This window comes from Taudactylus pleione, unplaced genomic scaffold (assembly GCF_031769625.1).
Source record: "Taudactylus pleione unplaced genomic scaffold, aTauple2 ptg001990l, whole genome shotgun sequence".
Classification (NCBI taxonomy): domain Eukaryota; kingdom Metazoa; phylum Chordata; class Amphibia; order Anura; family Myobatrachidae; genus Taudactylus; species Taudactylus pleione.
This window is the reverse complement of record NW_028286386.1, coordinates 2,506,052-2,578,140: the sequence shown is the minus strand read 5'-3', so window position 1 is coordinate 2,578,140 and position 72,089 is coordinate 2,506,052. Positions and strand designations below refer to the sequence as shown.

General features: G+C 43.7%; 1 protein-coding gene across 1 annotated transcript; it reads left to right on the top strand.

The window, feature by feature from the left end:
- Nucleotides 1–19,554: 19,554 nt before the first annotated feature.
- On the top strand, nt 19,555–61,285 carry ZNF346 (zinc finger protein 346). The gene is made up of 7 exons (XM_088465412.1): nt 19,555–19,739; nt 28,403–28,506; nt 28,624–28,722; nt 29,130–29,274; nt 29,936–30,205; nt 41,544–41,637; nt 60,144–61,285. The coding sequence occupies exons 1-7, from the start codon at nt 19,682–19,684 to the stop codon at nt 60,502–60,504; spliced, it is 1,131 nt and encodes a 376-aa protein (XP_088321538.1). The 5' UTR covers nt 19,555–19,681; the 3' UTR covers nt 60,505–61,285.
- The last annotated feature ends 10,804 nt before the right edge of the window (nt 61,286–72,089 follow it).

Below are 72,089 nucleotides of genomic sequence, written 5' to 3'. Positions count from 1 at the left end.
CTAAACCCACGCACACCTGCTAGGAATCCTGTCAACTGACTGTCCATCTTATCTCTAGCAAGTGTAACATTTCTCCTAAAAAGTTTAAACATTTCTACTTCTCAGGAAGACAAAATACACTGATTTTTCACTTTAGAAACATTCTTGTTTTGTGTGACTAGCTTGATCTTTTGTAATGTCATTAATTTGTATAGGCAGATCGACTCTCAAAATAAAACTGCTTGTTTTAGCATTTACAATGATATTCACTGAACCTCTTGTAAATTAGGAATATAAAAGGTTAACTAAGACAAAAACAATTATGTCATACATTTAAATATTTGAATATTTCATTAACATCACACTTAGATGTCATTGAATATACACATTGATTTATGTATTTTTCCACATTAACTACTTCTTAAGCTCACTAATTCTCATTTATAGTTTCTTTTTACATTTAAAATCATAAACAATTTAGCACTCTCCACATTTCAAATCATCACATGCTTGATAGTCTATATCAGGGCATAGCTATTTATTTTTAGCAATAGTATTTACTGAACAATTTGGACTTACTGACCTTAGAGATGTTTCTTCAAAATAATCCTTAAAGTACATACAATTAATTTCTTATTCCCTTTCTTGTGACTCTTTCTTTAACAAGATCTGTTTTACCACTTTTATCCAATTCAGAAGTTTGCCTTCAAGTTTGCTACTCTTTATGCAGGGGCCATATGACTTATGTATCTGTTGTAAATTTTAATCAGATCAAGTGTGCCATTTCCATTCCTTTTGTCACCCCAGGACCTAACACTGTACGTATAATATCCATGGGGGTCTGACAGCTGGACAGATTTTTGCTGTCCGCATTACCCATATCGGTGGGTTCTACAAAACCCTGTATAGTGGGCTTACTAAACCCTGTTCTGTTCAGTGGGCTTAGTAAACCCTATTTTATTCAGTGGGCTTACTAAACTCTGTTTTGTTCGGTGGGCTTACTAAACCCTATTTTGTTAGGCAGCTCCTACTTAGAGGAAGAAGCCAGACACATATCTTTTGTATCCCTTCTGTTACTAAAGTGGGTCTCCTTAGTAATCCTGGGCACACTATGACCGTACCTTTGGGATATAGATTGATTGGCAAAGTTGTTATAAACAAATCCCCAAATTATCCTACTATAGTCTGGAGATAATCTCCATCAATATGGCAACCTACCAACAAACAAAAGGTATTTCTATGTCTATTCACTCTGGAAGTATAAAGATCACAAGATGTATCAAGGGACAATACTTAAAATTTTTTCTTAATCAGGGAAACAAATTATCAGACTGTTAAACACAATAACACATTTGCATTTCTCATATTTAAATCTATAAGGATTATAATCTGTATACATTTTTAAAGATTCATTAGACATGTCATTTCATAAAACAAAAACAAGAGTCTGAGACACATAGATATCCGTACCTGAATCCCCAGGCAAACACAGGAGTTCCCCAAAACAGCGCAGTCTAATTTGAGCAGAATACCACTCATTTTGGGATTAAAGTTAGAATCCACTGTCCCGGTCACTCCCGACATGTCTGCCCACGAATCAGCGCAGGACATCTTGGTATGGAAACCTCCAAGTGATAGATTGCAATTAATCTTCTGTAGGTAATCACCAGCCAATGGTCATTATTGTGTGTCAGACCCTTGCAATGCTGAGTACTCAGGAGAAAGAATCAACACAACCAGTCATCTAGTGTCTCTAGATTTCTCTGACTATATTTGTGTCATACAATAATATAAAGCAGTGTTCTTTCATTAGCAACATATGAGTATTTTCCCACTACATCCCAACACAGCAGTCATTGTTAGTATTCATTACATTATTATTTATACACGACGGAGTGAACTGTTAAGGAGGTAAGGGAGGTGAGCACACATAGAAGTTTAGAATACACATTCTATTCATAAGCTATCTTGTCAGACACATCTGCTAACTTCAAGGTTCTCTGCTAGCAAAAATCATTCTCTATAATCTGCAATTCAAAGCTTATGAATAACTTTCAGGCACAGATAATCCATCTTGTGACAAGATGGAGTCTAATTTGGATAGCTTAATAACAGATTTATCAGGCTTAAACTTGTCAGACCTGAAGACTGGTTTGAATAAAGGTGTTATTGATGTGGAGAGACTTGGGTAACTAAAGTTTGAAGGCTATTTGATTTACCTGTGAAATTATGTGAAACGGGCCAATAAACCTTGGGCCTAACTTCTAAGTGGGCTGGCGAAGCTTAATATTGTTTGTGGAGAGCCAAACCAGATCACCCTTCTTAAAATGACACAATCTCCAATGTTTGTCCACAGCCTTCTTGGAGCGAAGAGAGATCTTCCGAAGGCTTTGATGAACCTTGGTCCAGATGTGACGGAGCCAAGAAACAGAGGGTGACAAAAAAAACGCAATCAAAAGAATTAGCTCTGGGATGTTGGCCAGTGACATGGAAAAATGGTGAAACTGAAGATGCAGAATGACACGAGTTGTTAAACGCGACTTCAGCTAATGGTAGATGGGACACCCATTCGTTATGACACTTGGACACGTAGCAACATAAGTATTGTTCCAGACACTGGTTGACTCGCTCAGTTTGCCCATTCGACTGCGGATGGTATCCAGGAGACAGGCTGATCTCAATGCCCAAGGAAGCACAGGAAGTTCTCCAGAACTGAGCCACAAACTGTGTTCTATGATCCGAGACAATATCTCTGGGTAAACCATGCAGACAGAAGATATGTTGAAGGAAAAGATCAGCAAGTTCTTTAGCAGAGGGTAACTTGGGCAAAGGTACAAATTGCGCCATTTTACTAAAACGATCCACCACCGTCCAGACCACGGAACAGCGATCAGAAACTGGAAGATCAACGATAAAATCCATGGCAATGTGAGACCAAGGAATCTTCGGTATGGACAGAGGAAGCAGAAGACCTGAAGGAGCTGTTTGAGGTGTCTTGTTACAGGCACATACTTCACATGCCAGGATGAACTCCCGCACACCAAACCGAACGGGAAAGCAATTCCAAGGTTTTTCCGATTCCCGGGTGACCAAAAGCTAGACGCGAGTGAACATCCAATAAAATAGATCTTCTGAACCTCTCTGGAACAAAAAGAAGACCAGCAGGTCTTTCCAGAGGTGCCTCTGACTAACAGTCACGATAGAGTTTGGTCAAATTTCGGGTGATTGCACAGTGGAAGAAAGTGTCCGGAAGAATAGGTTTGTCAAAATTGGGAACTGATTGCACTGGTTCAAAGCTTCTGGAGAGGGCTTTCGCTTTGATGCTTTTTGAAAATGGACGGAAGGAAATTATGAAGTTAAACCGGGTAAAAAACAGTGCCCAACGTGCTTGCCGGGAGTTCAACCTCTTAGCATACTGGATGTAGGAAAGATTTTTATGGTCAGTAAGAACTGTGATGCTGTGTTTGGCCCCCTCCAGCCAGTGCCTCCAGTCTTCGAAAGCCCATTTAATTGCGAGCAACTCCCGATTTCCTACGTCATAGTTACATACTGCAGAGGTAAACTTGCAAGAAAAGTAGGCACAGGGGTGCAATTTGTCATCAGTAGGATCTTTCTGTGAAAGAATGGCTCCGGCTCCCACTTCTGATGTGTCTACTTTCAGAACAAAAGGATGATCAGGGTCTGGGTGACGGAGTACTGGTGCCTGAGTAAAGGTGAGCTTGAGTGTTTCAAAGGACAGAACAGCTTCAGCTGTCCAATTTAAGGTATCCGATCCTTTCTTGGTCAGTTCCACAATAGGTGCCACAATGCTGGAAAACGACTTTATGAATCGGCGATAATAATTGGAAAAGCTGAGGAATCATTGGTTCGCATTGAGAGAAGTTGGCTGGACCCACTTCAGTCTGGCCTCAACTTTACCAGGATCCATTGCAAACCCTTGGGACGAAATGACGTATCCTAAAAAAAGAGATCTGGGTGACATCAAAATCCAATTTTTCCAGCTTGGCATACAGATGGTTTTCTCGCAATTTTTGAAGGACCTAACATACGTGCTGATGATGTTGATCAATCAATTGGGAAAAAATAAGAATGTTGTCCAGGTACACAACGACAAACTTCCCTAGAAAATCTCGAAGGACGTCATTGATCAGGTTCTGGAAGACTGCCGGGGCATTGGATAGTCCAAAGGGCATGACCAAGTACTCATAATGCCTCAAGTGAGTACTGAAGGCAGTCTTTCACTCATCCCCACTCCTGATACAAATCAAGCTGTAAGCTCCTCGAAGGTCAATTTTGGAAAACATGTTAGCCTGACACAGCTGGTCAAAAAGTACAGAAATGAGAGGTAGCGGATATAAACTTTTGATGGTGATGTTATTCAGGCTTCTGTAGTCAATACAGGGACAAAGGGTCCCATCCTTCTTTTCCACAAAGAAGCTTGCACTGGGAACCAGGTTGATTGCACAATCATAGGACCGATGAGGAGGAAGAACATCTGCCAATTGTTTAGAAAAAACGTCAGCATAATCGTGATATTGGAGAGGAATGGTGGAAGATGGTTCAGCAACCGCAGGAAGAATAGATCGGACTGGCATGGCCAGGCAATGGGCATGGCAAGCCGGACTCCATTTAATTATCTCTCCGGAGGACAAGTTGATGATGGGATTATGATTCCATAGCCATGGGAGACCCAGAATGACTGGGGCCAAAGGACACTGGAGAAGATAAAATGAAAGCACTTCCGAGTGAACTCCAACCGTCATGTGGAGAGGAGGTGTTTTGAATTTGATATGACCACACGAAAACAAACTCCCATCCAGTCCGCTGACCTGGATCTCTTGTTCTAAAGGAATGGCGGGAACACCCAAGGTTTGAAAGAAATGAAAATCCATAAAATTACCAGCTGCCCCACTATCCAGAAATGCTGAAGTGGCACAAGTAGAATTGAGGAGTTGGACAGACACTGGAACCAATACCGAATTTTTGGAGGAAATGGGAACTAGGCCTATATGTAATTCCCCCTGGACACTTAGGTCTTGCCTTTTACTGGTCTGAGCGGACAGTTGTTTAAAGTATGTCCCTAGTCTCCGCAGTACATACAAAGGCCTAGGGAACGTCTTCTGCATCTCTCATCGGGTGACAGTCGTGATGCCCCAATTTACATTAGCTCCGCTGGATCTGATGCCGGATCCCATGAAAGAGAGCGGGGTGACCTTGTGGGAAGACTTTGTTCGCATCTACGTTCCCGGAGACGTCGGTCAATCCTAATAGCCTTCTGCATGAGGTTGTCCAATGTGTCATCAGGAGGATGTTGGACGCGGATATCCTTAACGGCATCAGAAAGGCCCAAACGGTATTGACTGCGCAACGCCATATTATTCCATCCAGAGTCAGTAGCCCATGTGTGGAATTCAGAAGAATAGTTCTCCACTGCTTTCTGACCCTGTTTAAGGGAATGTAATTTGGACTCAGCCAAGGCAGGCTTATCGGGGACATCATACAGTAGACCCATGGCAGTAAAAAAGGCATTGACTGACTAATGCTGCGTGAGTAGAGGGCAACCCGAAGGCCCAAGTTAATGGATCCCCCTGAAGTAAGGAAATGACCAGTCCTACTCGTTGTGATTCTATCCCAGAGGAAACAGGACAGAGCCTGAAATATAACTTGCATCTTTTGCAGAAGTTGAGGAATTTCCAGCGATCTCCGGTAAACCGATCCAGCAAATTCATTTTGGGTTCTCTAGGAGGAACGAATACTGTGGAAGGTTGACTTTCTTCAACCCATAGAGAAAGATCCTGGACCTCCTGAGTTAGAGTTTGAGCGGCGGGCGCCTGGGCAATGCTCTGTTCTTGTTCCATGATTGTGCTCTGAAACTGTGTTATCTTTTTTAGGCCAACTATAATGTTATGATATATAATGCCTACTCCATGTGAAAAGTCTAGAACCAGGCTAGCGAGATCTTCTGCCAATAATAACCGCCCGTTGTTCCCTTAGAACTGGGATATGTTCACCGGTACTTAGGCGGCTGCCTGGACTTATAGCTCGAGGTAGTAGCAATGCACATGGAGGAGCAAAAGGATACAATGGTGAGAGCAAAAGTTGCAATGGAGACTAAATCGTGGATAGTAGATATGAGAATAGAACCAGAACAGGAAGTGGTACACTATCGATGCGGCAAGAAGCTGGTTCAAGATGCTGTTGGTAGTAAATGTGGTGTGGTTATAAGAATAGAAAAGGCGGCTTAAAGCCCATGCTGAAGAGTCAAATAATTGATTTGGCTTTGAGAGCCATTGTTGTGGCTTGGAGCCCGTGCTGAGAAGAGGAAGATATTTGAGTTGGCTTTGATAGCCGATAGTGTGGCTTGGAGCCAATGCTGAAGAGTTAGACAATTGATTTGGCTTTGAGAGCCGATGGTTTGAGTATAAGTTAGTGTACAAGTTTGTGTACAAATTAGCGTCCAAAGTCCTGATGGAGAATACCTAGTTTTGAGTGCAAGTTTGTGTACAGGTTTGTGTACAAATTAGCGTCCAAAGTCCTGACAGAAAATGAATAGGTTTGAGTACAAGTTTGTGTCCAAGTTGTGTACAAATTAGCGTCCACTGACCTGCCGAGAATGCTGATTCGGCTTGGAGGGCCATCACTGCCAGTACAGCTAGGAAGCCACAGGTGGAATAACGAAGCTGGAGCACAACACGGGAGTTGATGGTGCGGCTAGGGAGCCGTAGGAGAGGCCGCAAGAGCCAGAGACAGCTAGGAGACAAAACCGAGGAGACGGAGATCCTTCCAGCAGAGTCGACACGATACTGCTCATGCCACTGAGCCTAGAGAACCCACAGGAACACTATAGTCAGCGAGGCGACAAAAGTCCAGTGTGTGCAAATAGGAGGATGGACCAATCAAGTTTGCACGGAGGATGATACATAACTTCCTGAGGCTTGCCGATCGCCTAGCAACAGAAGAAACTGGAGTAACCCCGTCCTGACTGGATAATCTGCTTGAAGGAGACAAGTTGTGACAGCAGCTAATGGTGCCCTCTGTGTCCACAGAGAAAACACATCGGATACACCGGCGACTGGAGCTTGCAGCACAGACTCTGAGCATTACACAACTTTGAGGCACTTGTAGCAAGTGAAGGCATGAGACACCCTCCTCCCAGCTGTGATGACTCTCCCCTAGACATGGGAATGGGCATATCTACCCCTTGGCCAGGATGGCACTCGCCAGGGGCACCAGCCGAGGTGCAGTCTTGGGAAAGTACTTGGTGTTGGAGTGCTTTACTTACCCTGGCCCATTTCAATGTTATTACAAAAATGTAATATTTTTCTAATAAATATAGTAGTTTTGTTACAAAAATTAAGCGTTATAGGTATCCTTCCTGCACGATTATATATATATATATATATAAAATCTTGAGATATAGCCGGGGTAGGGGGTCCCTCTCCTGGGGTAGATGGACACCTCCTTACACACAGCAGCCAGGAAACAGCACACCAGTCCAGGGTTTTCGTGCAAGCTGATCAGAACCAGTTTTATTGTGCAATATAAGCGACAAAATAAACAAGTTAGTCTGGGCACTAACTAGACAGGTTATGCCCTCTCTACAAGTGGCAGGGTCTACTGCCTTACCACAAACACAGAACCTTCAAATATCACAGTGTCTCTGAACAAACCTCAGTGTCTGTTCTTCCCAGGGTATGTGAGACACTGAACCAAAACTTTAACACAGCTATATGAACCACTTGCCGGTGTAACTACTAATCAGCCTGCTCTCAGACAGAAAGGCCCAACACCTGAAATGGCCTGTGGATGGAGCCCCCCCTTCTCTTCTCACATCCACACCACTAGGACCCATTATCCGGCTTTTACCAAAAGCCGACACTTCTGGTCTTGTTTGGCATAACACACTTTTCCTGGGGTTTTTAAAACACATATGATAGGAATCTGGGACACACATATATGCCATCCCAGACTTCTCCAGTGCTTTTATCACAATATATAGATTATTTGAGCACTTGCACTCTACCATTGTGAAACAACTTGTGGGGTGCTCCCGCAATGATCCACCGCAATATCCATTTGTGGCGACCAATCACATATATTTTGCTTACACGGGCACTCTCCATATATAAACGTCCACTTAGCTTTAAATACACATTTAGTGTTCACTTGCAGGATCTGTTGATAAGAAGTGGCATGTCTCCAACGGTCCATGAGGACGACGGACGGTATAAGTGAACACTAAATGCTTGTTGAATTTAAAGTTAAGCTTATATGCAGTGGATTTACCGAAGTTGCATGTCTTGAACGGTCCATGAGGAGACCGAGGTCGACGGACGGTATAAGTGAACACTAAATGCTCGTTGAATGTTAAGCTTATATGCAGTTGATTTACAATAGATATCCCAACAACATGAAGTGGTTGATAAGAAAGTGTCTTTTGTTTGGGAAGCAGTGCAAGTGCTTGGAAATGAATCATCATTAAGAGGCTATTATTTTTGTGACTATGAGGTCATTCTGATGAATGCTATAGAGAAAAGCATCCAATAGTCTGGTCACAATGTTTTCTGATGAACAAAATCTATATGTGTGTAATCTGATGAAAAGCTGCTTAACAACGATGGCCATGTGTTCACTTGTAAATTATATGCCAAAAATGATATGAAACAGTCAGATGCTTTAATCTAAAGCCTGATGCTTATTCACTGGGTGAGATTTCAAAACTACAAATAAATGTGTATTGAAAGCTAAGTGGAGGTATATATTGGAGAGTTCCTGTGTAAGAAAAAAATAAATTATATATATATATATATATATATATATATATATATTCACCAGTTGGACTGCACACTGGACCAGTCTGTGTATCGTAGTGGGGTGCTCCAATTAAAGTCATATAGCCCAGAACATAGAGAAATCCAAAGAAAAGGGCACTCACCGGACTTCATGCAAAAATAGTTTTCTTTTTATTTCAACTCGCGATCATATGTATCGACGTTTTGGTCCACCAGTCTTTGGTGGTAGCTGTGCTGTTTTATCTGGTTGGGTCTTGACAAAGGTCCTGTTGGACCGAAACGTCGACACATATGATTGTGAGTTGAAATAAAAAGAAAACTATTTTGCATGAAGTCCAGTGAGTACCCTTTTCTTTGGATTTCTCTCTCTCTCTCTCTCTCTCTCTCTCTCTCTCTGTGTATTGGTTCATTGTCATTGCTTATATTTCTGTTTCTTGAGTGACATTTATATTTTCAGCACTCTTTTATAAATAAACAATTGTAATGACACGGCACCTATGACACAGGCAGGGCCAGATTAATAATGGGGCTGATGGAGCTACAGCTCCAGGCCCACCATCAGAATAGGCCCACTGCCTTCTGATGTGTGTGCGCTGCTGCAGAAAGGAATATTTATTTCCTTCTGCAGCATGAGGGCCGACCATGCCCGCCCTTCGGCCGCGCATAATGCAAACCACCCCTCCCTCTCCTCTCCCCTCGCGCCGCTGCAACACCGGACCGCCGGTGAATAACCTAAGCATAACGGAGCGCTATGGAGGGCTGTGCTTCTAATGCCCTCCCAGCGCTAGTAACAGCCAATTGGCAGCGGCGGAGCGTCCTCATGCAGCCCATCCCAGGCTGTGCATTGACCACCGGCACCACCTCCGTCACATGCTCTCACTCTGCTCCTCCGTTTAGGGCGGCTGGTGACTCTGATAGCAGCAGCACTGGGTGTGATCTTTTGAGTCCCCCCAAAAGGTGAGCTGCCTGCTTTTCATGTCTTCTGGCCAGGCTGCTGCTGGTGTATATGTATTAATGTGTATGCATATCAATCATATACATAATATAATATTATTAAATATTAAAATATATATGTGTATATATAAATAAATATATATATATATAAAATGTGTTACCATGTATACAAACTGTGTGCATATATATATATATATATATATATATATATACACACACAGTCAGGTCCATAAATATTGGGACATTGACAGAATTTTCATATTTTGTCCTCTATTCACCACCACAATGGCTTTGAAATGAAACAAACAAGATGTGATTTAACTGCAGACTTTCAGATTTAATTTGAGGGTAATTACATCCAAATCAGGTGAACGGTGTAGGAATTACAACGGTTTCTATATGTGCCTCCCACTTTTTAAGGGGCCAAAAGTAATGGGACAAACTAAACAATCCTAAATCTAACTTTAATTCTTTGTTGCAAATCCTTTGCAAGCAATTACAGCCTGAAGTCTGGAACGCATAGACATCACCAGACGCTGGGTTTCATCCCTGGTGATGCTCTGCCAGGCCTCTACTGCAAATGTCTTCACTTCCTGCTTGTTCTTGGGGCATTTTCCCTTCAGTTTTGTCTTCATCAAGTGAAATGCATGCTCAATCGGATTCAGGTCAGGGGATTGACTTGGCCATTGCATAACATTCCACTTTTTAGCCTTAAAAAACTCTGGTTGCTTTTCCAGTATGCTTCAGGTCACTGTCCATCTGCACTGTGAAGCGCCGTCCAATGAGTTCTGAAGCATTTGACTGAATATGAGCATATAATATTGCCCGAAACACTTCAGAATTCATTCTGCTGCTTTTGTCAGCAGTCACATCATCAATGAATACAAGGGAACCAGTACCATTGGCAGCCATACATGCCCATGCCATGACACTACCACCACAATGCTTCACTGATGAGGTGGTATGTTTTGGATCATGAGCAGTTCTTTTCCTTCTCTTCTCTTCCCATCACTCTGGTACAAGTTGATCTTTGTCTCATCTGTCAATAGGATGTTGTTCCAGAACTGTAATTGCTTTTTTAGATGTTGTTTGGCAAACTCTAATCTGGTCTTCCTGTTTTTGTGGCTCACCAATGGTTTGCATCTTGTGGTGAACCCTCTATATTCACTCTTGTGAAGTCTTCTCTTGATTGTTGACTTTGACGCATATACACCTACCTCCTGGAGAGTGTTCTTGATTTGGCAAACTGTTGTGAAGGGGTTTTTCTTCACCAGGGAAATAATTCTTTTGTCATCCACCACAGTTGTTTTCCGTGGTCTTCCGGGTCTTTTGGTGTTGCTGAGCTCTCCGGTGCGTTCTTTCTTTTTAAGAATGTTCCAAACAGTTGATTTGGCCACACCTAATGTTTTTGTTATCTCTCTGATGGGTTTGTTTTGATTTTTCAGCCTAATGATGTCTTGCTTCACTGATAGTGACAGCTCTTTGGATCTCATATTGAGAGTTGACAGCAACTGATTCCAAATGCAAATGTCACACCTAGAATCAACTCCAGACCTTTTACCTGCTTAATTGATAATGAAATAACGAGGGAATAGCCCACACCTGTCCATGAAATAGCTTTTGAGTTGATAGTCCCATTACTTTTGGCCCCTTAAAAAGTGGGAGGCACATATTGAAACTGTTGTAATTCCTACACCGTTCACCCGATTTGGATGTAATTACCCTCAAATTAAATCTGAAAGTCTGCAGTTAAAGCACATCTTGTTTGTTTAATTTCAAAACCATTGTGGTGGTAAATAGAGGCCAAAATCTGAAAATTCTGTCAATGTTCCAATATTTATGGACCTGACTGTATATGTGTATATATATATATATATATATATATATATATATATACACACACACTGTATATATGATAAACACTGTATATGTATTTATACTGTGTGTGTATGTGTTTATATATATATAGTGTATATATACTGCGTGTGGTTTAATATATAATGTGAGACCATGTATACAAACTGCGCATATACACACACACACACATATATATATATATATATATATATATATACACACACACACACACACTGTGTATGTAATATATAAACATAAACACTTTATATGTATTTATACTGTGTGTGTATATATATATATATATATATCTCCTTTTGTAATGAAGCGGCACTCTAAGGCTTTTTGATGATGAAAAAAATTTACTGCATCAGCTTATCAACGTTTCGGGGTCATCCCCCTTCGTCAGGACATATATATACATACAATGTGTGTGGACTACTCCCATTCCTGGGCCACAAGGAGGGCAGGGTGGCCGGTGCCTTTGCATAGGACGGGATGCCCAGGGGCATAACCAGCCATACTCACCTGCAGGGGCTGGCTGGCAACTTTTAGCCTGGGGGGCAAATGCATGCAGGCAGCCCTGGCAGAGGAGTAGCGTGTAGTCAGGGTGCCCAAAGAAAGTGCATGCTACGGCGCCGCCCCCCTCAAGTGTTTCAGGGAGGAAGCGGGTCCATATGGGATTAATGTAAGGTAAAAATAAAGATTAGGGGCAGCCCCCTGTCGTAGTGCCCATATGCAGTGCCCCCGTGTGCCACAGGTGAGAACACCCTTATGCAGGCCTCCAGTAGTGCCCCCAGTAGTGATCCCCCCTATGCAGTGCCCCTTGTGCCCCCAGTAGTGGTCCCCCCTGTTCAGTGCCCCCAGTAGTAAGCCCCTTATATAGTGCCCCCAATAGTGGTACCCCCTATGCAGTGCCCCCAGTAGCAGTCCACCCCCCCATGCAGTGCCCCCAATAGTGGTAACCCTTATGCAATGTCCCTTAAATAGTGGTCCCAGTTGTAGTCTCCCCCCTATGCAGTACCCCCAGTATTGCCCTTTATATAGAGCCCCCAGCAGTGGTCCCTCGCAGTGCCCCCAGTGGTAGTACCCTCCCCCTATGTAGTGCCCCTAGTAGTAGTCCCCTCCCCCCTATGCAGTGCCCCTAGTAGTAGTCCCCTCCCCTTGTAGTGCCCCCAGTAGTAGTAGTCCCCAATTGTAGTTCCCCCAGTAGTAGTAGTCCCCCCCTTGTAGTGCCCCCAGTAGTAATCCACCCCCCTGGTAGTGCCCCAAGTAGTAATCCCCCCTGGTAGTGCCACCATAGAAATCCCCCCCTGGTAGTGCCCCCATAGCAATCCCCCCCCTGGTAGTGCCCCCAGTAGTAGTAGTCCCCCTTTGTAGTTCCCCCAGTAGTAGTAGTCCCCCCAGTAGTAGTAGTGCCCCCAGTAGTAGTCCACCCCCCTGGTAGTGCCCCCAGTAGTAATCCCCCCCCTGGTAGTGCCCCCATAGTAATCCCCCCCCCCAGTAGAGAGAGACTTTATAAAAAAAAAACCAAAAAAACACATACCTGAAACTCCCGATCCTGGTCCCGACGCTTCCACCGGCTCCTCTGACCACTTTGCATTATGGGAGAGACGTCGTCATGACGACGGCTCTCCCATTACCCACTGCAGGAGCCGGAAGATGGCTCCCGCAGTGGGAGCAGCAGCAGCCGACGAGAGTCTGACAGACTCTCAGCGGCTGCTGATTACAGCAAACACACAGCTGCCGGCTCCGGCGGCTGTGTGTTTGTGCTGTGTAGTGACACAGACTGCACCGGCCCGCGGCCCGCATGATGCTGCGGCCCGGGGGGCACATGGCACCCTGCCCCCCGGCCCAGCCCGCCACTGCTCACCTGCCCCCGCAGCCCATGCCCTTCTCTGTATTCCAGTCTACCCCACTGTATTGTGACCGTGGGATATGTACTGCTGCTCAGAGTGCCCTTAGGAAACCCCAAGCAGCACCCTAGTTACCTGAAGTGGCATGGGGCGCAGGGTTATAGGTTATGATGGACTGGCACTCTGTTAAGGGGCTATTCATTTCTATAAAGTGACATCATAGACTGTGTTCTTATCCTATATGTTTACTATGCAGGACAGTGCTGTTGTTGTCTTCTTGAAGTATGTCCCATACACATGCTGCTGCTATGCAGATAGTAATTAATCTACCTCATCCTTACATCCTTATTTTCATCTCCATTAAAAAAAGACGGACCCCAATAATTAAGTATTCAACTTGCTGCAAGTTGCAGCGGTGAATACTTAACTACTGGAGCTGTCCTTACACACTGCATAATCCGGTGACTGACCACCCGATACAGTATGTCGTTCACCGGCACCATTGACCTTGCAGGCATCGGCAGCTGGGTCGCTTCACCGTCCCTGCACAGTGGCAAACGCAGGATTTCTAGAGGGGATTTCCAAATGCTTGATTTTAGAGTGAGTGTGGCCAGTCCATGAAGAGGGCATAATTAGTACTTATCCAGCTTTAATATGTGTCATACAAAGTATATTGTGTGTGATAATTCCAGCATATACAGGACCAGCGATCACAGTAAGCCATTACATGCGGCAGTAGGGCCATCCTGCCTGAGCAGAATATTTTTATTTTAGAAGTAGGCACCATTCTAGAGCATTAGAGCAAGTCCGGCAGTCAGCAGGATAACCTAGCACTGCCCTGGACATATATGTACATATTGGGCTCTATAGCAGCACATTCCTAATGCTGGCCATACACACTACAATTATCGGGCCGATCCGCCTGATATCGGCGGATCGCCCCGATAATTGTAGCGTGTGGGGGGGGCGACCAAAGGTTAAATATTGCTCGGTCAGGCATGCCGGATTGTCCAGCATGCCCGTCCGATGCAATATTTACCGGTAAACTGTCGGCCACATCGGGCAGTGTATGCCCAGCCCCGGCTGACAGACAGACATTTCCTGTGTTTCTACCTACGGAAGGAACAGGGAAATGTCTCCTCCCCCGGGGGCGGAGCGCAGATGTCGGGCTGATACACTGTAAGAGAAATCTCACAGTGTATACCAGCGACATCTGCTCGCAGGCTGCCAGATAAAATGTCTGTCGGTCTGACAGACATTTTATCTGGCCGTGTATGCCCAGCATTACAGTGAATGTTTTCCAGATCTCGTAGTTGGTGCACAGGTGTATTTATTACTGGCTGATACATGTTAAAAGCCACAGGTGGTGCTAATTATTTCATTTGTGATACTGAAAAGAACATGCAGCACTAGTAAAATTCTATTCTATTACTATTTCTATTGTGGTCATGGTCTGGGGTGGGGAGTTTCCAGGCAGATGGAAACCCCCCCTGCATTTGCCTATGCTGCATGCATGGACAACGGGGGTGCACAAAGTGGGTACACATTAAACAATGTGCCCGATATGTCAGCCCGATCCATGGGATTGGGCAGGCATATCGTCTAGTGTGTAGTACCCACCTTTACACTACCCCGGTCAACCCAGCTGACTGCAGCTGTGACCTGAGGTCTTACAGTGCAGAGGCGGACTTGCTTCCCATAGGAAAGATCGGGCCTCCAGGAATCAACGCCATCGGAAGAGGTTGTTGCTTCCCACAAGTAAACTGAAGTTTGCTGAATACTAGGCGTCCTAATAATAATGGGCTTGTTACAGAAAACATGTGGAAACTAGCATTTCCACATGTGTAAAAGGTCTCTAAGGGATAATGAATAGGCCCCTAAACACCTTTTCCATTTTAAAGTTAAAGTCTGCCTTAAATGTGTATGCAGCGTCAATAATATAATACCAGTGTGGAACCTTTAGCAAAAGGCGCAAGACATTATACACTAAGTGAAAACTGCTTTAGAACTAATCAGAGTGCTCTCTCAGATAAATAACACAAGCAGTCATTTCATTTATACAAAATGCTGCTTATTGTAACATACCTCCATATTACATTGTGTTTAGACCCTAAGACAACTCAGTGGGATGAAAGCCATTCATATAAAAATCACCTTCACTGTACCTCCACTATGAACACATGCACATCTGCAAAGAAGTAGTTTAACCCTTACTGCCCTGCTCCAGTATTGCGATTGTGGCTTTTTTTTTTTAAAGGCTACAGCTAAGAAGGCAGATTATTTATTAATTTACTACAGTGGCTAGGGATGTGGGATGAACATTTATAGAAATATGGCAAAGGTAGACAATATGGGGCCTGATTCAGAGACAGTCGCAAATGGCGTTGCAGCTGCGATCCCGTACGCAACGGATGTGCAAACATTTGCAAATGTAGCAGCCTCCAGGACTTTACTGAGACGCCCACAGTCGGCATCTCAGATCCACCGCTTGGGCATGAAGATGCAACAATCGGACACACATTGACCGATCATTGAACGTCTGAGTAATCCTATGGTCGCGCAGAATGGCTGTAGGAAGAAGGACACCAGAGCCATTTTTAACTGTGTATGGGATCACAGTCACAAGATGTGACACGCCATTGCCATCCTGTCTGTCATTACTTTGCAAAAAAAAGCCTCACTGCGATCACAGGACCATTGTAGCACATGCGCAGTATGACATATATGCATGCGCAGTAGAAAAAGATCAGCCATTTGCAAAAACATTGGCATTGCGACCGTCTCTGAATCAGTCGCAACTCTTTTACAAAAAATACATTATTTTTGTTATAGCCCCACTGTAAAATGGGTGGAAGGTAGGAGCTAGCTATGCCCTCCATGAAGTTAGCCAGACCTCATGGCACAGGCCACACATCCTGTGCAAACCACACCGCTAGTTATGCACCATCAATAGTCACACTGCACAGCGCTGGTCACACTCCCGGTAGCAGCACACAATAGGCCCTAAATAAATGTCAGCTCCAGGCCCATTTGGACCTTGATCTGGCACTGGACACAAGGTGTTTTTTTTTGGAGCGGCCGCCTGGCCGCTCGCATAACTGTGGGTGACCACCCACAGCTATTGCGAGCGGCCAGGATGATGGTCGCGATGGTCAAGACCATCTCGACCATCGGGCTTGCGACGAGACCCTTGTGGTAGGGTCTCGTGGCCGCAAGCCCCAGAGAGCTTCTGGCTCTAATAGAGCCGGAAGGTCTCCCACTGACATCACTGGTGATGTCAGTGGAGCCGCCCACGAATGGCAGGCGTTCGCATGGGAACGCCTCCGTTTGTGAAGCCATGCCTACAAAACGGGGCGAGCTGTCGATCAACATCGACAGCCGCCCCTTTTGTAGTGAGCCACGGAGCGAGTGCTTTTTGCGCTGGCACTGGGCCACCATCGACCCGCTTGCGAGTGAATCAGGCCCTCAGTCCTGAAAAGTGATGCCACAACATTAGGACCAATATAACAAATACAGGGCAAAGGCAAAAACTGGATACAAAAGGTGCTTATTATCAATAGAGACTTCTGTGAATAAAGGACACTACTATGCGGCGTAATGTGAGTAAGGGGCAGTATTGTATAGTTAATTTGAATTGGGGGAACTACTGTGTGGCCACACTCCTTCCTCATAAGACCATGTTCCTTTTTTGTCATGCGTGCCTTCCCTATTTCAAATATGGGGGGGTACCAGTCCCTTACTTTGCCAGGGACCCCTAGATACACCCCTGCATGGGAACCCAGAATCTATAAATATTCATGTTATTGGGATTAGGGTAGAAGTCACATAATTGCAACTCAGGAAGACCTGGACGTAAGCGCTTGTACATATGGCAGGAGGTGTATTTATTGCGTGTGCTGGAGTAAACAATTAAGGAATGTTGATGATGACACAATCGGTATGCAATCGGGAAGCCGACTGCCTAAATACCGGCAGCCGGCTTCCCGACTGTCATATCCCGGCGAGGGTGAAATGCCGGGCGTCTAGATGTAGACGCTCGGCATTTCCCCGCCGCCGGAAGACCGGCGCCCGGCATCCCGATCGTAGTGATGCCGGGTGCCACGAGCGGACAGCCACAGGGGGGGAGGGTTAGGTTTAGGGCTCCCGGGGGGGGCTTAGGGTTAGGCACCCCCCCGGGAGGGTTAGGCTAGGGGGAGGGAGGGTTAGGCACCCCCCCGGGGGACTTAGGTTTAGGCAGCGGGGAAAGGGGTGGTTAGGGTTAGGCACTTAGAGGGGGGATTAGGGTTAGGCACTTGGGGGGGAGGTTAGGGTTAGGCACCCCTAAGGAGGGTTAGGGTGGTTAGGTTAGTATATACTCACCTATCCACGATCAGGATTTCCAGCGTTGTCGGGCTTCCGCTGCTCGGAACTCTGCTGATGTCGGGCTGCCATGCGGCCGGCGGTATTTCATACCAATTCCACAGAATCTGCTCCTGATTTGCTGATTATGGACTGATCTCTCTAGACCAGCGTTTTTCAACCACTTGCAGTTTTCAGGTATGCCATACGGGGTCAGCTCAATGAGAGCCGCGGACACCTTTACAAGTACTGTGCGGCCCCAGGCAGCGCTGGGCTCGTCTCTTCTGGAAGGCTCAGACAAGCCTGGGCCATGACCTACTGTGACGTGGCGGCATGACATCATAGGTCACGCACACCACGTCGGCAGCGTGGGATGCGGGGGCCCTCAGTGTATGGCAGTGCCAGCAAGATGTTCCGCTCAGAGGACGGTGCACCGGTGACTAAAATGCAAGGCCACACCCCCTTTTTTGCCGGTGCGTGGCTTCGCAGCACGCTCTATAAGCCTAGCCGCACGGAAAGGTATATTTTCCCTTCAGTTTCTGTACCTGGAATTGAAGTGGAGTCAGGGCGGAAGTGTGGCATTTTTGCATACCCACCCAATTCTGTCGGGAGCCTCCCAAAAATTGGGAGCAGCTCCCGGCCCCCCGGAAAGGCAGGCAAGCCTCCCGGTGTCCCGCCAGCGTGCCTGCCTGCCCCGCGATCACAATAGAAACCCACGCAGCAGGGGGGGGCGGTGACGTGATTCGCGCTGAATTGTGTCATCGTGTCCCCACCCCGTTTCACAATGCCACTAATTTTGGCATTGTGAAGAGGGGAATGGGCTGCGATGACGTGGTCACGCCCCATGCTACGTCCAGAATGTAGCAGCATCATCGCGACACGCCCCCCGGCCGTAAAGTCTGACAGCTCCCTCCCCGGAAAGAGGGAGCTGAAAGTAGGCAACCCTGAACTGCGTTGATGTCCCCTCGCGGGCTCGATACGCTTGCTACAAGATTATATTCCCCCTCTGTGCCTACGTGGATGGCAGGGAATGACGTTGGGGTTGGCTGTATTTCCCCTTCTTGCTAGGGACCTGGAAGTGACGTGAGGGCAGAAGTGCAGTTCATGCCCATGAAGGCCAGCTAAACAAGTAAGTTTTCCCCACTTAAAAAGAAAACTCGTCCCCTCGCGGGCTAGCTGCGCTCGCCACGCTTCGGGTTATATTCCCCCTCTATGTCCACTTGGATGGTAGGGAATGATGCTGGACACTGGCTGATGACGTCAGGGTCCTTTCCGTAAAGGGGATTTAGACACTACCATGACGTTTGGATAGTAGCTGATGACTTAAGGATAAAAAAATGAAGATGGATCTATCCCAGTGGTTCTCAGACTCGGTCCTCAGGACCCCACACAGTTCACATATTCCAGGTCACCCAGCAGGAGCACAGGTGTATTCATTACTCACTGACACATTTTAAAAGATCCAAAGGTGGAGCTAATTATTTCACTTGTGATTCTGTGAGGAGACCTGGAAAACATGCACTGTTTGGGGTCCTGAGGACCGAGTTTGAGAACCTGTGATCCATCCACATCCCTACCCGCACCGGAGGGAGGGAAGCCACTGATTGTGTAGGTATATATATGTTTATATTAACAAAGGTCTCTAGGAAGGCTCAAAACGTCGCATCAATATGATTAATTTAAAGTATAAGCTTGCTTTGCTCAACTAAACTCTATGGATGTTGCTTTCACATAAAGCTTTGTTTGTTTTATCCTCCGGCTGCCGCCGGCTTGTGGTGTGTTCCCGCGAGAGGCGTGAGGTGCGTTTGTGATCTCGCGAGACTTGGCCGGCCACACACAGTGCGTGTTCCATTTCGTGTTGCGCTAGTGGTGCTGCAACAGCTCGGTCGTTCGGTTGCTAGCTACAAAATGTCGGACGGCTTCGGAAACGGTGATGCCAATGATCTACCTATGGGGGAGGCTGCAGGTAAGGCTGGTTAGATATAGGGAAAGGCGTAGCGGATGTTAGGGGGCGGCCGGCATATACAGTGTGGAAGGACACGGGTATGCGACCTGTACGTGGGCCCGCGGCGGCTCGGTGAGAGCTGTGATCAATGAGGAGACTGTAACGCCCCCGACTTCGATCCTTGGTGTTCGGCTGATTCTCAGCCCCTGGTCACTAAAGAGAAAGCGCAGGGCGGTCGGCGTGCTGTAGCTGTGGAAACGTGCGTGTCCGCTAATCTATCACAACTGGCTCCTGTTCTAGCACAGATGGGAGAGCAGATTGTGAGGCTGCTGCACAGTGCGCTCAGAGAGTCAGGGGGTGCAGAATACATCGGGGGGCTTCTAGCTTTCATCTCATTCCAAGTAATGATACTTCATGATACCCCGTCCTATTGGGCAGGCCACACGCAGCAATTGCACTGATATCATTGTATGATTGGGGTGGCCTTTTATGTGGACGGGTCTGTACATTCTGATTGCAGATGGACATCCGTATTGCCAACTCTGATACTGACTAGAAACAAAATTGGGGGCATAATGACCTATACATATAGCACATTATGTAGAGTTTTAACTAGCAAAATGCAAAACAAGCAAAGGCGCACATCTGCGCGTTCAATCATAGCGCAGTAATGCTCAAAATACAGGCATCATATATAGATGAAGGAGATGCGAGGGACCCCTGTGAGACATTGTACAGTATTCTACGTGGACACCTGTATACTGCAAAATATCAACCTTCCAATTTCAGGCCAATTGAGCCAAAAAAACTTGTTTCCTGTCCTCCAAAAATATCTGGACAAAAAAAAAAAGCATATGGGCTATTTCACACAGGATGCAGTCAGGATCCCAACATGAAGATAGGCGTTTAGGGGCCTCTGGGGTAGGTAAGGGGAATTTAGCATGCAGGCAGGGGCAATAGTGCCTAAACCTAATGGGGGGAGGGGGGGGGTTAGGCACCACTAAGGGGTAGGGAGAGGAGAGGGTTACGGTATTTACCTGCTGCAGTCGGGATTTCAATACGTCGGGCTTGCCGCTGTCGGTATTTAATACGGCATTTCATACCCATTCCATTTCAAACACGCCAATTTCCACCGGCCGGCAAAAAAAAAAAATGTTCAAAGCCGGACGTTTTTTTGTCGGCAATGTTGTGGTTAGTTATCTTAATGTAGTAAGCATGCACGGCAGCAGATGGAGTTGTGGCGGGTACAAGCTCAGGAAAGCCGGTGTGTGTGAAAGGAAACATTGTAAGTTGTGCAGTGACGGCAGCTGTCCTTGTCAGTGGATATTCCCAACTGTAACACGGCGACCGTGCAGTCTGAAAGAACCCATCCGTTTACATAATTAAATTACTACACGGCCAAAAAACAGTCAGGTTTTTTGCTGGCCGGTGAAACCAGTGTGTGTGTGTGAAATAGCCTTATATGTACCAGGTAGTGGAGGAGTATACATGCTATCCCAAACCATGCTACGCTTTGGTGTCACTAATTGGCCGCTGTGTTTCTACTTTTGTGATATATTTTTTTCTGGTGTTCCTAGCCTTCTAAAATTACTTTTTTCAGTTTAGAATTTGATTTTTGTGTTTGCTCTCCTGTTATGTACTGACCACAGCATTTTAAGTTCAAAATTTGACCAGGAAAAAAAAAAAACCCCAGCAGAGACCAGGAAATCTGACAGTTTACAAGTGGAAACACTGTGGCTGTAAGCAGGGTGTTCTGCTGATATCATCACTATGCAAAGTGTGTTCCCTCCATCTATTGATGGACCTGTAGTAACTGCAGGCCCCCATTTTCCCATTGCTTGTGTATTAAGACATCAGGAGTTGTCAAGATTAGGTTAATTTCAACAATAGTAGAGTTTCTAGCAGTATACAATAAGAGAGACAGAATGGGAAATTTGCACGCAGTGGAAAATTTAAAGGGTTTTGCAGACAAAAATAATTTATTGCAGCGATAAAAATGTACACTGACATTGGTGGTGACATGACAAACCCTTTTACTGTATTCCAGGAATGTCTGACAAACCCCCTAGCTGCCTACAGAATGTAAATATTTATATGTACACTTTTACCAATAATGGGGGAATTTAATTGTTTGTGCCAGCTGCTGTCAGTAATGGGTGCCTGATGGAGTCATTCAATTGTTGCTCTGTTCGGGCTCAATAGCTGGCAGCATTTCTGCTTGCAGTCTACTGAGGTGGCAAGTATAAATGTGCGATTAGTCTCTGGTTTGGTCGCCTTAACCAGGACTTTAGACGGGTTTAGCCATTTTACGATTCTAAACCCAGTCTAATAGGCAACGACAAGTGCAATACTTAATGGGCGTCCAAAAACAATTGAGTTGCTACATTAAGTGCCTGTCAATTACCGTGACTAATAAAAAACAAAAAAAACAAATGATTCACCCCCACATCGTTTTATATGGTTGCTCTGGAAGATGGATTTTTTTTCCGTAATGGAGCCTAAAATTACTTTTTGGGATGGATCTAAGCAGCCGAACAATTTAGTGATCGAGATATATATATTTATATATATATCCCTATACACCAAAATAATATATGTGTGTGTGTGTGTGTGTGTGTGTATGTATGTATGTATATATATATATATATTAACACACACCGAAATAATAGGATAGGGTGAAAAAAACATTGGGGATATTCGGCGAAAAATCCCCGTTTTTCACCGATCGCGGGGAACAATTAGCGCCCGAACAATGTTTGGGGATAATTGGATACCGCTCTTAGGAGGTAATTCAGTTATTTACTCACGCCCGCAGCTCCTGTCTAAAGAGACGTGAGCTATTCAGTTGTTTTTGCCACTTGGCTGCAAGTGCCATGGGCGTGTAAAAATATTCCTGCTACCCTCCCCAGGTGATCTGAAATCTATCCAAAGTCTTTCTTTTAAGCACCAAAACTCATCCAACCCAGTAGCTTGCACGGGTTTAGCCGCTTTACGTGGCTAATCCTGGTGCATGTGTGCGCAATTTGCACATGAGCCACTCTGCACATGTGCAGATGTTTCTTTCACAGCGGTCACAGTGCCCCAAAGCTGCAACATGACTGACAGGTAGCTGGTATTTGGTGGCGGCGACGGAGTGAAGAGCGTTCTGGAAACGGAAGAGAGTCTGCCCTGTTTTCTGGGCATGCTGAAGCCAGGAGCTGGCCCTTGGACACACCTTCACTGGCCCTGGCATAGTGATTTTGCTGGACATCTTGAGTAACCTGAGGGTTACTCCGATGTCTGATGGCCACGCAGTCGGTCCCATGCAACAGCAGCGGATCAGAGAAGCCAGCAGTGGGCATCTCTTAAGACGCCTCCTGCATCTAAAAAATGAGCCAGCTGTTCTGCCTAAGTGCAGAAACAGCAAAGGTTGGATGACCCCAAATATGATGAGTTTTGATTACACTTGCCTAGATTTCGAGCAGTTACCACTTTCAGGGTCTATGAAGTGCTGATTAACAGACTTGTCCACGTGGCTATAAGTTGGCCACACATCTAAAGATTATCTTTCCAACTAGCCAACTAGATAATCTTTTATATGTGTGGCCAGCTTTAAATTACGAGAGCCATGCCTATGGGTTCTGGGCTTTCTCCTTCATCCACTAGGGGACACTGGGTATAGACGGGTGGATGAGTGGAGCTGGCACTTTAAATTTAGAAAGTGTGATAGGCTCTTACCTCTCTATCTCTCATCAGCCCCCAGTTTTAGAAATGTGCCTCGTATCTCACTGCTGTGGCGGCTTCAGATCCACAATTTCACAGTGGGTCGGAGCTTCAGAGTTTGGGATTGGATCATTCTGATGACTGACGCCAGCCTCTGAGTTTGTGGGGGCTGTTGTTCTGGACAACCAGTTCCAGGGACGATGGATACGTAGGGAAGCTCTTCTGCCCATCAATATCCTGGAACCTTGGGCCGTCTACAGTGCTCTTCAAGAGGCGTCTCACCTTCTCTTAGGATGGGCGGTCCAAATCCAGTCGTACAACGCAACGACCGTGGCTTATATCAATCAGCAAGGAGAAACACGAAGTCGCATGGCCATGCACAAAGTCGTGTTTTACAATGGGCTGAGCTCCATGCAGAATGCTCTCGGCAGTGTTCATTCCGGGGGTGGACAACTGGGAGGGGGACTACCTCAGTCTTCAAGTCTACACCCTGACGAATGGGACTTTCATCCGGAGGTGTTTTAGGAGTTAATTAGACGCTGGGGAAGGCCACAAATAGACCTGATGGATTCCCGACTCAACCATCAACTGTCCAGGTACTGCTCCAGAAAACGGGGTCCGGCAGCGGAAGCCATAGACTCTGACTGTACCCTGGCTGCACACTCTAGTGTGTTGGTTTCCTCCTTTTCTCAAGCTCTCTGTCATTCTGGTGGCGCCAGATTGGCCACGACGGGAATGATTCTCAGATCTTCAGATGCTACTCGCAGACGATTCGTGGCCAATGCCACTTTGACTGGATCCCTTACAGGGGGGATGGGGAACCTCTGGTCCTAGGGCCTTAAAAGGCCCGCGGAATCATTTGGTCTGGCCCTCTGAGCTTTTTTTCTGCTATCCTCATCTGGCTAGCAGGGTGCCTAGAATGGCACCCTGCAGCTAGAATCTTTGCAGAAGTTCCGCCTGGAGCATCCTTAACGCTTCAGACGGTCACACTCCTGCCCTTACAGCTCCCCGGAGCATCCTTAGGATGCTCCAGGTATTGCTGTAATCACTGCTACTTGTGGCCCCGCCCCTGTGTGATGTCACAGAGCGTGCGTGGCCTGGAGGGGGCAAAAATATATATATATAAATATATTTTCATCTCAAAATTGCCCGCAGCAGAAAAGAGGTTCCCCACCCCTGTCTTACGGTACGATCAGTTTGTCTTCCCTGACTTACCGAGGCTGCGTTTAACGGCATTGCTGTTGGAGCTGTGATCATGAGACATGGAGGTATTCCAGAGTAGGTGATTCCCACCATGCTCCGTGCCCGTAAACCTGTTACGGCCGCTCACTACCATCGTATATGGTGCTCCTATGTGGCTTGATGTAAGGACAAGGGTTTTCCTGCGAGTTCATTCCGCCTGTCTAGTTTGCTTCAAAATTACAGTTGGGGTTGCTCAATTTCCAGGTTTCTGCCCTTTAGATCTTTTTTCAGCGATGGTTGGCCCTCATTCCAGAGGTTCGGACGTTTCTCCAGGGTGTCGTCTGGTCCACCCGTCCTTTGTTCCACCTGCAGCCCCGTGGGACCTACAGTTGGTTTTATCTTTTCTGCAATCGTCATTTTTTTTGAACCCTTGGAAGAGGTAGACCTTAAGTGCCTGTCTTGGAAGACTGTCCTCCAGCTAGCCCTGAGTTTCCGAGCTTGGAACTTTGTCTTGTTGGTTTCTGTACCTTGTTTTCCATGATGATCTGGCAGAGCTCCGTATGAAGCCGACCTTCCATCCCAAGGTGGTTTCGCCATTCCACATTAACCAGTCAATTGTGGTACCGGCCTTGTTGTATGAATCTGGATCGCCTAGTTCTTGGATGCTGTTCGAGCTCTACACATTTATGTGGCTCGTAAGGCAGTGCAAGTCAGATGGCTTATATGTGCTTTACGATGCTGCCCGGCGTGGTTGGCCAGATGGAGTCGCCTGGCTATCTGTTAGGCTTATCTTGCCAACAATAGATCTCTGCCTGCTTGAGAGTGTCCCGGTGGTTTATGGGACGAAACGCGTTGATGTCATCAAGGCAGACTAGGTTTCCACAACATCAGCACATTTGTGCACCGCTATCTTTTGGCGAGTCCTTTGACCAACTGACCGCCCACTATCTGAAGTTCACCGCTTCCCGTCACACGGCAGCCGGCACATTTCCAGCCGCGGCTTCACACAGCCAAGAACAGGCTGAACCAGGAAGGACATCGGCGTGGACACGCTACTAAAGGTCGTTTCTATTTATCACTGCCTTTTAATATTTTAATCACTAACTACCAAGTGCGGACACCATTCTCACACTGGGACGCCAGTAGTGAAGAATCACATTCAGCAGCGGAGTCTGGCTGCTCAAATCATTTTTCTGTGGGATTCTGCCATTTGCCAAATAGCATCAGTGTTGCATATCAGTGACAATTCATCAGTTACAAAGTGTTGTGGAACCTCTGTCTAATATTGATACATGAGTAACCATTTCATACTCAGGGTTTTTTCAGCTAGCGAATTATACCTGATACAGGTCATTTTGTGATATCATCCACATCAATTCATTTGCACATGATACATGTTTTAATTTTTGCTTTTTGTATGTTTTATATGTTCAATCAATTGATGTATCCTATCCATTAAATATCATTTTTACTTTTGTCTTTAAGCCTCCTGTTTACAAACAGACAGCAAACTGTTTATATAGATTATTACATTGTGTCACTCACAGTGCTTACCGCTGTAAATCCTGCTCTATTTGATTTACAGTGCATCCGGAAAGTATTCACAACGTTTCACTTTTTCCACATTTTGTTATGTTACAGCCTTATTCCAAAATGGAATAAATTAATTTTTGTCCTCAAAATTCTACACACAATGCCCCATAATGACAACGTGTAAAGCTTTTTTTAAAAATTTTTTTGCAAGTTTAATATAAAAAAAAAAGAAAAAAAAAACCTCTAAGAAATCACATGTACATAAGTATTCACAGCCTTTGCCATGAAGCTCAAAATTTAGCTCCGGTGCATCCTGTTTCCACTGATCATCCTGAGATGTTTCTACAGCTTAATTGGAGTCTACCTGTGGTAAATTCAGTTGTTTGGGCATGATTTTGAAAGCCATATACCTGTCTAAGGTCCCACACTTGACAGTGCATGTCAGAGCACAAACCAAGCATGAAGTCCAAGGAATTGTCTGCAGACCTCCGAGACAGGATTGTCTCGAGGCACAAATCTGGGGAAGGGTACAGAAAAAATCTGCTGCTTTGAAGGTCCCAATGAGCACAGTGACCTCCATCATCCGTAAATGGAAGAAGTTCGGATCCCCCAGGATTCTTCCCAGAGTTGGCTGGCTGTCTATACTGAGCGATCAGGGACCCTAGTCAGGGAGGTGACCAAGAACCCGATGGTTACTCTGTCAGAGCTACAGCATTCCTCTGTGTAGAGAGGAGAACCTTCCAGAAGGACAACCATCTCTGCAGCAATCCACCAATAAGGCCTGTATATTAGAGTGGCCAGACTGAAGCCACTAGTTAGTAAAAAGCACATGGCAGCCCACCTGGAGTTTGCCAAAATGCACCTGAAAAGGACTCTCTGATCTGATGAGACAAAGATTGAACTCGTTGGCGTCAATGCCAGGCGTTATGTTTGGAGCAAACCAGGCACTGCTCATCACCAGGCCAATACCATCCCTACAGTGAAGCATGGTGGCAGCATAATGCTGTGGGTATGTTTTTCAGCGGCAGTAACTGGGAGACTAGTCAGGATAGAGGGAAGATGAACGCATCAATGTACAGAGACTTCCTGGCTGAAAATCTGCTCCAGAGCGCTCTTGACCTCAGACTGGGGCGACTGTTCATCTTTCATCAGGACAATGACCCTAAGCACACAGCCAAAATGTCCTTAGGTGGCCCAGCCAGAGCTCAGACTTGAATCCAATTGAACATCTCTGGAGAGATCTGAAAATGGCTGTGCACCGATGCTTTCCATCCAACGTGATGGAGCTTGAGAGGTGCTGTAAAGAGGAATGGGCGAAACTGCCCAAAGATAGGTGTGCCAAGCTTGTGGCATCATATGCAAAAATACTTGAGGCTGTAATTGCTGCCAAAGGTGCATCAACAAAGTATTGAGCAAAGGTGGTGAATACTTATGTACGTGTGATTTCTAATTGTTTTTTTTTTTTTTTTTCTTTTAATTAAATTTGCAAAGATTGGAAAAAAAACTTTTACACGTCGTCATGGGGGGCAAACTCTAATACGTCCCCAGTATTCCCTGGTGGATGAAGGAGAAAAGAGGATTTTGTTACTTATAGATAAATCTGTTTCTCTGATTACACTGGACGCTCACCCAACGCTGCTCACCTGCTACTTGTCAGTTTGGTTGGTGTACTACATGTTGTTAGTTCTCTGCTTTGGCCGTTGTTCTTTGTGTGTATTCCTTCTCGCTTTTGGTTCTCTCTGTTTCCGTATCTTCCCGGGCCAGTTTTTCGAACTAGGGGCTGATGGGGGAGGAGCCTATCACACTTTCTAAATGTAAAGTGCCAGCTCCACTCCACCACCCATCTGCCAGTGTTCCCTGTAGAATCAGGAGAAACTGATTTATCGATAAGTACCAAAATCCTCTTTTTTTTTTTTCTTTTTTTTTATAGTTTATTTTGTAACACTTTGTTCCTATGATATCAGCAATTATCCATTGAATAAAAAAATGTAAATGAGCAGGTTGTATTGTCACTTTATTTTTCTCTTGATGTTGTGCAAAGCAATGTACATTTTAAAGAGAACACCTTGGCCATGCAAAAATTGGTGTTGATTTTTAGTACTTTTGGAATAGATTGTGTACTGGTGGGTAAAGAAATAGTGTGCATCAATACAATATTCATGTGTGTGTATTTATAATGGTGTGTGTGGGGAGGGGGTTATTTTAGGCAAATGCAGTAAGCTTTATTTATTTATTTTTTTATATCTTTTTTTTTTTATTTGTTTTAGTTAATCGTCTAATCAAGGAGAACAGTCATCTTTTCACTGACACCAGCTGTAAAGTATGCAGTGCTGTTTTGAATTCCGAATCGCAGAAGCTTGCACATTTCCAGGTGCGTCTCCATTTTTTTATATTTCCTCCTTTTTTTTTTTTTTTTTTCTTTTAATGCGGATTGTCATGTCATTTACCTACTACATAAGCATTTACTTTTCTTTTTTTTTTTTTCCAGAGCAAGAAGCATGCAAATAAATATCGCCGCTATTTGTCTATTCAGCAAGGAGAAGATGTCGTCATTCCAGCAAAAAAGATGAAACCGGATAATGCTTCGGTAATATTCTCATGCTACCCAATCGATGGTAAAACACTGTTTATGAAATAGGAGTAGTAATAATAAAACAATAATATGCTGAAGATAATCTTGTCTGTCATCACTTGAGTTTTTGGAATTAAATATAGTTTTAATTTCTAAGCAATAATATACCAATGCTTTAAGTAAGTTGGCAGCTGAGGCATATACAGCCGTCAGAACTTCTTGATATTGCCTTTACAATACAATTGTTTTAGGAAGCCCTAAACACATGCTAAGATGTGCTAATGTTCAACTAACTACTTCAGACAACAATCGCTGACCCTGGTCTGTCATTCCTATTATATACAATGTTGTGCTACGTTACAAATGTACTGGTACATTGTGTCTGGTCATTCACTGAGTGGTAACTACGTTTGTATGTGCAGGTGGCTGACGCCGAGGTCGATAGGAACAAGCATTGCCCGATCTGCAACATGTCCTTCTCTTCTGCGGTTGTTGCCATGTCTCACTATATAGGCAAACCGCATGCAAAGAACTTAAAGCTGAAGGAACAGGGTGGAGCTTTTGAAGGTAACAATCAACTGTAAAATATTTGTATGTATAAAACTAGTCTTGTCCATGATTTAAAACTCCGAAATCTTTGAGGGCGATCCAATTCAGCGTGATTTGAATAGCACTGGGAATGAGTTCCTGTTGCTATTCTATTGTCCCCACCATGCCCTGCAGTTGGGAAAGGCAGGTTACCCAGCTTTAAGCCGAGTGTTTAGTCGATGTAACCTGCATTCCCCGACTGAAGTGCCAGCTGCGATGCTGTTAGCACACACCCTATGCCCGAAAACAGCATTGCAGCACTAGTTTAGTCGGATTTCTGCTCCCACCTCAGGAGGGTGCAAGCATATATCCTCTAGTTGGGGTTAACATTGCGGTCAGTTGAATAGTCCGGGAATTAATTCCCGGCGATACTCAAATCATGCTGAACTGAATTGCCCCCTTTGGGGATAAAGCAAACATAGGATGCGTGAACATTCATGAATCACATATCCTCATCCAGAATGGAGTAGTGGGATGGGAAAAGTACCCAAATATTAATGTTCTAGTTCTCTTGTGTTTTGAAGTGTCAACTCTTAAGCTGTAATATGTTGTTTCAAAAACGTTGACAAAAAAATCAATAGGTTGTCCTTGAATGTAAAATTACAGTATTCCTTTAAATACTCCATTTTTGTTTCTGTAGGGGAACCTACAAGTAAGAAGCCTGCCACACGTGTACTACCATCAGCTGCTCCGAAAGCTCCTGGCAGTACAGATCAGTCAGACCCTGACCAGTTTTGCAGCCTATGCAAAGCCACCTTTAACAACCCGCATATGGCTGAGCAGCATTATATGGGCAAGAAACACAAGAAGCATGAGACTAAAAACAAGATTATGACTATATATACCAGCTCCGGGAACACACTGCCGCAAACTACACCTCTCAAACCACTAAAGCCAGGCTCTGGATCAAGTGAGTCCCATGCTGAGCCTGATTCTGAAAAAATCACTATGTAATATGTGAAGAAATGACATCTGGTTTAGTAGGAGAGGCATTATGTTTACTGTTTGCTAAACTAGACTTTATGTAGTAGAAATGTTAAAGCTTTTTCTATATAAATCACAGCTGCAGAATGTGCACTAATATACATCAATGCGGTTTCTAAAGGTTGTCTATCTTTTTGTGGGTAGGTTGAAAGTAGCAGTAAAAGAAGTAGATTACTTAAAAATACTGATAATACTGCTAAAATGCAGATACAAGTGTGGTATTGGTGATCTGTTATATGTCCAAGTATTGTGTTGCGCTCCTTCTAAGTTTGATACCACTGTTTTGTTGAGTTAATGCATTCTCACATCTGCCTAGATCTACATATAGGGTGCACACCATGCCTTGGCTTTTCTCTGTGCTTTAGAGCCAGGCTAATGATGATGACGGAAAACTCTGTGACCACATATGGGTCCATTGGAAGTGGGGAAACTGTATTTGTTATAAAAATTGAATATGCTGCTTTAGCATGCATTTGCTTTTACTAGTGTAGAGATTTTGGTGTAGTGGAATTCATTTAGATTTAGGGCTGTTAATGCCTATTTTTCACCTTTATAAATGTTTAAATTGCGTTAAAATAGGTAAAATAAAAGCATTTTTCATACCTTTCAGCATTGCGAAACTTCCAGTCTTGATAGAAGCATTTATAGGGGTGGTGTCAATACATGTTCAGGACATATTACATAGGAGGTATACCCTTGCCCCTTTTTTATCAGTCACCCTAATCTCTAAGTGATTCCCCTTACCCACATCCTCACTTTGGTAACATATCTTCTCACCCTCTTCTGTGACTCATTTCTACCCTTCTGTAGTATATATTTTCCACCTCTTCAGTGCATTGCTCTACTTTCTTGCTCTGGTGAAGACATGGTAGCTCCCTACAGTGACATTGTGGCGGTGAATCAGTGAAGCTGATTCATTCTGATTCATTGCCACACTTTGCCCTCGCTGTCAACCCCAGCTCCTCATCTGCATGGGACCTGGAGCACTGTTCAGATACAGTTGGAAACAGGACAGAATTTTTTTTAATTTTTTTTCTTATCCCGGCTCCACTTGTCTGTCCTGCTCATGTGGGTCACAAAAATTGACCTTGCAGGCCTCATGTAGCCAACGGGCCATGAGTTATGATCTAGATGTATGATTCGAAATCTATATATAATGTGTGCAGTTCTCTATATATTGTACAACTGTGCATACACATTAGACGATATGCACGATTTGTCGTTCCGATATGACAAATCGTGCCAAAATTGTTCTAATGTGTTACCTGGCCTAAGTTCAAAACCCGCTTGAGCATGCAATAACTATGCGGGATAAAACAACCTCTAAAAAGGACTAAAATCCCTCCCCTAAAAAAACAAAACAAAAATCTCACTCACTAGTAGCGCTACTTGGATTTAGCCTAAGAGCTGATACTCGTTAGAAGTCTATAGGTAGTTCCTGACTTATTTGAAAGTACAATCACAACCTAATGTAATCAAAGATGCTGTAAACCAAATAATTACCCACATGTATATGGTACTATAAAAATCTATCCATATCTGACAATTCAATTTTTAAAAAAAATAGGCAGTAAATATGGTTTAATACATGAAAAAGTGTCAATACTTGTTGAATAAAAATTTGGCCTACAGATATATAAATTACAAATTATTTCTTTAAAATAGAAATAAAACACAAAAGCAGAACAATCACACGTGCATTGTCGGGTAATCTGACGTCTGGTAGCAAGCTAAAATGTGGACAATTCACAATAGCTGACTGACCCCCAGAAACTGACCGTTTCAGAAATCCTGCTTTTACTTTTTCTTGCTCACTCCTTGTTGACATTACTAAAAGATAGATGCTGGTATATTACAATTATTTAGTACCCTGTTTTGTCCTAGGACATATATGCCATAAGATTAACCTATTACTATATAACATAACTTCAAGCTTATGGTATATAGCTGATATTGGGCCATATCCAATTAGCCCCGAACACTGTCCGGGCGCTAATTGATCGGCGAAAACCTGGGATTTTTCGACGATTCTCCCCGATTTTCGGACGATTATTTTTTTTTTCTCCCTATCCTATTATTTTGGACAAAATAGGATAGTTCGCCCGTTAACACATAGGTCCACGAGCTTATTGCGGCTCCTATGTGTTCTCGCCCTTTTTTGGGCAAAAAAAAACTGCACTTATCGTGGATTATTTTTCAGGACAAATCAGGTCCCGAAAAAAAACCCCCTGATAAGTGACGTTGTCAGGCCGACTTCAGTGCTAATTGGATAGCCCCGATATGGCCCATTGCATTAAATCTACTAAACATGGTATGATTATTCTGTGCATATACACAAGTAACATGAATGTTATATTGATTCATTAGAGTGATACATTATTCCTATACATTCTTTACGGTGCCTGTATATTTTATTTGCACATATTATATTCTAGACATTTCAAATTTGTTTCCTATAATGAATATATATTTTGAGCTTGGGTTTTTCTGGATAGAATTCTTTTTGCTCAAAGGAATTTTGCCCTTCATGGCATCGCTGGGTAAGTGATCAGGGTAAGGAGACAGGTAGCAGGCCTTTGCAAGCATGTCTATTTCATTCATAAAAGTACAATCACCAATTGTTTGCTCACACACATACATGTCCAGGAAATCTATTGTGACCTATGGACATTTTTTAAATAATTATCCTGATTAGGCTATAATCATAAAAGCTTTAATAAGTATGATTTATTGATCTTGGCGTTAATACATTTATGCCCATCGGCACTGTCTGTTTTCCTCCATGGTAATGTTACCAATTGGTTTTTAATTATGATTGTGTTGTCCATTTATCAAATAACCATTCAGATGCTGTATTGCTGGTTCATTTTGATTTTAATAAAGGGATATTCATTTTGGAGTAGGAGTGTGTCTGTTTATACCTTGGCTATTTTATTATGTTTTTGTTTTTAAGCAGAGGGGGCGCTCTGCAAGTCTGTATAAAGTAACCATGTATTGTTTCATTATTTTAGTTATGTTTTCTCCAGAGATGTATGCTAATTCAGGGGTTCTTAACCCTATCAGGTCATGTTTTGTGGATTTCTTTAATCACGTACAGGTGAGTTAATCTATTTTGCTGGGTCATTAATTATCTTTCTTCCACAGACAGAAATTCTCAAAACATGACCTGTTGGGGATACTTGAGGGTTGAGGTTGGATACACAGTGATCACGCTGAGCAAAAAAAATGTGTGTCCCAGGGACCCCTCACTTTAAAACATTGGCGTCCTACTCCACTGTTTCTGGGTTCCCATCACATATTATCGGGGTGAGGACAAGTAGTAGGCAAGAAGCAGTTGGGGTAGAGCTAAGGGGTAAAGGCAGTGAGAAGTTGGGGTAGAGGAGTAAGGGCAGGCAGTGCTGAGGGTAGGGAGGGGGTAAGTGCAGAAAGCAGTTGCGACTGCTTGGGGCAAGGAGGGGGCAGTGCTGGAGGTAGGGAGGAGGCAAGGGTAGATAGCTGGCACAGTACTTGGGGGCAAAGAGCGGGTTAGGGGCTTTCACTGACATTGCATCGAAGGGTTCCACCACACACTGACAAACATGTTCCAGCAAACACTGGCACTGCACAGCAGGGTCCCATGGGTCAGTGATGACAAGATGGTGGAGGGGCACGGGGCAGTGATCACAGTAAGGTGGAGGGGCACGGCACAGTGCTGGCACGATGGTGGTGAGTGGTGTAGGGCCCTGACATGATGGTGCATAGGGAGGGGAGGGGGGGTGGAAGTTGACAGAGCTCGGACTAAAATTCCTGAAAAAAACAATAGGTGAATGGAAAGGTAAAAAAAAAACCATACAGAGGACAGCGGCAAACTGGCTTTACCCAAACAGTACTGGCACACATACTTAACAGACACATACATGAATCATAATTGCAGAGATGCCGATTGTGGGAGGAGCTCCAGACACTTGTCACTCTAAATTTCCCGGATTGGATATGTAATCCCGGAGCCTGTTTCCAGCACAGCAGTGTGTGCAGTTTCAGAGCAATGCAGCAGCTGTACTGTCACTGCATCCTATAGGTCCCAGGCCGGCTCTCCCACTGGTGATCGGCTGGCTGCAGCTGTGTGTCATCCTACTGTAGATAGCGGGTGGCGAGCTGCGGACGGGGCGGGCGTCTAATGGGGACATATCTTCCTCCTCATTGGAGAAGGAGACGCTGCAGCCCGGGCTGATTGGATGGGGACAGACGAGGAGACGCTGCCGCCCGCGTTTATTGGATGCTGGGGAAGTTACTGGGTGGGCTGGCTGCTGCAGCATGCACAGAGCGTCGTCCTGCAGGACCCGCTCATTTTTTTAAAGAGTGAGTCCCTCCTTTGCTGTAACGCGTAAATAAGCGCTATAGTGCGTATTTTGCGATCACTGGGTGCACACTAAGACGACTAATTGGTTGTCTAGCCGATTTGTCGCGATTGGTAAGTGTCTATGCACTTACCAATCGGCCCAATATGTCATGCCTGACGTCGCAACTGGGCGGGCATTTACATGTGCCGCAGCCTCTGCAGCAAGTGTACAGGCAGTCTGCTGGCCACCTGTACACACAGCACGAAGCACAGCAGATAGACAGATATTCAATTGAACTGTCGATATTTCAGCCAGTGAATTGGTATGAAATACTGCCGGCCGCATGGCCGGCGGTTCGATGCCTGGCCGACAAAAGCAGAGTTCCCGGAAGCCCGACAGCGCTGGAAATCCTGATCGTCGCTAAGGTAAGTATAAACTAACCTAACCCTCCTTAGGGGTGCCTAACCCTAACCTCCCCCCCGAGTGCCTAACCCTAACCCCCCCCGTCACCGCTACCTAAACCTAACCCTCCCGGGGGGGTGCCTAACCCTAAGTCCCCCCCGGGTGCCCTAAACCTAACCCTCCCCCCGCCTGCGGCTGTCCGCTCGCGGCGCCCGGCATCCCTTCGATCGGGATGCCGGGTGCCGGTCTCCCAGCGTCGGGGAAATGACAGGCATCTAGATATAGAAGCCGGTCATTTATCCCACGCCGGGATAAAGCAGCCGGGAAGCCGGCTGTCGGGATTCCGGCAGCCGGCTTCCCGATTGTATACCCCTAGGCATATTGAACAATACATAGTTACCTCATGCGCTATTCTGATTAGTGCAAGCACCTAGGCAAGTATGACATTCAGTATAAGTGCTGGCCTTTTGGAAAATATTGATCAGAAAGGACGAAGTCAATTGGAGTTGCAGAATAAAATACATTTTAGATTGAATACAAAAAGTTGCATCATTAAGTTTCATATAGTAGTTAAAATACCTGGCACAGGGTGTTCAAAACGAGTACCACACTACATATCTATAAATCTTATAAAAATGAGCTTACCTGTAAATATAGATGTCCTCAATTGGTTTCTTTTTATAGTATACATGACACAGTAGGATTTTGGCTGGCTTATCAAACTAAATATATGTATTTAAAATATGCTATATGCTCTAATATAGAATAAAAACAAAAACAAGTGAGTAGTAAGACCTTAAGGGGTCTTGTCCATGTAATGTAAACTAAAACACAATCATAAAAAAAGGAATTCTGAGATATAAATAATTGGGATTGTTGGAACAGTCCAACAATAAAGGTCTAATGTAGAGTTGAACACAAATCGTCCATATATGCTGTGTGCATAGAAAGGGTGAACAGTGGGCTTGGAAGAAGGGGCACTGTTCTGCCTGCGCGCTTCCAAAAAGGGGGATGTCACTTCATGTCACTCCCCTTTTTCGTCACTAGTGGGCATGCCCAACACTTATGGAGATGCTGGGCTGTCCCCAAGCTCTCCCCTCACTGCGGATAGATGCTGTGTGAATGCGCATGGCATCTATTCACTGGCTAAACTTCAACTTTTACCACCTGTAGGACACTGGGTGGGGACGTCTGAGGGCAGGCTATTTCGGCAGGGCACATTTTGTCATTTTAAGGGCAGGGCATGGTGCCCCGCTGAAACAGCCTGGCGGGAATACTATATTTAACCATATGCCCGTCCGCTATCTGTACTCTAGTTGAGCTGCTGCTAGTCGTCATCCTAATCTGTGCGCACATGCACCTGTCTATATTTGGCACTTTACGTCTGGAAACGTATGTCCAACTCTGCATAGCCTGCCACTCCATAGACACACCCTCGCTACAGCCCAGTTGCACCTCCTTCAGTCACAAGTGATATATGACTATTAAATCGCCTGTACTTTCGTACACCCCGCTCCGGAGCATGTACACAGTGTGGAAAAGTGGAAGATATGCTCCTCAAACACTTATGTTCAACTCTCCATTTTTCCCTTTGTGTCTAGAGCACAGGTTCTCAAACTCAGGGCCTCCTTGTATAAGTGAGTTTTACCTTTTACAACGAGTGATAAAACTGTTGTGTATGATAATGGTGCTCCAGCCAATCTGCTCCCAACTGTCTGTCTGAAAAATGACAGGAGCTGATTGGCTGGAGCACCATTATCATACACAACAGTTTTATCACTCGTTGTAAATGATAACTCGTTGATAGATGAGGCCCTCAAGACCCCAAACATAGCATGTTTCCAGGTCTCCTCACAGAATTGCAAGTGAAATAATTAGCTTCACCTGTGGGTCTTTTAAAATGTCAGTGTAATAAATACACTTGTGCACCTGCTGGGTGACCTGGAAAACATGAATTGTTTGGGGTCCTGAGGGCATGATTCAGCTTGGATTGCAGTTGCTAATGTGTACGCTATCGGTCGATTGTTGCATACCTCGTATGCACCACAGTGCGCGAACCCGCCTTTGCGAACTCACGGACTCCATGCAGGGCATTAGCAGATTTATTGCCGGGCGGTTGTCGGGGAAACGCAGGTGTCTGTGCATTTGAACGCTGTTTCATGTGCGTGCATAAATTAGCCTGAGCTTTCCACGTGACCTTAATCATGAAGGCTTATAGCCATCAAGGTTGGCTTGTAAACCCCACCTAAATAACCAAACCTGCATTCAGTAAATTCCCATGTTATAGATGGGACTTACCTAGCTTTTATTATATATAGAATTTACCAAGCATAGCTTATTTTATTTATTGATATACTGTAAAGTACACACAGCACATGAATATTTAGTCATTCACATCAGTCCCTGCTCCAGTGGAGCTTACACTCTATATTCCCTACCACATGTACACACACACACACACACTCACTATTGTTAATATTTATTCAGAAACCAATTAAACTGCTAGTTTGTTTTTAGATTGTGGGTGGAAACCCAAGCACAGACAATACAGATAGTGCCCTGGTTGGAGTCCAAGCCATGACCTCAGTGCTTTGGGGGCAGCAATGCTAATTACTCTGCCTCTGTGCTGCTGTTTTTCCAGGAGGATAAGTATTAAGCTGGCCACACACATGGCGATCTGCACACGATCAGCCAATGTGTACGATTTCCCTTGAAACTCTCCCCGGCGGCTCTGCACACGATCTCCACACAATATGCACACGATTTGGTGTCCAATCTTCATACGATCTCACCTGCATCCAGACTTTCACAGTGCATCGTGTCCTAGATTGTCAGATCTGCCCTACCGCATGGCAGATCTGAAGATGCGATGTGCGACCAGCGGGGAATCGCATCGTGATCGTGAGTGGGGACTCAGGATTTGGCCACATTTTACACGATCTGTCGTTCCAATGTGTCGGAATCGGCCAGATCGGGTTAATTATCGCTGTGTGTGGCCAGCATAAGTGTGATTGCTAACATTCTTTACTATAGGTCAGTGCTTCTCAAACTTGGTCCTCAAGACAATACTAACAGTCCAGGTTTTAAGAATACCCATTCTAAACCACGATGGTATACCAGGACAATTTACTCTTACTCTATAAGCATAAATGAGGTCATAATCATAATAGCTATTTATTCACGGTAGGAATTTTTTTTTATAAATTACATTTTACTTTTTTCAATTGAGTGAAGTCGCTATGCATGCTGGTATACAATTAGTCATTGTGGGCTTACTGTGAATCTAAGTAGTGTCCATTTGCCAGTCAGAAGCCGGCAGCTCATTCTCAAACTCGATCCTGAAGACCCCAAACAGCTCACGTTTTCCAGGTCACGCACCAGGTGCTGATTAGTCACTGACGCATTGAAAAAGTCCACAGGTGGAGCTAATAATCTCACTTGCTGTTCTGTGAGGAGAGCTGGAAAACATGTACTGATTTGGGGTCCCGAGGACCGAGTTTAAGAACCTGTGTAATTCATTCTATAGTTATACACACAAAGATTAATTGCTGATACTATTCATTTTTAATTACTGAAATGCAGCATAAATCCCTTTCAAAATATTTTAAAGATAATTAAATAGTGGATATAATAATGACAAAACAAGTTACTAAGAATACAAAAAAAAAAAGGATTTTATTGGAGCTTACCCAATGTTAAAATATTACATAATTTTTAATGGCATATAGAGGTGCATGCTATTTTTCTCTGAAGAAGGCTTTTATGTAGACAAATCCCTGATGTACTGAGGAGAGACCGTATGCTGAGAAACTCCAACCAAGATTTCCTGCTCATTGAAGTTTAGAATGGAATATTACTGATTAACTGGTAATAGAACCCCAGGAAGCCTGGCTGTATGTATACTCCATGTATTGCATACATCAATTAAGCAGATTAAAAATAATTTTCAGTGGTCTTCCCAGAATTTTTTTTGCAGCTGGCACTCTCTGGCTACCTGGAAAGGTGGACAAGTCTCCCATGGGCATGGGCCACCTGCTTACTTTCCCAGTGCAGTGGGCGGCACAGGCAGCCGATAACGTGATTTTGAGGTAAATCACATCATTTTGGCTCCGCTCCACAATGCCGGTAATCTCTGTAATCCACCCCCACAGAGCCCCACCCAACACCTCACCAGGCCCGCCAACCTCTGTAGAGCCCCCGACCCAGCAGTGCCGACCTGGCTTCCTCTTCCCAGAGGAGGCAGCCAAAAGATTGGCAACTATGGGTTGCCTATAGCAACCTATCAGCTCGTAGCTAGCATTTATATAATAGGTAAAAGCTGATTGGTTGCTATAGGCAACTAACCTCCACTCTTTTTGGAAGACTTAATGCATTTCCCTGCCAATCACTAAATAATTTGAATAGTGACAATGTAGAAAATCGGGGAGAGGACTGAGTAATAGCATGATGCTGCTGATCTAATCTGTATCCACAATTGAAGCATTGAAAAGTGCTTAGTAATATGAGGTATGGAAAGAAGCGTGTCTGCACAGAAGTGTTCCCGACGCTTTAATGCTATGTCACACTGAGTGGGAGAGATGGTAATTTGGAGTGGGACGGATGGTGAGTGGGAAGGATCTAATGAGGACTGGTGCCTGCTGCCACAATCCCTGGCTGTCCATTCATGGACATGGGGCAGATTGACAGCAGGGTGATTTGGGTACAATGCTGAGTGGTGCACAAATGAAAAGGCTCTGAGGAGAACACTGATTTTGATGTACTTTAACGCAATATGAATATGTGTAAATATCACAAATCCTTTTACAGGGCTGTTCCACCAGTGAGTGTATGCACAGATCCCATGAAAATCATGGTAAATTGAGAGGATATTAATCACTTTCAAATTGTCTACAAATAATGGATCCATTTTGCTTGCATTTGGTCACCTCCTTAAATTGGAAACAAATCTGTGTCTAGTTATATAGCGCAAGGTCCACAAACCATGTCTCCGTTGTGCAAAATGGGTTGTTACAGGTTGATCTTTTAAGCTTCCAAAATTGGCCATCATATCCCAACCTCCCACGCTACAGAGCATATATCCTGATGTAAATGATCAGAGTGCTGTTACAGGACAGTTGTGTTTTTATTTCATTTCTAGATGTATGGAGCTGCCCAACTGAATCTTTTGTCATGGTAGCTGTGGTATGTGCAAGAAATACATTGAAAACTGGTAAATTTAGTTTTAGCCCTGGAATAAAAAAGTCGTTATTTTTGATTTGTATGTCCCCTAATTTGCAGAATCTCAAGGCTAATCAAAGTTTTTAAACTGGCCTCTCATGTTTGGATCTGATGCAAACAATTCCCAGTACCTGACCCAATTTCTTTAGCATCTGTGGAAGTTTAATAAGTATTTAGAATACTCTGTTCAACTAGACGAGTGTTTCTCAACCTCGGTCCTCAGGGCACACTAATCGTCCAGGTTTTAGTGATATCCATGCTTGAGCACAGATGGTTAAATCAAAATAACTGAGGTTCTAATTAAGACACCTGTGCTCAGGTATGGCTATCCTTAAAACCTGGACTGTTAGTGCGCTTTGAGGACCGTGGTTGGGAACCCATGAACTAGACTGTAGATCTCTCTTCACTTCTGTAGCTTAGACCCATGGCTTCCAGCTCAGCAACTTTCTCTGGTATGTAGTCATTGTGTCCACATGGTTGAAATGTCGACAGTGAACATGTGGACATGGGCATAATGTCAACATTGCGAATGTCTACACTCACGGTGTCGACAGTACAGGTTTAGGATTAGGCTGCTTTTAGGGTAGGGTTAGGCCTCTACGACTAGAAAAACATGTTGACATGCCCAATGTCGACACTATGCATGTTGATATTCTGGTTTCTACATAACATCCCATGCCTACTTTCTCTGGGCTATGGGCAACATCTCCACTTCTAAAAACTCTCACTTTAGTAAATATACCCCTAGTAGAGCATCCCAAAAATATATCCTCTTAAATTTGTGTATGTAGACATTCGCATAAACTGGCACTATTGCCGCATCCATTGCGTCCCAGATGTCTGGATAGAAATATTGACTGTTGAAACAGAAATTATTAAATATTTCAGCTATATTCAGAAAAAATGAAAAGAAATACTCTTAAGATTGTGTAAGGAATGAATTATGCAGTAACAATAATTATGTGGCACCCATCCTATCATCCACTGGAATCATCGTGTTTATAGTCTTTTACATCACAAATGAACATCAATTTCACATTGTATAAAACAAATCGGTAGTATTTTTTTTTAAACCATAGCCAATTTTTTGTACAGAGGATTATATCAGCCTGTAATTGAATTGAGCAACTGGTGGAATGAATGAACCCAGGGCAGCTAGTTATATGCATGATTGTGTTGAATTTTCAGTAATTACATAGATGTTTGTGATGGTTTATATGATTTGTGCTCCCTACTCTGATTAAAAGGATATGCATAGTTTTCCTTTTGATCAAGATATTTATATCAAGATTACTGATCATATTACCTGCTATTCATGTTTTTCAGCTGGAAATGGATTCTCCTGCGCTACATGCAATATTGTTGTGAATTCTATAGAGCAGTATCAGGCTCACATCAGTGGAGCCAAACACAAGAACAAGTAAGTATTACTGAAATCTGAGAATGGCCTCCATGTTCACTTACTAGTACGTGTAATGGTAAATATACCCTATTTATGTGCACAATTTACTTAACCTTTTTTAAAGCACCAGTAAATGAACATGGTGTGTGTGTGTATATATATATATATCAATTTGTAAAACTGTTCCCGCTGCTGTTTCTTTATCAACCATGTGTCCCATATTGTGTATGTATGTACGTACGTACGTACGTACGTACATACATACTGTTGTAGTTTGGCACTCTGGATAAATGAAGTTTGACTTGCGGGTGCCTTCCCAGATAATTAATAATATTGATATCTCCCTCGTGAAGTAACTGAATACTTCAGAGCAGAAATAAAAAGGCGTCACTTATTCAAAAAATACGATGTGTATTACGGTGGCATATTACACACTGTCAACGTTTCAAAGCCACTCAGGCTTTTTCCCCAGGACTTCTGCACTGAAGTATTCAGTTACTTCACGCGGGAAATATCACATTTGTGTATATGTATATATGTGTGTGTATATATATTATTATTAGTATCATTATCATTTATTTATATGGCGCCACAAGTGTTCCGCAGCGCCTTACAAAGTACATAGACAAAAAAATAACCATTGACTTACAATACAATACAGGACATGGATACACATAGCTATATTAGTGACATTAACGCCCGCATAAGCAGCCAAGTGTTGCCCTAGTGGCTAGTAAGAGACGAATTAAATTACAGTAGGGAGAAGCACAAGAGGGTAGAGGGCCCTGCTCGAAAGAGCTTACATTCTTTAAGGAGGGGAAGACAAACAGGAGTGACACAGAATGGGGTGGGCCGGGAGAAAGGAAGATGTAGCAGCAAGTTAGGATGAGAGCTGGAAGGCTTTAATGAAGTAGTGGGTCTTAAGAGCTCGTTTGAAAGATGGTAGAGAGGTGCAGAGTCTGATAGGGAGAGGGAGGGAGTTCCAAAGGTGAGGAGCAGCACGGGCAAAGTCTTGGAGGCGGGAGTGGGAGGAAGTAATCAATTGGCTTGAAAGGCGGCGTGTATTAAGTGAACGAAGAGGGCGGACAGAAGAGTGAAGGGAGATGAGATCAGAGATGTAAATGGGAGAGGAATGGGTGAGGGCTTTGTAAGCGAGTGTAAGAGCCTTGAATTGGGTTCTGAAAGGGAATGGGAGCCAGTGGAGGGCTTGCAAAAGAGGGGAGGCAGATGTAGAGCGTTTGGAGAGGAAGATGAGCCGAGCAGCAGCATTGAGCACAGACTGGAGAGGAGAGAGATGGGATTTGGGGAGGCCAGCTAGGAGAAGGTTACAGTAGTCAAGTCTGGACATGACCAGTGAATGTACAAGGGTTTTGGTAGCATCCTGGGTGAGAAAGGGTCTGATCTTGGAAATATTCTTGAGATGGAAACGACAGGACTGTGAGAGGTTCTGAATGTGTGGTTTAAATGAGAGGGAAGAGTCCAGGATGACTCCAAGACCACGCACTTTGGGGCTAGATGAGATAGTAATGCCATCTATTGATAAACAAATAGTGGGACATGATGTGTTGGGAGGGTGGGAAGACTATCAGCTCAGTCTTAGACATATTAAGTTTGAGAAATCGTTGGGACATCCAGGAAGAGATAGCAGAGAGACAGTTAGAGATACGAGTCAGTAGAGAGGGGGAAAGGTCAGGTGAGGAAAGGTAGATCTGAGTATCATCAGCATAGAGATGATAATGGAGGTCAAAAGAGCTGATGAGTTTACCTAGAGAAGACTTATAGAGAGAGAATAGGAGAGGTCCAAGAACAGAACCTTGGGGAACACCTACTGTAAGAGGCTGTGGGGGGGAGGAGTCGCCATGAGAGGAAACAGAGAAGGAACGGTCAGAGAGGTAGGAGGACAGCCAGGAGAGAGCAGTGTCACGTAGACCAAGGGAGTGAAGTATATGCAGCAGTAGAGGGTGGTCCACAGTGTCAAAAGTAGCAGAGAGATCAAGGAGAATGAGCAGAGGGTAGTGGCCCATGGATTTGGCAGCAAGGAGGTCGTTGCTGACTTTTGTGAGGGCAGTTTCAGTGGAGTGGAGAGAACGGAAGCCAGACTGAAAAGGGTCAAGGAGGGAGTGGGAGGAAAGAAATGTGGTGAGGCGGTTGTAAACAATACGCTCAAGGAGTTTGGAGGCAAAAGGGAGGAGAGAGATTGGATGGTAGTTAGAGAGAATGTTAGGATCAAGGTTAGGTTTTTTAAGAATGGGGGAAACACGGGCATGCTTGAATGCAGAAGGAACAGTGCCAGATGAGTGGGAGAGATTAAGGAGGTGGGCAAGATGGGAGCAGGCAGAAGGAGAGAGGTAGCGGAGGAGGTGGGAGGGGATAGGGTCGAGGGGAGAGGTGGAAGGGGGGGGGACTGGATAAGGGCCTTAACTTCCTCTCCAGTCACAGGGGAGAAGGATGTCAGAGTCTGTAAAATGGATGGGATGGGGTGATCTGGGAAAGGAGGAAGTGGAGAGCTGGGGGACTGGTTGGATATGATGTCCTGACGTATGGAATCAATTTTAGATGTGAAATAGGTAGCAAAGTCAGTGGCAGAGAGCAAGGAGGGGAGACGAGGAGGGGGTGGGCAGGGGAGGGAGTTGAAGGTGGAAAAGAGATGCTGGGGATTTGAGGACAGGGAGGAGATGAGATTCTTGAAATATGACTGTTTAGAGAGGGAAAGGGCAGCACTGTAGGATGACAGCATGAATTTAAAATGGAGAAAATCTGCCTGAGAGCGTGATCTTCTCCACTGTCGCTCGGCGGTTCGTGCACATTTTTGCAGGTATCTGGTGCATTTGGAATGCCAGGGTCGAGGTGTGAATTTGAGAGGGTGAGTAGTGATCGCCGGAGCAACAGAGTCAAGAGCAGAAGTAAGGGAGGCATTGTATAGGGAAGCAGCTTGTTCAGCGCAGGAGAAAGAGAGGATAGGGGAGGGAAGTGAGTCAAGTAGGGAAGAAAAGAAAGCAGTGTCGATAGCTTCAATGTTACGCTTAGTGATGGTGGCTTTCGGAGGTAGTGGAGGGGAAGGAGAGAGGGATAGGTTAAAAGAGAGGAGGTGATGGTCAGAGAGGGGGAATGGGGAATTGGAGTAAGCAGAAATATCACAACGGTGAGTGAATACCAGATCAAGCAAATGCCTACTCGCATGGGAGGGTGAGGAGGTCCATTGGGAGAGTCCAAATTAGGAAGTGAGGGTGAGTAGTTTGGAGGCAGCAGATTCTGTGGGGATATCAATAGGAGTATTGAAGTCACCGAGGATAATAGAGGGAAGGTCTGAGGAGAGAAAGTGAGTGAGCCAGGAAGCAAAGTTGTCAAGGAACTTGGAGGGAGGGCCAGGGGGACGGTAGATGACAGCTACTCTGAGGTGTACTGGTTGGAAGAGGCGTATAGCATGAACTTCAAATGTGGAGAATGTAAGGGATGGTTCTGATGGTATATGTTGGTATGAGTAACCAGGGGATAGAAGGACCCTAACACCACCACCATGGCGACCACCAGGCCTGGGGGTGTGGGAGAAGGTGAGGCCCCTATAAGAGAGAGCTGCAGGAGAAGTGGTGTCAGAGGGTAAAATCCAGGTTTCAGTAATGGCCAGGAGATTCAGGGAGTTGGAGATGAAAAGGTCATGGGTGGGGGCCAGTTTGTTACAGACTGATCTGGCATTCCAGAGGGCACAGGGATAGAGTGACAGAGTTGATAGGAGAGATGTGAATGAGATTATCAGGGTTGCAATAGCGTGGAGATGAGAATACTTTGGGAGACCAAGATGAATAGAGTGTAGGGATCATGCGTGCTCCTGTGCTAGGAGGGAACCCTGTAGGAAGTGGGCAGGGAGGGAAGTTTAGGAGACGTGAATGAAAGTGGGGCGAAGTGACAGGGAGATATGTAAGGGAGGAAAGATTACCAGTGGGGTAGTAGGATCCTTGGGGGGGGGGTATAAGAGAGAGAAAATGGAGTAATGGGAGAGGAGGGGGAGGAAGGCAGAGAGAGAAGGGGAGATAGGAGGAGGTGGAGGAGACCAGGGGGAAAGGATAGAGGTGGAGTCAGAGGGCAGAACAAAAGATTAGTTAGAAACTGAGTGAAGGTAGGAGAAAACATGGTCATGGTAAGGATGAGGTAAAGTGTCAGCACAACAAAAATATATTATAGAGTTTAGAAAAAGTGGAGATAAGATGGGCGCAGAATTTGAATATTAGAGTAGAGAGTAGCAGTAGCTAGATCATGTAAGACTAGACCAAAGTGCTAATGTAAAAAGACATTATTACAGAGTTAAGCTGATATTAACAGTATTCAGTAAGATAATCTGTTAAGCACAGAGGCAGCACAAATAGTAGCAAGTGATGGCTAGAGTTTTTGCAGCAACCAGAGTTCAGTGTTGAAAGTCCAGGTTATGCAGTCAGCAGGAATTTGTAGCAGTGAGATTTTAAAATCACCTTTGTTGATGGTTTTTTTCCAAATCTAGATTAGGTTTTTTAGAAGTGCAGATCTTCTGTTTCCCTTCTGTTTCCCTTCTGTTTCCCTTCTGTTTCCCTTCTGTTTCCCTTCTGTTTCCCTTCTGTTTCCCTTCTGTTTCCCTTCTGTTTCCCTTCTGTTTCCCTTCTGTTTCCCTTCTGTTTCCCTTCTGTTTCCCTTCTGTTTCCCTTCTGTTTCCCTTCTGTTTCCCTTCTGTTTCCCTTCTGTTTCCCTTCTGTTTCCCTTCTGTTTCCCTTCTGTTTCCCTTCGGTTCAACGCTGGTGCAATGCCAGTATTAATCTTAAAATGCACTTTTGAATAGTGCACTTCTGAATGGGGCAATTCCAGCCAGGCTATTCCAGCCTACTAAATATATTTATGTATGTGTGTGTGTAATATATATATATATATATATCACACACCACACGGTGGATAGAATGAGGGCACTCACCAATTAATGAAAGTCAGCTTATTTGTTTCAGCATCAGGCAGCTTTACATTGATGCAAAGAAGGCAAGGATACCGACGTTTCGGTCTACATAGAGACCATTATCAAGGTCCAGCAATCCAATATTAGAGAGAAAGCATGGGTCCAGGTGGACCAACATCATCGCATCACAGCATAGTACATTAAATAATACAAAATGCAGTCTCATGGGTCCCCATTAAATACACCACCCACTCAGGGATAATAAGCACACTAGGCCAATAATTGGCAAGTCACTTACCCACATCGAATAGTCCAATAGGCATAGACCAATGTCTGCAACGGAAACGCCATGGTGAACACAATGTACCACTCCTGGTGCCATCGGTTCAAACCACGTGTTATATAGCCTGAGGTGCATACCGCTGACACACCACTTCTGGCACGTCAAGCATGAACTGCACAAGGCATACCGGATGTCACACGCCCCCCGTGTGGAACGCACACAGTCTTCATTCTAGCACCCTGCACCTATCACAAACCTTGCAGTTCCTCTTACCTGCCCAGGGTGTCACTCACTATTCTAGCGCTGTTAGCACACTCAGCTGATGAACAAACTGCTGAGATACAAACTTAAGTGTATAAGAGGCTCCAGAGCATAGAGTGACACCCCAGGAGGAAAGAGGAACTGCAAGGGTTGTGTTAGGTGCAGGGTGCTAGAATGTAGACTACATATGTATGTGTATATATGTATGTATGTGTGTGTATCAGGGGTTAAAGTGGGCCGAAACCAGGCAGAACTGCGTTCCGTAAATTGTATTTGGAGACAGACGCCTCCAGCCCACCTTACCCGGCCAGTCAGCCCTGTGCCGCAGGGAGCCTGGTGCCCGCTAAGATTTTGTTACCAGCGGGCACCCGGCTCCTTCCCTACAGCGGCACCCAGAGGCTGGAGTTCACCCCTGTGCTCCGGCATCCGACTCCTGCAGTGGGCACTAAGGGAGAGGTGTTATGACGTCTCTCCCATAATTCCAAGGAGCAGCCAGTGGGACGGCAGTGGATGTAGGAGTGGGGCTTAAGGTAAGTATTGTGTATTACTGTTTTTTTTTTTTTTTTTCTCCTGTATGGGGCACTGCATAGGGGGTACCACTCCTGGGGGCTCTGCATAAGGGGTACCACCACTGGGGGCTCCGCATAAGGGGCATGACTACTGTGGGGCCACCACTACTGTGGGCATTGCCTAGGGGACACTACTGCTGTGGGTATTATGTGTAAGGGGCACTACTATGGGCATGATGTGTGTTAAGGGCACTATTACTGTGGGGATTGTGTAAGGGGCACTAATGTGAGCATTGTGTAAAATGTCACAAGATGAAAAAGGGACACTACTATGTGTTGTTATTATTATTATTATCCTTTATTTATATGGCGCCACAAGGGTTCCGCAGCGCCTTACATAGTACATAAACATAGTGCACAAACATAGTACATAGACATAGTACATAGACAGTTGAGCAGAACAAGAAAACAGTGTCATACAGTTTAAGACAATGCAATACAAGTACATGGTATATAAACACTGCTGCAACAGAAGCAGGATGGCAAAAGTCACGGGTTAGGTGCTTTTGAGTATAGAGCAGATAGTATAAGTAAAGAAAGGATAAGCACAAGAGGATGGAGGGCCCTGCTCGTGAGAGCTTACATTCTAGAGGGGATGGGCAAACAGACGGGTGACACGGATGGGGTAGAAAGTGAGCATGGGACAGAGGGTTAGGATGACAGATGGGTGGATTCCTATTTTACAGTATGTGTGGAAGTCATTTGAATTAAGATTTATGCCACTGACATTCTACTTTAAGAGGCAGTTTTTGTAGGTGTTTGTGGAGAGCCATGGCTGTTATATCAGTTTACGTGAAGTCTGACGGGTGGCAGAAGCCACTTCATGAAGGGCTATTTAGAGAGTTTGGTTAATGTATAAACCAGCAGTCTCAGGTAAATGTAGAAATTGGTGAAAGCAGTTATTGTAAAGAGATGTTCAGATGTAAAATAATAAGTTGTGATCAAGTGTGAATTCTATAAGGCACATTTATTGATTTGGAGGGTGATGGGAGACATGTGAGGTTTGCAGGATATTTATTCCATAGTATATCCGCTGTCCGTGTGTGGGGCCTGGATTTGGTGATATGTCACCAGATAATAAAAGCAGAAGGATGGAGAAGTAGATATAGTTGTAGGTGTGTAAAAGTTTTTTATAGTGACACAATGAGGCTGTAATAGTCAATTTTTGATGAAAAGAAATCTCATTAGTTTTTAGAGGAGGTGAGTGACTCAATAGGGCGGCAGTGTGCCCAGAGAGGTGAGATGCAGGGAAAGTTAGGGATGTTATATCCTTAGCGAAAATACAAAGTAGGGAGTTGAAAAAAAGAAATGTGTAGTACATGGTGAGTTTTAGGTTTGTTTTTTTTAGACAAATTTTAAATTAATTGTAACTTAATCTGAAATTACCTTAGATGTTGGTCAATGTTTGTTCAACTGTTTGATTAACTGTTATGTAATCACACTTTGTGCATTTAACACTTGGTGCTTTTAACCCCAGCTGCAAACAGCCCCAGCTGCCCCTAGACTGAATATAAGGAGTGGTAACCCTTGATTAAGACAGGCTACAACTGACTCAATTGTCTTGCTGATCAAAGGAGATAACTTGCTCTGAGTTGGAGCAAAAACCAGGCCAGATATATACCATAAACTATGCTTCACTGACCAATACAGACTATACAGGAAGAGAAAAGAAAAAAAATCTATGCAAGAGATAGTCACATACATTTGAATCCACACACGATTGCAAGCATGAGGTTCTATGCAGAATATCGGTGCAATAAGCAAGATGAGACAGTCACATACATTTGAATCCACACACGATTGCAAGCATGAGGTTCTATGCAGAATATCGGTGCAATAAGCAAGATGAGACAGTCGCATACATTTGAATCCACACACGATTGCAAGCATGAGGTTCTATGCAGAATATCGGTGCAATAAGCAAGATGAGACAGTCACACACATTTGAATCCACACACGATTGCAAGCATGAGGTTCTATGCAGAATATCGGTGCAATAAGCAAGATGAGACAGTCACATACATTTGAATCCACACACGATTGCAAGCATGAGGTTCTATGCAGAATATCGGTGCAATAAGCAAGATGAGACAGTCGCATACATTTGAATCCGCACACGATTGCAAGCATGAGGTTCTATGCAGAATATCGGTGCAATAAGCAAGATGAGACAGTCACACACATTTGAATCCACACACGATTGCAAGCATGAGGTTCTATGCAGAATATCGGTGCAATAAGCAAGATGAGACAGTCACATACATTTGAATCCACACACGATTGCAAGCATGAGGTTCTATGCAGAATATCGGTGCAATAAGCAAGATGAGACAGTCACATACATTTGTAATGTAAATCAGGGGCACTATGTGCGGTGTAATGTGAATAAGTTTGCTACTGTGTGGCATAATTTGAATTGGTGATACTATTGTGTGACCACTCCCCTTTCTTTTGAGACCACTTCTTTATTGCGTGCTGTCCCTATATTAAGATAGCGCCGAAGATGGGGGCGGAGGTTGGTGAGTTCCACAACGTGTGTGTGTGTGTGTGTGTGTGTATGTATGTGTATATATATATATATATATATATGTGTGTGTGAGTGTGTATATATATATATATAATATATAATTGTGTGTATGTATATATGTGTGTATATGTGTGTGTATATATATATATATATATATATATATATATATATAGTAAACGGCACAAAAAGCGGCACTTGAAGATTTGAATAAAGTTATTTAATGTGTTCCTCACACATATGAAACCGACGTTTCGGGGCCACAGGCCCCTTTGTCAAGGTGAATGGAATGTCTTTCCATTCACCTTGACAAAGGGGCGTGTGGCCCCGAAACGTCTGTTTCATATCCTGAATCCCCTGTTTGAGCTATGATATTTTAGCTCCAATATGCGGAGATGAAATAGTCTCATACTGACTGATGCGAGTGCCAGCAGAGTGATGTGCTGCTCAAATGACAAAGGTAAGTGTTTGGTAGTCTGGTCCTCAGACAATGCAGTAGAAGCAAATAAGGCTGTCAATTCATCCCCACACGTCTGTGGAAAATGTATGTACATTATATATATATATATATATATATATATATATATATATATCTCTCTCTCAATCAGTCCCAATGGCGCCGCACTCTCCTTCCAAAAATACATCAGCCACGGTGCCCGCTGATATTTCTTCCATATACTGTAGTTAGTGGCACTCAGTGGTCTTCGTAAATAAATGAAGACTCTCCACAGGTCCTTAAAGCAACATTTCTGGCTTTATTGCCCTTCGTCAGGCTGCATACATGAAAAATCACATAAGTGCTTACCTTAAATACCCGTGACTCTCTCCGGGCTGTGTCTGGTCATCGCTGGCTTTCCTCTGCCTCGTGTGCTCAACTTCCGGGAAACACCAAACATGCGTCACTGCATCACCTGACAGGAGTATCACCATGGAAACCCGCCGCCCGCCGGACAGCGTTCTATGTTAAACACCCACAATTGTGACCTCTAGAAAAAAAAAATGTGAGCAAAAACGACCATGTTACAATACTAAACAACTAGCATAATTAAAAGTGAATCCATACATAATTGAAGCTAGTAACCAACATATAATAGCAGACAAAAACGGTATATTGATGTCCCTCAGTGTGATTTACATTAAAGGAAGATATTATAATTGAGCTTGTGATTTAGACCCCTGGGTCTGACAGTATCTAAAAGGTGGATCCATTTTGCTTCAAGTCTCATAAGCTTCTTATTCCTGTCTACCCTCTTCCATCCTCAGGTACGTGATCGATCACCATATGTTTAAGGCTAGATAGGTTGTGTTTATATTCGGAAAAATGCCTTGCCACAGGCTGTTCCGATACTTTGCCACTAATAGCTGACCCAATAGCCGTTTTCCCTACATAGAGTCCACAAGGACATTTTATCAGATATATAACAAAAGAGCTAGTACAAGTTAACTTGTGTGTTATTTCAAACTTAAATCCAGAATGTGGATGAACAAAGTATCTTCCGTAATCATATGCCCACAAGTTGTGCATCCCACCCACCTGTGGCATCCATTCTTTGGTTTACATGTATATCTAGATACTTTATTGTGCTCTGTTATATCTGTCCGTACTACCCAATCTTTAATATTTTTGCCCCTTTTATAACAGGATCGAATTCTTGATTTTTTCTAAGTGGGTAAATCACGGTCATTCTGTATAAGTGGCCAAAGTTGTTTGTTAACTTTCCTGATCTCCTTATGGGCAGAAGAGCAAGTATGTACCCAATTGATGACATCATCTGAGTCTTTCTTTGATCTATGATGTAGAGTCACAAGGTCTACCTTATTTCTTGCTGCACATAGTGTTGTTGTAGAATAGCCCCTCTCTTTGAACTTTTTCAACATATTGTCAATTTCTTCCTACAGTATCTCTTCGTCGCTAGTTATTCTCTTTACGCTCAATAATTGAGGGTACGGTAGACTATAAATTGTCGATTTTGGATGGAAGCTGTCTGCTCTCAAGAGTATTTCTGTCCGACGGTTTAGAGAAGATCTTAATTGAAATTTTATTATCCTTTACTGAGATAGTGACGTCCAAAAAGTTAATTGTTTCTAAGCTCATTTGATATGTGAACTTAATTGGATGATCCAATGTATTAATGTTTTCTATGAAGTCTATCAGATTACTTTTCCCTTTCCACAGGAGAAATACGTCATCTATGTACCTCTTAAAGAAGAGGATACTTGTATCTCTGTCGAAGAAAAATTCCCTCTCGACTTCTGCCATATAGGCATTGGCATAGGTTGGAGCCATGTGCGATCCCATTGCACACCCGCTTTTTTGTTGATAGTACTGTCCATCGAAAAAAGAATTTCTCCTCAAGGATAAATCTAATAGTGTTATGAAAAAGATCAACCTTTGGCCCTAGGTACAGATTGTTATTACTGATTTTTTAACAGCTTCCACTCCTTCTATATGAGGTATATTTGTATATAAGATGGCTATGTCTAGCGTACATAGCCACGTCCCAGAAGGAATATTGTTAATTTCATCCAGGCACAATAAGAACTCTGTGGTGTCCTTTAGATAAGTATTTCCTGCTTGCACGCAGGGTTGTAGATAATAGTCCAGGTAGCAGGAGATATTGCTGTATAGTGAATCCCTTGCAGAGACTATGGGTCGTCCAGGGGGGTGGGTGAGATTCTTGTGGACCTTTGGTAGAGTATAGAGTAATGGTACTCTCTGGTATTCTATCATTAAGTATTTAGATATATCCTCTGTGTTAATCCCTCTATTTAGGGCCACCTCAAGCAGAATATCAACCTCGTTTTTAAATAAGTAGATCTTTAATTTTTCATATACCAATGTAGTGTTCCTTCTAGCTCCGGCGGGAGGCGGGGGGCGCGGTCATCGGAAAAGGGGGCGTGTCTATAAGACGCGTCCCCTTTTCGTCACTCTTGGGGGCGTGCCCGGCGCTTACGGACACGCCGGGCAGCCCCCAAGCCCTGCAGACAGGGAGAATAGATGCCGGGCGCATGACCGGGTCACCGCATGTTTCTCCACCCGCGGGACACTGAGTCCTGCGGGTGAGAACGGCTCCCGCAGGCTGTGAGGGCAGGGCGCTTTTTGCCCTCCTCCTGGAGGGCAGGGTGCTTTTTGCCCTCCAGAAGGAGGGCAGGGCGCCGCGCCCCGCTAAAACAGCCTAGCGGGAACGCTACCAATGTATCTGAAAGTTGTTTAGAAATCTCATTACAGTAGTCATCCACATTGAGCACTACCACTCCTCCCCCCTTGTCCGCTGGTCTTATCACAATATCCCTGTAGGCACTCAAGTTCTTCAACGCCAACCACTCATCTTTATCCATATTGTTTCCAAACATGACCTCTTCATTCAAATTCCCACTAATACTGGTATCCAAATATTTTAAATAGCTATTAATAGCAATATTATTAGTGGGAGGTTCAAAATTACATCTCACTCTGAAGGGATTCTCAGCCTTCTGACATTCTCATATTTTTATTATCAAAATCATCTCTTAGTTTTAATTGTCTAGAGAGATATTGATGGTCAATTTTCCATGTATTGAATTATATTGGTGGGTACATAACCAAGGCCTTTATTTAATAATCTCACTTCTGCCTCAGTTAAAATCCTATTGGAGAGATTATAAATAAGATTAATTTCTTCCGGCCTCTGCCCATGGTGTTTTTTGCAGTGCCTTTGCCCTCCCCTTCTCTTATGCTTTCTACCACCCCTCGTCCTGCGCGTGTCTTCACTCCTAAAGGGGGTCTGTCCAGAAGGTTTAATCTGACTGTTGGTACTTTCATTGCCCGATGTAGAGGGCAAATCACTAGATTAATAATTCCCTCGTGTTGATCTAGGAGTATATGGATTTGGCCAACGATAACCTCGTGTTTTTATATCAGAGCCTCCTGCTAGCCAGCGATATACTCGTCTCTCCTCATAATCTCTATTCACCACCTCAAATTTTTGTTTCTTAAAGAGGACTAATTCTTTTTGTAAGTGTCAATCTGTTGTTGAAGTTTCTCTTTATCATCCTTCACTTGTTCACACAATAGAGCGGTTTTGTTGGAATTTGAAAAATCGGTGATCTTTTGCCTGACTACCTTAAGCTCCCTTGCTGACTCTTCTACTAAGGTCATGAGATCTAGGGAGCACTTATTAAGCACAGCAATCCACCGTCTCACAAATTCTTTGTTTAATCCTATTGTAGGGGTATTACGAACCCTAAACCCTTTAGGGATTTTCTTCTCGCGTAGATATTCCGACAGTGTGATGCCATGTAGCAAAAAGTCAACCTCCTCCTTTTTTTTTTTTTATATCTTAATAAAATATTAAATAGTTCTTCCGTGGATGTTTCACTAACAGTTTCTGCTAATCTTTCCTTAAACAGGACCGACTCCATCTCACTTTCAGAGAAAGAAAGAGTCTCTCCTGTAGGGACATCCTTCCACGTGAAGGCGCTCGCTTCATCCATAGTGGTACTCCGTCAAATGGATTCACACACTTCCAACGGAAGTGGTTTGAATTACTGCCGGCCGCATGGCCGGCGGTTCGATTTCCGGCATTGGCAGGCCGACAGAAGCAGAGTTCCTGGCAGCGGAAGCCCGACAGAGCTGGAAATCCCGATCGTCCTTAAGGTAAGTATAAACTAACCTAACCCTCCTTAGCGGTGCCTAACCCTAACCCCCCACCCCCGGGTGCCTAACCCTAATCCCCCCTCAAAGTGCCTAACCCCCCTTCCCCGCTGCCTAAACCTAAGTCCCGGGGGGGTGCCTAACCCTCCCTCCCCCTAGCCTAACCCTCCCGGGGTGGTGCCTAGCCCTAAGTCCCCCCCCCCCCCGGGTGCCCTAGACCTAACCCTACCAAACCGGCTGTCCACTTGCAGCACCCGGCATCCCTTCGATCGGGATGCCGGGTGCCTGTCTCCTGGCGTCAGGAAAATGTCAGGCGTCTACATCTAGACGCCCGGCATTTCACCCTCGCCGCGATATGACAGTCGGGAAGCCGGCTGTCGGTATTAAGGCAGCCGGTTTCCCGATTGCATCCTCTTCCAACACCTGTGTTGTATCACTAAACTACAGAGTCACTAAAATTCAACACTGGTGAAATCTCAAAACACTTTTCAGAGATAACACAATCTCATCTCCCAGACATAGATAAATCTCCCAGTCGTAGATTTTTCATATTTTGTTGCCTCACAACCTGGAATTAAAATGGATTGTTTGAAGGTGTGCATCATTGCCTTCACCGAACATGCCTACAACTGTGAAGTTGTGTTTTTTTTTTTTGTTTTTTTTTTATATTGTGAATCAAACTACATTTAAGACAACATAACAGAAAACTTCAGCGTGCATAACTATTCACCCCCCTAAAGTCAGTGCTTTGTCGAGCCACCTTTTGCGGCAATTACAGCTACAGGTTGCTTTGGATAAGTCTCTATGAGCTTGCCACATCTTGCCCTTGGGATTTTTGCCCATTCCTCAAGGCAAAACTGCTCAAGCTCCTTCATGTTGGATGGTTTCTGCTTGTGAACAGCAATCTTAAATTCTGACCACAGATTCTCAATTGGATTGAGATCTGGGCTTTGACTAGGCCATTCCAACACATTTAAAGTTTCCCCTTAAACCACTTAAGTGTTGCTTTAGCAGTCTGCTTTGGGTCATTGTCCTGCTGGAAGGTGAACCTCCGTCCCAGTCTCCAATCACAGGCAGACTGAAACAGGTTTTGCTCAAGAATATGCCTGTATCCATCTTTCCTTTGACTCAAATCCGTTTCCCAGTCCCCCTGCTGAAAAACATCCCTACAGCATGATGCTGCCACCACCATGTTTCACTGTGGGGATGGTGTTCTTGGGGTGATGGGATGTGTTTGGTTTGTGCCAGACATAGCGTTTTCCTTGGTGGCCGAAAAGTTAAATTTTAGTCTCATCTGACCAGAGCACCTTCCTCCATACATTTGGGGAGTCTCCCACATGCCTTTTGGCAAACTCAAATAGTCTTCTTATTTTTATCACTAAGTAATGGCTTTTTTCTAGCCACTCTTCCATAAAGCCATCTCTATGGAGTGTATGGCTTATTGTGGTCACATGCACAGATACACCAGTCTCTGCTGTGAAACTCTGCAGCTCCTTCAGGGTTACCTTTGGTCTCTGTGCTGCCTCTCTGATTAATGCCCTCCTTGCCCGGTCTGTGAGTTTTGGAGGGCGGCCCTCTCTTGGCAGGTTTGTTGTGGCACCATGTTCTTTCCATTTGATGGTGCTCCGGGGGATCATCAAAGATTTGGATATTTTTTTTTTATAACCCAACCCAGAATTGTACTTCTCAACAACTTTGTCCCTGACTTGTTTGGAGAGCTCCTTGCTCTTCATGGTGTGATGCCTCTTGCTTAGTGGTGTTGCAGCCTCTGGGGCCTTTCAGAAAAGGTGTGTTTATACTGACAGATCATGTGACACTTAGATTTCACACAGGTGGACTTCATTTCACTAATTATGTGATTGCTGAAGGTAATTGGTCGAACCAGAACTTTTGAGGGGCTTCATAGCAAAGGGGGTGATTTTCAGAATTTTCATCTGGGGCTCTTAGCCAGTTTCATCATAGCATTTGATGGTTTTTGCAACTACACTTGAGGATACATTCAAAGTTCTTGACGTTTTCCGTATTGTCTGACCTTCGTGTCTTCAAGTAATCATGGACTGGCGTTTCTCTTTACTGAGTTGAGTTGTTGGTGCCATAATATGGATACCAGTAGTCAAATAGTGGTGTCCACTGTGTACTAACACTACCTCTGCACAACACAGGTCTCAAACACATTAAGAAGGCAACTAATTCCACAGACTGACTCTTGAGAAGGCACACCTGTTAATTCAAAACCATTCCAGGAGACTACCTCATGAAGCTGATTGAGAGAATGCCAAGAGTGTGCAAAGCTGTAATCCAAGCAAAAGGGTGCTACTTTGAGGAATATAAAATATAAAACATATTTTGATTTGTTTAACACATTTTTGTTAACACATTCATGTTTACAACATAATTCCATGTGTTCTTTCATAGTTTTGATGTCTTCAGTATTAATCTACTATGTTGAAAATAATTAATTAAGCAAACACCATTGAATGAGAAGGTGTGTCCAAACTTTTGACTGGTACTGTGTGTGTATGTGTGTGTGTGTGTATATATATATATATATATATATATATATATATATTAGTGTGTGTCAAATGAAAAAGCCGCACTCGGGATTAGATGCAATAAACCAATGTGTTTATTGAGCAAACACCATTTTCCATCAGAGTAGTTCTTGTTCAAGCTCAAAAAGTTGCTGTTTGCACAATAATCACATTGGTTTATTGCATCTAATCCTGAGTGCAGCTTTTTTTTTTATTCCTTACTAACAATACTGGACTCTGGCACCTGGACTTTATAGAATTATTTTTGGTGAGTGACTATTTGTATTTTTGGCTATGGGTTACTGTGCCACATAAGTTCATCAGTCATTACTTTGCCTGGGCGTTTAGAAATTGTTCTGCGTTAATAGCTAGGAATTGATGTTTTTAAACCAGTTTGTCATCGTGACCTGGATCGTACCGTTTACACTGCAGGGTAACATGGGAACGACCCATGGCCAATCCTGAAAGCTCCACCCAAGGTGGATCCGTTTGCACAGACAAAAATCCCGAGTTGATGCGCGTTCACGTGAATCAACCTGGTATTTTAAGGTTGGTGTAAAAGGGGTCTGCGTTACATTTGTGTGGTGGGCTTTTGAGGCGATAACCCACACACTAGTATTTCAGAGCATAAAACTGTATACTGCTGCCACAGAACATGTCCTGTTTGGCCAGTGTTGTAAAGAGATGAGCACTAGCAGTGACTTGCAGACGAATTCCCTTGGGAAACATGTCTCCTGAAGGAGTATAGCTTTCTAAAAAAATGCTGTTTACTTGGCAGCCCTATGAGTAACCTGCCCACTGGGTTTTCAGAGCATGGCACTTCTTTAATGAAAATGGGCAGAATGGAAAATCTCTGGAGAGAAATATTAAATATAGCGCATGTAGCTCAACTTTGCAATGTTTTGTCACTGGGAATTTAATACAGAATTGTTTATAAAGTGACTTTGATTTAACCATGTGGTCCGTTTCTCCTATATGCTTTACATACTGTCTCACATTTGCATTGCACCATAATGCCATTTCTATGTCAGATAGTTTTGTTATTTGAAGTTCATAAACAGACTAGTTCATCATTTACTTGTTCTCTGGAATTTCACTGCAATGTTGATCCTTATGCTCTAGTTAGGGCATCACAATATGCCACAAGATGCATCTAAAGCTGCCTCGTTGACCTCACTGTTTCAGAGCCAATCCAAAATCAGATTGCACTGGACTGGAAATGCATTGTGAGGATGAGGCTTCTTCACAGCCCTAACTAGAACGATCAGGACACATTTGCACTGAAAATCCTGATCATGACAAGAGGTAAGTAATATTATGCCCATGGCGTGACTGCTATCTATAACTAATTTCTATTCTACAGCTATTAAAACTCTATTATAATGTACAGTTTTGTTACCAGACATAACTTTTTCGGAATACATCTGCTGTTATTCTGTGCCCTGCACTCTTTCATTCCTTAGGCAGTATTTCAATAAGCTGAGGGCAGAGGTTACTGTGTCATTGGTCACATAATGATTTAGATCCAATATATCGAACTTTGTTACAGTGGCAAAACCCAAGTACACAATATTCCACACGGCAGAGGGTGACCGAGAGAGGCAGATCATATATGAGGGCTACACAACGTGCATTGCATTGGGGCCCACCACAATGAAGGGGCCTGCAGCTCATTATAGTACGCTGCCGCGGGGCGCAACTAAGGTGGGATGTGGTCCAGCCAACCGAGTAGGAGGGGCCCTCAACTCTTCCTAAGCTCTTCTGTCGTTGTCTACTCTCTGAGTCAATCATGCTCTTGCCGCCGGGAGTCTGACATCACAGTCTCGTGACCATCCCGATTCAATGTGGGAATCGGTGCCACTCACACTGTTACAACACTTTACACGTGTGTTATATCTATCCATCCATCCACATATAAATTTTATATATTGTTCCAAATATATTCAAATTTACTTACCTGGGCCCACGCCAGAACTGTAGCGCATGTACGGCGGCTCCTCCTCTCCTTCCTGGGTTTTCGCTCCAGGGACGGTCACAAAATCATATGAACCAGAGAAAGTAATAGCGCTGAGAAGGTCTATGTTTTGTAGATATGTGTGTGTTTATATGTAATAAGTTACTATGGTTGTACTTTCTCTAGCATTGTACCTTATTGTGCAAATGTTAATCTATAAATTAGCACTTTTGTGAGTTATGATATACAAGAAAATGGAGTGTCCTTGCGCTCGTGTTATCTGACAGAACTTGAGACACCTCGTTACTGTTCTGAAGGCAGAGAATCATGTCTCCTGCTCAGGATGGGCTTATATGAATCTGCTAGCACAATAGCAGTATTCTCATCTCATAAACTTTTCATGGGGATGACACGCTTTCCAAGTGACAGAAAAACAAATCTTCACAGGAAAATTAACTTCTGTATCTTCATACATGAAGTAAATCCGTTTGGTCTTGCTATTTATTTACTTCCTGTATAAAAATATCTGGAAAAATTTTGAAAATATATTTTTATTCTACTGTTTCCTGTATATCGTTTTTAAAATAGATATTATCTTTCCTAACCTACCTGTACCAAATAATGTGACATTCACTAGGATACAGAAATTTGTTTAGAATTCTTCTCAATTGAATTGATGCTCAGCGGAACTGTGACATGTCCTCGTCACAACGCTGTAAATACTCGATCATGAAGGCATTGATATCTGGCGCAAAACTATTGAAACTAAGATTACATGTTATTAATTTGAGCTATATATTTGTGATTTGTAGGTTTTTTCTTTCACTATAGTTTACTGGTTTTGTTTCTTCCATTAGTTCAATGGCCATGGTAACTATACCCACAGACGGATTTTCATCATCTTCTGATCGTAAGTTGTTTGGTGGTGTTTCATCATCCAGCCGCCGGTTTTCCTCTGAGGCTTCCTACGCAGGCAGTAGTTTCTCGTCGTCTACAGATGGACTGTCATCCTCTAACTATTATTCATCATCATCACCTGGAGGTTTTTCATCAGCAGGCACTCTGTCCTCCTCGTACGGTTTGTCATCAGCGGGGAGGTTTTCTTCTGGTGGAGGTTTACTTCCAAGGCCCTCTTATGCTTCACAGATCCACCAATCCTATGGTAACAAAGACACAATAGGTCATGATGGCTTCAATTATTTCAACCAAGGCTACTAGATCAGTTTCCAGTTTTAGTTTTTGTTATTCCTAAATTCAGTCATGGCAACAAGCTAGAAATGAGAATTAAGAAGTTTGCCTCGCCTCTGCTCTCATTCTATTCCCATTTTGCTGCAATTCCACAGGAATTAGTAACATCAAAGTTTAATCTGTGTATAATACAGGAATAGCTGTTCATGTAGAATGTTTTCTTTGATTTTGAAAAGGCATGAGCAGGAAGGGAAATGAATAGGGCAGAATTAATCATTATATATCCCCTGCCAGTTATTGCAGTGTCCTCACCCTACATCCGTCCTCCATTTACTGTAGCAGCCAGGGTCCCCACTACCCCCAGGCTGTAAACACACACACAGCCCTCCATACATTGATGTGCGCTATTTACAATGCTGATGAAGCTCTTTTTCAGCTCACATAAAGCCAGTGGAACTCCATACAACTTGCCGTTGTTCTATAACTTTGTCTAAATGCCAACATTGGCTATGCGCAGCTGTCGGTTACGTGTTGGAACCAGTGTGTCATTTTGTCTCCATACCACGTGCTTAGCTTGCCATGAAGCTTTGTTTAGTTGCCATGGCAAACTCTTTTGTTCAGATGTGAATTATTGTGTAGGTCATTTTATGTTGAGGTACATTATTTAGTTCTTAAAAATGTTTTTAATGTGCAGCCAGCGGGTTACCTTATGTATATAACTTTTACAGGTGCTGTCTGCAATGTTAAAGCTGAAAGTAAAATATAACTAGTTCCTTGGTTAAGCCGTCGCCAATAAAGGAGTTCGATTTAAGATTGCTTCATTTGTCGTCTTGGAAAACAACATATTCTGCTTAAAATACAGTAGTATTGTTGAGGTTAATGTTAGCGTATTATAAAATTAGAACAAACTATTCTGCCTATTTTAATGTCCAAGGTTCTACTGATTTACAACTTGGTATATGTTGGTTACGTGTTGATTCTGCTTTCAAGCAGTACTGTATCTTCAGTGGTGACAGGCAAGCATTCACAGTCTCTCAAATGCATCCAATATAGACCAGAGACTTCCAACTAATAATAATTTGTACTTGGTTGATCTACTATTATGGTCCCTGCTATAAATCATACTGCTCTATAGTTTAGTTTCATCTTGTGTTATTGCAGACAGCCACCAGGTGGCACCCAGTGTACAGCAATTGAATAAAATAAATAAACTCTAGGGACCTTGAGTACCGAAGAAGTACTAAGAATTATTTTTCACACATGCAATGGGAAAACGGGTTGTCAAAAATTAAAAAAACTAAAGGCTGTCTTCATTGTACTGATATTTTGTTCAACTAATTTTTCATGTGCACTTCATTCATTGCCTTTATACTGGTAGCACGTTAACACATGATAGAGAGGGCATGCTGCATTCTATAATCTTAGAATGTATTGGTGATTTATCCTATTTTGATTGAGCTTTTCATATGTTGATGTGTGAAATGCCATTTAAGGGTGCGATTCAATTGTTATGAGAGCCTGTAGCTCCTGTTTAAAATGGTGGAAGCTATTTAATTGTTTGCGCGACCAGCCCCACCCTGGTCACGCTGGTTGCATTCTCGCGCCAAGGTGCACGGGATTAACTGTGCAAAGCAGATAAAGCAGGCCCGGAACTTGCGCCAAGACCCAAAGCCTTACTTTAGGCACACAAAACAATTGAATAGCTCCCGGTCAAGTTTAGACGGGAGCTACAGGCACCCAAACCAATTGAATTGCCCCTGACAAGCAGATAGGTGCAAATTAGCCCTAAAACTTTAAGTTTCAGTTATGTTGCTTATCTAGCAACGGTTGTTTATTTAACATCTCTTTTGTTTAGGCCAGTTGGCATAATATAATTTTCCTCCACATTCTGTGACATCAGAAATGTTCTCGTTTTTGTGTTGGCGCTTTTGAAAAGGATAATTTTTATGCCTTTTTATTCCTAGCGAGTTTTTTTTTTTTGTATTAGATATGTTAATGTTTTACATTACACTTATTAGAATAAATCTAATTTTGCTAAGCGGTGGCATAACGCAAACTAAGAATAAACTGGCTAGAATTACACAGATTTTGAATTAAACAATCTTTACTTACCTGGCGAGCGATGAATGTACTGTCAGCTGTACTCAATAACCAAAACCTTGCTGGCTCCTGTAATCGGAGCTGCAGTAGTTGGGATGAAATGTAATCCTAGAGCCCTATTAATGGCATTTTCTTGTGTATAGATTATTGAATGACTAGCACAGTACAAATTGTGCTTACAGATTACCTTCCCGTTTTTCTGTGTGTTTTTTCTTTCATTAACAGTTTATTGAAAGCATCACAAGCCAAAAAAGGAAAATGATTAATAGGAAATCAATCCATTTGTTAAATTCTAGGGACATGTAAATGGGTCCGGAGGCTTAAATCAAAAACTATGAAGGGCTTGGCTGTAAAAAGAGACCCAGATGGCCAATATTTTATGAAAAAGGATGGAGAAGAGCTTCTTAGACTACTAGACATATATTCCACCTAGTATATCTGCTAATGTCTCTTAATAACTTTTGATGAATTAGAGGGGCATTTGTCATATTCCAAGAAGCGGTAATATTATTTTTACTATACTGTAGGCAAAGATTGTGTTACATTTGTTTTGTTCCTGTCTATTCTACACACACCCAACATTTAGATTTTATGGATGTTATATTTTATAATTATTTTACCTCTGTTCAAATAATCCACATCACTGCTTTTAGTATGTTTTTAATTGTATGTTTCTCCACTTTCTTATTTGAGTTGCAGTGCTGTGATTTGAGATAAAACACGTGTTTTAATTTCTTTGGATTACAGTTCCCTTTTCTTAATGGAAAAATCATTTGCATGTTGTTGATAGTTTGCCTCTAGCTCAGTCCAGTTAGGTTGGCTGAAGTGGTAGTCCTGGAAGATTGACTCTGTTATCCTTTGTCTTTCTGTGAGTAACAAGTTCTCCTGTCTATGGTCCAGCTTGTGGCCTGTGAGTCCCTAGAGTAATAGTGACTGTATCAGAATGGAATCCTGGCCTTGTTACCCATGCAGCTACTGGTGCCTGTTTTCTACCATAGTACATGCCACCTGTTCAGCGAGCTGTGAAGCTCTTATAAGAGAGATGATGAATCTTTTGGAATGGGGAGATCATTGTTCAATGTCTGTTTCTTAATACATTTATATTTATGCTGTTGCTTCTGCTTTGACTCTTGTATTTGTCATAGTAGTTCTTTCAAGAAGGCTTTAACATAGTACACAGAGTATAGTTCTACAAATCCCAGCATTGGACCGCAAGTATGTAGATCTCACTTTGGGGGCACCTTGCCTGGCATTGGAAATGTGAGAAGCACTTGTCCGCGTGTTGCCGAATGAAGTCAAACAGGCTGTGAAGTCATCAGTGAGGGGGGACAACAAAGGCTAATATATTACATTGTGCAAATGTTTTCGTGTGCATTCCACTTGTACAAAAATCCCTGTGTTAGCAAATAAAACAGATGTTTTCTTTACATAACTAAAATGTGATTTATGTTTTTATTCATTGTGCTTAAAATCGGACTTAAATTAGAATCATATTACACTTTCATGTGGTTTCTTATGACTGTAAATTACTATAAACGATTTATAGGTACTAGTTAGTGTTAAGCTTGGGCAGGATATCAGTGCCAGGATGGAAAAACAATAGAGTGGACTTGCTGCTGACTTTTGTTTTCATTCTGTAGTTTATCACAAGCTGCTTATGTATCAATTTCACATAGGTGTGTGTGTGCGCAGATAAAAAAACAGCCCAGCGTCTGTAGTATACTTTGAGCTGTGTTTCACTGCGTCTGTGATGCGAAAAAGACACAGCCACTTGTCTCTTCAAGATGCCGGGGTTGGAGAAGTAATCCCGGGACCGGAGCTGGTTTCCAGGAACTGCAAGCACTTTCAAAGCAGTGCAGCCGCGGAACGTGGTGTCACTCCCGGAGCCAAGTGGGTTTTCCCTACCTATAATCTCCCCTTGGACAAGAGCCGCTCTGCTGTCATCTCGCTGTAGCGGATCGATCGTCTAACAGCAGAAGGAAACTCCATATCCTTCTCCCGGCATCAGATGCCGGTTTGGAAGGAACTTCACTGCGAAGGGATCCATGAGTCACTGCATCCTACTTGGGCCGGCTTCCCCGGCGGTACACTGGCTGCAGCAGGGAGTGCTCGGCACCCGCTGTGTCATCGAATAGATATTGGGCGGTGAGCTGGGGACTGGGTGGGCGTCTAATGGGGACACATATTCATCCTCATTGGACGAGTATTGCTGCCGTCCGCGCTAATTGGATGGAGAGACGCTGGGGAAGTTAATGGGCTGGCTGCTGCGGTGTGCACAGAGCACGTCCTGCAGGACCCGCTCATTTTTGAAAAGTGAGTCCCTCTTTTGCTGTAGCGCGTATTTTGCGATCACTGTAGTCTATGCTACCGAAGTCTGAGCAGAAGATAGAGTTGCGTAGATGGGATAAGAGTGGTGTGGATGCAGATAGGAGACAGAGTGGTGTGAATGGGGGAGACAGAAAGGCGTGGAGAGGGGGGAAGATTAAGCAACACAGATGGGGGGAAGCAAAAGTAATGCAGAAGGGTTTTTAAAACAGTGGTGCAGGTGGGGGGGGCGACAAAGTGATGCAGATGGGTGGAAAACTGGTGCGGATTGGGGGGGAGACAGAGTTGCACGGTTTGGGGGGACAGAAATGTGGATGGGGATACAGAGTGGACACAGGAAGACAGCAATGCAGATGGGTAAAGACAGATTGGTGCGGATGAGGGAATACAGACTAGCACAAATGAGAGAACATACAACAGTAGGGATTGGAGAAGACAGATTGGTGCAGATGGGGGGGGAAGACAGTGGTAGGGGAATACAGAGTGGCACGGTTGGGGGGGGCGAAGGGTTCAGATGGAGGAAGAAAGAGTGGAACAGATGAGGGGAAGACAGAGCGGTGTGGCTGAGGGGAAGGCAGTGGTGCAGATGGAAGGAAACAGTGGCATGGATGCAGGAAGACAGGGTGGTGCGGATGAGGGAATACAGACTAGCACAGTTGGGAGACCACACAGCAGTAGGTATTGGAGAAGATGCAGCAGCATGGAATGAGAAGGATGTTGGAACCCAGTGGAATTGTTGTGCTGACCGAATGGGAAGATTGTGCGCACTGAGTGGAATGTGTGTGCCACGTAACTGCACAGACCTCAGTAGCAAGACTGCATGTGTGTATTTCAATGAGCAACCAATTCTGGGAATGAGCAACCATTTTGTGAGTGACAGCAATCTCTCTCTGTGAGAGTGCTGAATCTGCAGTCAACCACAGGGTGTGATGGCATACCATATCTGTATTGCGCAAGGAACACGTCCAGTAAGACGTTAGCCTTAATAATCAGAATTTCATTGCTTTTTTTAGTTTGGTAGAAATTCAGTAGGTTTTGTGCAATTTCAGATCATGTCTAAGAAGCCTTAATGGGACATGTGAAACCGTAAGATTTTTTGTCTATGGAATATATATGGAGGATGGTTCTTTTTTTTTTCTAAGACATTATATTAGATTTCACAAAACAATCTTACAAAATATATGGAGATACAGTATATATCCTCAAAACTTGCGAAAACTGTATATATAGTAACTACATACCGAATATAATATCATAGCATCAATTTTTTACAAATAATAATACAGAAATAAAACTAACATATAAGGTTTAGTATAGAGAAAGACACAGAAGGGAGGGGGGGGAAACAATTTTAGACAATTGTTTATGGCATATTTCCTGCTTCCGAGACTTATGTATAGTACTCTTTGTAATTTTGAGTGTGGATTCTATTTAAATTCAGACTACGAAGCATGAGAATCCAATTGTCTATGCAGAAACCAAGAAGTGGGTTCAAATAATTTGTAAATGTGTCTGGACCGACACATCAAGAGCTGCGATGTAGTGCTCCCATTTTTTGTGGAATCTTATAATACCATTTTCTATATCAGTAATGGTAGCTCGTCTTTCAAAGTATATAACACGAATAAGAGCACTCTTCACCTCAGCCAAAGAGGGAGAAGACCCCTTAATCCAAAATTTCGAAATCCGTTTTCCGCCACAGTAAGAATAACAGTTAAGGCAGGAGTAATCTCCCTTCCCAGCACACCCAAATCCCATACAGAGAAATTCACAAGTAAACATGCTATTGGGTCTCTAGAAATATTTCATTTAAAAATTTGATTAATATAGTTAATAATTTTATGCCAAAATACAGCTAACTTACCACACTGACAAAAATTGTAGAAGAATGTGGCACCTTGCATTCTGCATTTTGGACACTTGCCAGTTTCTTCTGGGACCATATGTGCTCTCTGAGCCTGAGAAATAAATGCTCTGTGCATTGTTTTAAAATGTGTTTCCTGCAATGAAGCAGAATGAAGATATTTAAATACCATTAAATTATGTTCCAGTAAAACGTCTAAGTCTGAGAGGTCAGCAATATCATCTGACCACCTTTTAAATGTACAACCCCAGAGTTAATTACGTCGTGTAGTCTTAAGATACATGTTATAATGTTTAAGTCTAAAGAGACCAATGCGAGAAAAGGAAAAGAGTCTGCATAGGGTCAGGTGTTTCATCATCAGACATGGGCTTGGGTAGTGTATTGACAAAGTATCTAATCTGCAGGTACATAAAAAAAAATGGCTATTTGATAAATCAAATTTGCTTTTTAATTCAGAAAAAGACATCAGTACCCCGCCTGGATCAAAAACATCCCGGATTAATGCAATTCAGGCCTTCCTCCACCCCTTAAACAAGGCATTCTGTAGGCCCGGCAAAAAAGCTGGGTTTCCCCAAAAAGTTGTAAACCTGGAGGAGCATGGGTTCCGCTGTAATTTTGTATTTGTATACCTCCAGGATTGATATGTATCAAAAAATAGGATACTGGAGAATATCTCAATAGGAATGTCTTTCTTGGGGGAATGAAGCACTGCGCTGGGAGATCATGGAGAGAACAATTCTACCTCTCTTTAAGTCATAATTCACAAATATAGATCGGCACCAGAACCAGTCTAATATATATCTGAAAGATGTTGCCCTACGAAAAGATTGTACGTCAGGTAAATTTACTCCTCCCTCCGAACGAGGTAGTTGCAATTTAGAATATGCTATTCTTGGTTTTCTTTCATTCCATAAAAATTTGGAGAATATAGAGTCTATATAAGATGTCTTTTTTTTTTTTTCTTATAGACTCAAGGGATGCATTTGTAATAAATAAGACCGTTTAGGAAAAGCTATGCTCTTGATTACTGTGGTTCTGCCTAACAAGGACAGAGGCAGATTAATCCATCCCGTCAATATCCTAGATATATTTGTCAAAATAGGTTTAAAATTAACAGTATATAGATCAACTAATGCTCTGGGAATCCGTATTCCCAGCTATGTCAGTGCATTTGTAAAAACTGGGAATAGGGATAATATCGGGTGAAGACTAAGCCTCGCCACATCTGCTGATAAAGGTAGCAATTCCGATGTAGAATAATTTCACTTTGTACCCAGCAAATGTCCCAAAGTCTTCAATCAGGGACATAATTGCCGGAATTGATGTAATGGGATTAGATATAAATAAGAGCATGTCGTCTGTAAACAACGCCATTTTAGCCTCTTTTTTACCTACTGTGATACCCTTAAAGAGTGAGGAATCTTGGAGGGCTATCGCCAGGAGCTCCACAGCCAGCGCAAAAAGTAAAGACGACAATGGACATCCTTGGCGAGTACCCCTCTCTATACAGAATGGGGATACAAAAACCTGTTACCCATCACCTATGTCATAGGGTCGGAGTATAAGTTAGATATTAAGTGTATGAAGTCCTCTGGTGCTCCAAATCTCCGCAATGACTCAAATAAGTGACCCCATGTTACTAGATTAAAGGCCTTTTCGGTGTCTAATGATATTACATTAGTATCCTGGCATCCCAAGGACTCCACCCATTGCATGATCGAAAGCACCTTCCTAATATTTGCAACAGACTGGCGGCCGTGAATTAATCCAGATTGATCGGTATGTATAATAGATGGCAAAATCAATTTAAATCTATTCGCCAATAATCTCGTGAAAATTTTGTAGTTCGTATTTAATAATGAAATCAGATGGTACGAACTGGGGAGTTCTAGGTTATGACCTTGTTTCACAAGGGGCTCAGATATCTTAGAGGATAAAATCCTGTAAAAATCATTGGAGAGGCCATCAGGGCCTGGGGCTTTATTGGGTTTTAAAGAGTAAATTACTGTGGTGACTTCAATGGTTACCGGTTTTGTCAACAATGAGGCCTGATCTGTGGACATGGTGTGCACATGTATGTTGGACCAAAATGCCGCCTTCCTGGACCCATCCATATCCTGTCTGGAGTATAATTGTGAATAGAATGACCTAAGGATATCTGTGATATCCGCATTGGCGCTGACTAAATTACCATAGTTGCCTCTTAGAGCTTTAATAATTGTGGGTGATGCCCTTTTATTAAGTTGGACAATGGTCTGCTGGATTTATTTCCAGGACTATAAAATCTCGATTCCTTATTGAAAGTATATTTTGATTCCATTGAGGACATAATATTGTCAAAAAAGAGTTTTCTGATGACAATATGCCTGCCTGGTTGGATCCCGGGGTAGGATTGCTCTTAAACTCCTGGTATGCGGAAGTAAGTCTCGCCTGAGAGTCAAAATACTCAGCACCCAACTGTTTATCTCTAAGTTTGCAGTAGGACATAATAACACCTCTTATCACAGGTTTAGAAGCCTGCCAGAATAGAAGCGGATTATCCTGTTCACTATCCGAGTTATCATGTTTATAGTCACTCCATGCCGATTCCAGCATATTGCGGAACTCAATGGAGCTGGACAAATAGGATGGAAAACGCCACTGGCGCTTAGGGCCCCTATCAGCGTTAACTAATATCTTCATCCAACACAACGCATGATCAGATAAATTAATTGGTTCAATTTTAGAATTTAACACCCTAGAGAATAAGCGATTAGAGAGCAATAGGTAGTCAATGCACGAAAGGGTGCCATGAGCCGCAGATGGGCATGTAAAATCCCGGTCTACAGGATGGCATGCCCTCCACACATCCACCAATCCCAGCTGATCAGACATATAGGGGATACCGATCTTAGGGGGGTAGATTTTGTAGACATATTATTTCTATCTAGCACATTAGAGGCGACTAAATTGAAATCTCCCAGGATAAGTGAGGCGTCTGAATACATAAGCAGTTTGGAAAGAATATGTAAGAAAAATGTATTTGTGCGTACATTAGGGGCATAAAGGTTGCATAACACAAACCTAGAAGTATTAATTGACGCATCCATGATAAACATAATGACCATGTGGGCCAGTAGTGGTCGAGTGCATAGTGGTATGGAGATTTTTATTAACTAATATGTCCACCCCTCTAGCCCTAGAAGTATATGTAGAGGAGGCCAAAACCGACCAACCCAGCATGTTCAATTTTACCATCTCAGGGGGAAGAAGATTTGTCTCCTGCAGGAAAACAACATCCAATTTAAGTTTTCTATATAGGAGGATCTTTTTCCTTTTAATCGAGGAGTTAAACCCGCCTACATTACACGTGCCATATAGAAGACTAGTCATATTGGATCACAAAAAAATGTAACCACAACTGAGACATATTCAACAACATCTTGCAGGGATCTGCCATAGAGATCAAATCATGAAACAAACAAGACAAGACACATGAGGAAGAAAAAGCACAAATAAGGGGGAAAAAACAAATAAAACTAAGGGTACCAAAGTACCCTAAAAGTTGAGCATATACAAACTTTCAACATATCAGGACGCAGTAACGTCCACCAAAATGTTTAGGTATGCGCTCAGTATACCCCGGCATATAGAAACAATTAAATATCACAAAGCGTAACATTATATAACATACTCATATCAACTATCAGAATATCTCATTCTAATTTCAATAGGGAAAGCATAGCAATAATATTTAAGTACATCTGAAAAACTAACAGCATAAAGAACAGCCTATCTACATAAGTGTTATATACTGATTTGAATTCAAGAACATATAATCAGTGGCGTAACTAGAGTATTTGGAGCCCTGGGCAAATTAGAAAAGGGAGCCCCCCCCCCCCAACATCCCGAGATGTGCGTGCTGGAAAAAATGGGTGTGGTCACTTAAAAATGGGGCGTGCCAACATGACACAACCCTTTATTTTCACGCTGAACATTCCTGTCCATATGCACCTTAACCCCAGTAGTACCCCTTATACAGTACCCCCAGTATGCAGTTGTGGTCCCTCTTATGCAGGCCCATAGTAGTGCCCCTTATACAGTATCCCCAGTAGTGGTCCCCCTTATACAGCCCCCAATTAGTTCCCCTTACTCAGTACCCCCAGTAGTGGCCCCCCAAATGCAGTGCCCCACGTAGTGTTCCCCCTTATGCAGTGCCCCCAGTAGCAGTCCCCACAATGCAGTGCGCAAAGTAGCTTTATCCCCTTATGCAGTGCCCTTTATATGCTGCCCCCAGTAGTAGTACCCCCCCTATGCAGTGCCCTTTATATAGTGCCCCCAGCAGTAGTCCCCCCCCCCCCATGCAGTTTTCCCAGTAGTGGTCCCCTTATGCAGGCACCCTGTAGTGATCCCCCCTATCCAGTGCCCCCGTAGTGGCCCTTCCTATTATTGCCCCCAGTAGTGGTCCCCCGAGTGCAGTGCCTCTAGTAGTAGGCCCCTTTTATAATGCCCCCAGTGGTAGTTCCCCCCCCCAAGTAGTAGTCCCCAGTAGAGTAGGTCCTCCCAATGGCGCACCCAGTAGTAGCCACCCCTCCCCCAGTAGAGGTCCCCCCAGTAGTAGCCACCCCTCCCCCAGTAGAGGTTCCCCCAGAAGTAGCAACCCCCCTCCCCCGTTGTGCAGATAGGTTAAAAAAAAATCTATATATATAAGAATATACTTACCTGAATCTCTGGTCCTGCTCGCGACGCCGCTCCCGCCCGGGCGGGCACGCTCAGCATTATGGGACAGACGTCATGATGTCAGTCCCATTACCCACTGCAGGAGCCGGACGGAAGTCCGGCTCTTGCAGTGGGTGCTGCAGCAGTCAATGAGAGTCTATCTGACTCTCATTGGCTGCTGTTTAACACACGCATCGCCGCCAGCGCTGGCGGCGATGCGTGTGTTATGCACAGCCTGAGCCCACCTCCTGGCGCTCACTGCGGTCGGCGCTACATTAGCTAACTAGGGCGGGCCGCTACTGTGGCCGGCGGTGGCCCCCCCCGCGCTGCTAGTCTCACGGTGCCCAGGGCATTTACTCCGCTCGCCCTGCCCTAGCTACGCCACTATATACAATGATGCTTTGAGAGAAAGGGGGAATGCCAAGGTCATCGCTGAGGTCTCAGAAAAGAAACTGACCTGTTTACTAGATTGGGGGCTATGGATAGAGATTGCAATCAGCCCCCTCAAGACGACATGCCTTTTTAGTATCATACACTACTCAAAAAAACAAAACAAAATGAAATGATATGAAAGCCCCCACATATGTTTTGCTCTCGCTTTCATTTATTTTCATGCTGGTAATACTCT

Coding starts and splice junctions, on each gene's coding strand:
- ZNF346 (XM_088465412.1), top strand. CDS start 19,682: ATGTCGGACGGCTTCGGAAACGGTGATGCCAATGATCTACCTATGGGG. Junction 28,507..28,623: donor AGAAGCTTGCACATTTCCAG/GTGCGTCTCCAT, acceptor TTTTTTTTCCAG/AGCAAGAAGCATGCAAATAA. Junction 30,206..41,543: donor AAAGCCAGGCTCTGGATCAA/GTGAGTCCCATG, acceptor CATGTTTTTCAG/CTGGAAATGGATTCTCCTGC.